We start from the raw sequence: 60948 nt of genomic DNA, 5'->3' as shown, positions 1-60948 counted from the left end.
ACATGTGTATGGAAATACAAAAGTCACATAAAATATCTATGTTATATATCAAAATTAAAAAATAAGAAACAGAATTTCATAAAAACTTACCCATGAATAAGTGGTAGGAGGTGGCAAACTCTGTCTTCCTTCATTAACTTGTCTTGTATGTAATTTCTAACCTTTGTTGCAGAACCCGGGACATCATCATAATGTATACACATAGCAGGGTCCATAAATCCATACACTTCTGATGATGAATTATCAATACATAAACGAAGAATATACCTAAATAATTTTAAAACAAACATTAGATTCGAAGTGATGATATATATATATATATATATATATATATATATATATATATATATATATATATATATATATATATATATATATATATATATATATATATATCCTATTAATAGATATTGAAAGTAATAAAAAAAGAAAATGTACTTACGTGCACCAAACTTGGAGAATAGACACGTCAAGCCAATGAAAACCCACCAAAAGCTCTCTGATACACTTAGCTGATATATAAAAATTAATGGCAGATTTACAATGACTTAATTCGATTTCCAAGTGTCTGTCAGCCATTTTCACAACCATGAGTAGCAATCTCTGAACATCGTCAACTTCCACACCTTTTGTGTTTCCTTTTGCAGCTGAACAACTTCCTTTTCCGCTTCCTTCGACAACTTCCATTTTTTCAATGCATTTATTACCAGTTGTGCTTTGCGATAAACCCATAGACTTAAGTGTCTCCATAAAATATTGTTGCATTGCCTTACGCTCTTCAGCCAACTTTTGATCAAAATCAGCTCTAAGTTATTCAAGTTGTTGAGTTACATCTATATGTTGTCCTTGACGTGAAGACGACCTTCCAAAGTAAGTGCTTTGTTTATGGTGCTTTCCAACACCACGAACACGACCGCCTTTCTCAGATGTTCCAATGGCCACTGTTAAGATATCGTTACGTCCATGTGGAACAAAGACACCTTTTTCAGCTTCTTCAACTAGAGAGTCCTACAAAATTCCAAAACCACAACTAATTTCAATATTTTTTATCAATAACAAATATAATGATACTTGAAATAATTTCCAAAATTTACTGACAATTTTCTCTACAACAGTTTGTGTAGACTTTGATGTGTATTCTCCCCCTTTCTTTTGTCGTGCTCTCTTCCATAACTCATGGCGTGACGGTGGAGATGGACTACCATTATCATCTAATGTAGAATCATCTCTCGATGATTTCTTTTCATTTTTAATTGTCTCCTCAAGCATGCGATACCCTCCTCGAGATAATACATGAGGGTATACATTCTTAGCCACATTTTCCCTACCCTTTCGAATTTTTTCCTATTAATTATAAAATCATAAAGTTATTACTAAACATAATAAAAAAAATTTAAAAAATCAAATATAACTCCTACTAACCTTAAATTCGGGGGTATCTCGAGACTTCAGAAACTCTTCCCATACTTCTTTTTTAATATATGGATACCTAACATGTGCAGGAGCGAGATCGTTTTTGGGATTATTAACATATTCGTCAGTGAGTTGTGTCTTAAAACCTCTCCATCTCTCTCCCGCATATTTAATCCATTCCTTCTTCAACGGATCCTTGATTTTACCATCCTTGTCTTTAACACACCAATCTAGAATAGTGAAATGAGCCTACACATGCAATATATGGCATATGTTGTTAGTATATACGTGGTTATAAAATATAATAAAGTGTTGAATTTAAAATACCTAAACATCAAACCATATAGCGTCTTTTATCCCATTATCTATGTCTTTCCACTCATCTTTCAAAATACAATATCTCTGTCGAGCAAGAGATGCTATATAACTCTTAAAAGTTGCATCATTTTTACCAACACCAGTACATTCATAGGTTCTTTGATCAAACTCGACCTGCAGCTTTTCACCCGATTGATGAACTTTGTCAATTTTTTTCATCAAAGTTGGACCTCTAACTCCTTTTTTATTAGGATTACCAGTTGAAGAGGACTTGTCGGTTGAATCAGCCATGTATCTGTTTAAACAAAATAAAAATAATTAGAAATCAAATTAAACACAAGATAAAAACAATTAGACATAAAATTAAGCACAAGATAAAAATGATGACACATAAAATTAGGCACAAAATAACTTATAAAACACCTTACTAGTTCTCCCATATCCCTTCATGATCTATGCGAATAGCATGCACATCATCCTCTACATCTTCTTCAATGAAGGTAGGCACATTTGTTGAGAGAGGAGGAGTTTCTGAAATATCAAGATTCGCATCTTGATTTTCATCACTATCATGCACCTTTCCTTGTAGAACAACTGACCACCTTTTATTAGAAGGACCCGTGACATAAAAAACTTGTTTTGCTTGAGATGCCATGATGAAAGGTCGTCCGCATAAGCTAAATTGCTAAGATCAACCAGTGTAACTCCAAATTCATCAATTCTTACACCACTATTAATATCAACCCATTTGCATTTAAATACAGGAACTTTAAACACAACATAATCAACTTCCCAAATATCTTCAATCACCCCAAAGTAGGGCGTAGATGCCATAACCGAGTTTTTATCTTTAGCACTAGAGAAGTGCATGGACTCGGCCACAATCATAACCCCACTATTTTGCGTGGTACTACGGTCATCCTTTGCCTTTGTATAAAAGGAAGTTTTATTAATATTGTATCCACTCCAAGTTAATATGTTACATTTAGGCTCATAGGACAACCACTTAATTGTTTTTGAAGCACTATCATCACCAGCAATTTTTTCTTTAAACCACTCAGAGAAACTCTTATTATGCTATTTTAACAACCCTCTTTCACTCATCTTGGGGTACTTTTTCTTTATGATGCTTTTGTGAGCAGATAAGTAAGGTTGAACTTCATCCGTGTTATTCAATATATACAGATGCGCTTGAACAACCACATCAATACTTAAGCTCTTGATCTTTAAACCTTGTGTACCCACACCCTCACATCTTCCATCATGACGAGACTTGGGAACCCCTACAGCATTCACTTCCGACAAATAATTAGAACAAAACTCAATTGCTTCTTCTGCAATGTACCTCTCAATAATCGATGCTTCCGGACGGCGTGGTTTCTTGGTATACCCTTTTAGGATCTTCATGTATCGCTCTATTGGATACATCCACCGTAAAAAAATTGGACCATATAATCTAATCTCCCTTACTAGATGAACAATCAAGTGAACCATAATGTCAAAAAATGAAGGAGGAAAAAACATCTCTAATTGGCACAAGGTAACTGCAGCCTCATTTTCCAAATCTTCTAACTTTAATGGATCAATAGATTTGAAACAAATTGCATTGAAAAACAGGCACAACCTAGTTATAGTCTTCCTAACATTTTTAGGCAATATCCCACGAATAGCCACTGGTAGTAGTTGTTGCATTAAGACATGACAGTCATGAGATTTTAAGCCAACTAATTTGAGATCTTTAACCGATACAAGCCTCTTGACATTTGATGAGTAACCATGCGACACTTTGATACTTTCTAAACACTCACAAAAACTTATTTTCTCTTTTTTCGATAAAGTGTAGCAGGCAGGAGGCAGATACGTCTTGTTACCTACATAATGTTATCATCAAGAATTTCAACAAGTAAAGTTATGAACATGCTATTTTAATATCAAAAGGTAAGGATAGCTTAATTTGAAAAAAATAGTTGGTACCTATATATTGTGGAGTTAGCTCTTCTCGTATACCCATCACGCCTAAATCTAGACGAGTATTAATACCATCCTTTGTCTTGCCTTGAATGTTGAGAAGTGTTCCGATTACACTATCACATACATTTTTCTCCACGTGCATCACATCAATACAATGTCTTACCTCAAGACTAGACCAATATGGAAGATCGAAGAAAACCGACCTCTTTGCCATATATTTTTCACAATGGGCCGCTTTTGGTACTTTCCAAAGACAGCAGTAATGTCCTGTTGTCGTTGATAAACTTCCTCTCCAGTTAAGGGCTTTGGAGCAACACCATGCTCTTGTTCCCCATTGAAAGTGGTCCGCAATCTACGATATGGATGATAACGATTTAGAAATTTTCGATGCCCGAGATAAACAGTCTTCTTTCCTTTTTCAAGCTGATGGTAACATGTGTCTTTTTCACATATAGGACACGCTTTATGCCCTTTAACTTTATACCCAGACAAATTGCCATATGCTGGAAAATCGTTGATGGTGCAAAACAACATGGCACACATATTGAACTGTTCACCAGAATGCGCATCGAAAACATCCACCCCTTCCTCCCACAACACTTTTAAATCATCGATCAGTGGACTTAGATAAACATCTATGTCATTTTCTGGTTGTTTTGGGCCCGAAATCATCATGGATAACATAATATATTTACGCTTCATGGACAACCTAGGAGATAGGTTGTAAATCATTAGAAGAACAGGCCAAGAAGAATGGTTAGTATTTAGATTACCAAACGGATTCATTCCATCAGTAGCAAGTCCAAGTCTAAGGTTTCTCGACTGTTTGCCAAAATTTGGAAACAAATAATCAATTTTCTTCCATTGCAAAGAATCAGCTGCATGGCGGATTTGTCCATCACATTTTCTTTCTTCTGCATGCCATCTAAGATTCTTTGCATCGTTTGCATTAGCGAATAATCTCTTAAACCTTGAAATTATTGGTAGGTACCATACCACTTTCGCAGGAGGACCCTTTTTGACCTCCTAATCATCACTAGATTCACCATGTCTCTTTTTGTAGCGTGACGCCTTGCACTTTGGACAATGGTTATAGTTTACATACTCTTTTCTGTATAATATGCAATCATTAGGACATGCATGTATCTTTTCATACTCCAAACCCATCGGACACAATATTTTCTTAGCCTCGTAATAACGACTTGGCAGTATGTTACCTTCTGGAAGCATTTGTGTCAACAGTTGAAGTAATTCGGCAAAACTTTTGTCAGTCCACCCGTTAATTGCCTTCCGATTAAATAATTTTAACACGGCTGACAAACGTGTAAAATTTGTGCATCCCGGGTACAAAGGTGTATCCTTGTCATTGCATAAGCTATCATACGCACGTGCCCTCTTAAATGAATCTTGTTCAATCTCACACATCATGTCTTTCAGACGATCATCCATTTCTACACTAACATTATCTTTTTGGGACACATTTGAATTTGCTACCACTTCACCGTGCTATATCCATTGTGTATAACTTTGACAAATCTCTTGACAAATTAGATGATCCATGATTTCTTTCTTACTAAGCTTTGATTCTCTATTTGCACAACGAACACATGGACAGAGAAAAAGCGTAGGGTGGCTATCTTCAGCATTACTTTTAGGAGGATGGAGATCTTTTTTAGCATTACTTTCAGCAAACTCTAGAAATTCCATCACTCCGTGTTCGTACTCATCACTTAATCGATTAGCTCTCATCCAACTACGATCCATATCTATGTTCCGAAATTAATGCATAAATAATTAAATCATTAAATCATTATGACGCCTACAACTGACATTAAATATTTGTCCAAAATGCGGGGGTGTAGACATTATTTCTAATAAAATTATTTCATGAATGAGATGGTGTATTGAAAGATTTGATGACTTGAAGAAATTTATTAGAATTGAGAGACTTTTAAACATGAATGAGATGGTGTATTGTTGTAATTATTTTTGAAAATTTATAACTAATTTAGTGTTGGATAATAACTTTGATTGGGAAGTTTATAACTAACTGTGTTGAGTTGTAATTTTGCTCTCAAAATTTATGTGTGTTAATTTAAAATTTAAAAAGGAAAACACCGTGTAATACGGTGAACTGACTTTATGAAATGTTGCGGATAGCATGAGTCGCCACCGACTTTTATTTTATCCAATTGGAAAGGCAAAAAGAACAGGAAAGACCTTTGAAAGATTTTGAGTTCGGGGGGTAGGTTATACAAAGGGGAGGTGTAATGCACCCTTTGCATCCATGGTTATCCATGGGCTCTTAATTGCTTAGCTCACTTGTTTGTTTGAATTTGAAAGAGTGTCGTGTGTGAATAGTAAAAAGATTTCATTAAGGACTTTAGCTTGTAAATAAGCGTAGCCTTGTTTTGAAATTGTTTTGAAAGGAGGTGTGAAAAGTATTTTGAATTTGTTTGAAGTGAGCAAGCAATTAATAGCTACCTACCCTAAATTTGTCTTTCGTGTTCTTTAAGTCTTTCGTTTGAAAGGGTCTATCCATACCATAAGAAGGGTAGGTAGTTCTTTCATTGGAAGTATCGGGTCATCGAGAATAATCTTTTTCCATAAAACTGTCCTCACCATGAAGAGGTAAGTAGTCTTTCGGGAAAGACAAAATAGTCATTAAGGCAACAGTAAGGATACCTTAGCATTCGAAGGGACTATCATCATTTATCGAGGCAACATCGAGGGACGAGATCACTTTATTCGTATGCAACTCGAAGGGACTATGATCTTTTATTCCGAGGGACTATGATCTTTTATTCCGAGGGACTATGATGATTTGAATTTGTAGGCAGCATGTGCTAAGGTATCCCTACATCCGAGGGACTTGACTACTTGATCGAAATTGAAGGAAACAGGCAACAAGAGAGGTACCCTAAAGGTGAGTGTGTGCACCAATCACGTGAGTTCAGTTCGAATATTTATCTTTGCAGTTTGTGAGTTACGTTCAATTATTAGTTGCCACTCCCTAATTTACTAACCACGCAGTTATATATCATTTAGAAGAATAAAATGCGGAAAGTAAATATTCTACGCTATTACAAAGCTTCGGGAAGGGGGAGTACATGATAAAAACCGGGGGAGATGGAAAGTAAAAGTGCGAAAAATAAAGGCCCTAATTACTATTACATGAAAAATTTACTTGCAACCTATACATATTCTAGGATGTAAATGACGGAAAATAAATAAATGACATAGTTTAAATAATAGAGAGAAATTAAATAAAGATAGAAATTAAATAGCAGAATTTAAATAATTAAATCAATAGCAAAATTAAATAAACAACCATGCGCCAATCATAGAATATGGGATAAGGAAGAAGATCGCGAGGATTGGGAACAAATTGATGTTCAAAAATAAGTGAGATAAAAATCTAAGTTTAAAAGTTACTACAAAAATAAAACCTAATTATTAAGTTAATTGAAATTATTAAATTAAATTGAAATTATTGTAAAAATACCCTAAATTAGATATTAATCCTAAAAGCTAAATTAATTCATTTTATTAAAAAAAAGTTTGATTTAAAAAGGATTTGTAAACATAATAAAAAGGAAAAGAGTAAAAAAAAAATCATATAGATAAATATAAAAATAATCTAAAAACCTGGAATTTGGATCTGGTGCTACTAGTCCTTGAGAGTCTACGGTGGGGCATCACGTTTGGGACGTTGGATCGGTGCCACTAGAGATCTACTGGCGGCAATTTGGAGGTCTACCATGGGTCCTTATATCACGCAAGCACCTAATCTGCTGGCAAGTAAATTCAGAAAAAATATTGAACGTCCCTAGGATCGAACCCAGGTTCTATAGGACACATGCACGCACTGAGATCCAATTAAGCTACGCAAGATTAGTTGTTAATCTTATCCATCAAACAAAATAAATAAAAGAAAAAAAGTTAGTGGGGAATTAAAAGAAAAGTCAGAACGGGCCCACTGCCTTGCGTTTCCACCAATGGGACGGAGAGAGATTTGTTAAAAGGGTTTGACTGACCAATGGCAAGCATCCTGCATTGGAAAGAGAAACCTGGCGGTTTGACCGGCCAATAGCGCCGTGTAGATTGTCCATGCATACAGTTAGTGGTCCCAGGAACTATTCATCATCTTCCTCGGATTGCCTGCGGATTTACCCGCGATAGTAGCTACGACTTTACCTGCGGATTTATCCGCAGGTTCTTCTCCTTCCATGGACACAACTGGAAACTTGTGAAATCATGACAAAAAACAAACCAAATCCGCCCATATTACCTAAATAAGGTTCCACAAACTCAATGGAATGGTTAGTTTCATCAAATAACGCTCATAACTATGAGAACGAAGGTGCAAGTTCTAAAATCCCTAACAATGGTAAGTGGTTAGTTTTGCATTCACCTTCACGAACGATGGTCTTAACTGATTCATAACATGATTATGAACCTATAGATACTCATAGAAGTCATTTAAACAACCTGTATTAAACGTGTTAATTTTAAGAAGATGAGCAAACCGGTACTGTTCATGGGAGACATTCAAGGACACTTCACACTTCCAAGAGGATTGGCACGGGTTCCTGGGAGCTTTTTGAAGGCATTGGGACGATTGGGAACGCCTAAATCTGGCCGAGAATGATTTTTGTGCATGCCCTAGTTTCTTGGATTTCTTTAGAAACTTTTTAACCCTATTCTCTTGCTCTTTTTTTCTCCAAATTTCGTCCCCTAGTAGTAGCTGAGTTCATGCATATATATATATAGATATTATCATGGCAAACTATATTGGAAAGAAATCCTTTGATTGATGATTGAAAAATATTAGAAAATTTGACTTTATTTTGTATGAAAATTTTCTATATTCAATCAATCTCTTCCCAATCAAATATTTAATTGAATCCTAAGAATAATATTTGAATGAAAAGATTGGATCACATACCAATTTGATTTTTATTTTATTTTTCTTGATTTAAATTGAGTAAAAATAAAAAATAAATAAAATAAAAATTCAAAACCATGCTTGAACGAAATTCCCTGGCCCTCAAGGTATTTCTTGGGCCCTTATGTGATCCAAAACAATGCCCTATAATTTAATTTGCTATTTTTGATATTTTACCCAATTTATTTTGCATTTAAATGAATAAAATTCAAATAAATATAAGTAAAAATGCCAAAAATATGGGAATTGTTTTATAGGTCCTTATTTGGGTCATATATGTGTTTGAAGTCCAAAACCTGAGCCCATTAGTTCAAAACACAAAATTATTCAATTATGGTTTCATACACTTCTTGAAATTTGACCAACTTCTGAGCCTCATATCTCCTTCAATTTTTGTGGCATGAACATGTTATAGGACTTCTTAGAAAGCTTAAGTAGTCCTCTAAAATCTCCTTTTTGTTTCATCTTAATTGAGTCTACCATGTTCAAGTTATGAGCATTGAGAAAAAATGCCTTTTGGCGATCTTTTAGAAGGAACTATAATGTATTAGCTCATATCTCTCAAATGAAGCATCTTTGGACTTGGCTTGTGAGAGACAAAGTTGTAGAGAATGCAATTTCCTTCAAATTGAGCTTTGGATGGAAATTTTTTGATGTTCCATGTGGAAGTTATGGCCGGTCAAAGTTCAGTTGACTTTCTCCTATGAAACCCTAATTTAGAAACTTGGGTTTTTGACGATTTCTGAGCTTTCCTTGATGAATCATGATCAAACATTGATCAAATGATGAATCTAATATTATAATGTTGATGTTGACCAAAAATCAGGAATTTTGACTGTGATTTGACCATAGTTTGACTTTTAGGTCAACTAGTCGATTATTGACTATCTGAGCTTCTATCCGGGCAATCTTTTGAATCAGAACTTGAAGCTTTACATGAGGATTCTTTGAAGCATATGAGAGGTTACGCGGTCCACTTTAATTTTCAGAATTTGATTTTACTTTGAAAAGATCAAAACCCTAATTTGAGGGTTGTTATTTAGGAGAGTGTACACTCAGTCAAATTTTGAGCTCCTGTTATTCAAATGAGCTTGAGTGTAAAGTGTGATGGGAAAATTTTGGGGTATGACACACCACATTCAGAAAACCCAGAAATACATATGTCTGAAAGCTTAAACATATCAATATCCAACTCAAGTTAGGCCACAACAAGAAACTAACCTTATTATAAATCATATGAACTCCAATCAGCTGTGTATCTTCAAGTACCTAAAATATACATAAACATATAATTTAAGCTTGTTTTGCTATATATAATTTATTTTTTATTGGTGAACAATCACATTCATAAGAAAAGGTCATATAGTTGAAAAACTTAAACAAATATAATAAAGTGTCGACACTGGAGACCGTTCCTTTGGGAGTTCAAGGTACTATTATACTTTTAGAATAAATTGGGCAGGATATAATCATATCCCCCATTTGAAATCTAATTTAAAATTAGAAATATATGTGCATGTTGTGTTACTAAATGGTGGATATACTACACTAGTATATATTTTTTTAGTCATGTAAAAACCAAGAAATTTTACTAAATGTACTTCTCATATTTCATGTTTTGACTTTCACCCCAACTAATTAACATAAGAGAATATAGATTCAATACTGTTCTTTTATAATTTTTGAAAATAGATCTAGCAATTACAGAAATGTTGAAAATGGTAAAACACGGTTTTCATTATTTCAAAAAATGCATTCTTCCTAGCTCTCTTCCATCTTCTCTCTCTATCACAATTATTCACTATGTGAATCTTCAATATTCTTCTTAATAATTTAAAATGAACATATATTTTAAAAAATGAATCAACTAATATTCACTCTCACTTTCTACCATGTTTCACACACATGATTACTAGGTTCTGTATCAACTAATATTCACTCTCACTTTTGCAGGATGAGGATGTAATTAAGATCTCTTTCTGGATTCTGGAGTTTTTTAATTAGGGAAGTGACTAAGTGTTGTGATCATGTTAAATTTGCATGCTTAATGCAAAAATGTAAAAATTATATATATTTGAAAGATAAATTTTATAAAATTGTGTGTTTGTATTATGATTGATGTAATGTTTCAAATATGAGTTGAGTCATGATTTGGAGAAAGACTAAAAAGTGACCCAACTGTAATTTTATGCCTCCACGGGTTTTCTATGATTTCAGTTGATTTTGTTTTCCCTAAAATTTCTTAACTTTCCAATGAGGAATAGTTGAAATTTGAAACAAGCCACAGGTTTGGTTCATATTTGTTAACTATGAGGTATAACCATACACTTAAATTAGTCCAGGGTATAATGTAAGAAGCTTCATCCCAGGCTTCAGTAATCACGCGTGTGAAACATGTGAGTAATAAAGAAGAGAAAAATGAATCAACTATGAATAGAAATTGTTTTCAGAATGTATCAAGAAACAAGTAGATGAATCATGAAACAAGTTTCAGAAAAGCGAACTTACCGAAGAGGGGAATCGGGTTGTCGGACTCGAAGACGGGTTGTCGGCGAGGGGGCCGCGTGGAGGCGGAGGACGCACGAGTTTCGCGTGGAGGCGGAGGTCGACGGTGAGGGGGTCGCGTGGAGGCGAAGGTTTCACGGTGAGAGGAGTCGTGTGGAGGCGGAGGTCGCACGGTGAGGCGGAGTTTTGTCACAGTCGCGTGGAGGCGCAGGAAGGGAAGAAAAAAAGAAATATGTTTTGTGAGTGAGTGAGGCTAGGGTTTAGTTGGAAATAGTGGGAGACTTTTCCCATCGGGTATTATATGGACCGATGTAACAGCCCTTTCTGATAGACTTTTCCCATCGGGTATTATACTGGGCGATGGGAAATCTCTTTCTGGTAGACTTTTCCCATCGGGTATTATATGGCCCGATGTAACAGCCTTTATAAAAAATTTAGTTTTATTTACAGTAATGCCACCGTGTATTATACTTTTTCCATCGGGTATTAAATGGGGCGATGGCAAATCCATTTTGGTAGACTTTTTCCATCGGGTATTATATGGCCCCGATGTAAAAGCCTTTTTAAAAAATTTGGTTTTATTTACATTAATGCCACCGTGTAATAGATTTTTAATTTTTGGGTTATATTTCCCATCAGCTCCATTAAATGTCTGATATAAAATTCTTTGACATATATTTTTCACATCATTTATATTTATACCTGATGTAAAATCTTGTAACCAAATGTAATATTTTTAGTAGTGTTTACAAAGCTTTTCAAAAATTCTACTCCCATGTAATTTTTAAGATTTCTCAAATTAAAAGTATTTTGTATTATTGATAAAGAAGGTACTAAAGATCAATTTATTCATGAGAAAGTACATGTCGTGGAAGATGAAAAATTTAACAAATCCAATTATATAGACATAGATAATGAAAAGGTTCATGAAAACAATGGAAATGGATAAAGAAAAAGAAAAAGAGAAAGTTGCTTCCATTGTGACAAACTAAGACATTTTAAAAGTGAATATAAGTTCTTGAGAAGGATGAATAAAGAAAAGAACTCAAGTGCACAAAAGAATTATCTTGTTGCATATAAGAGCATCTTTAGTGAAAATAAATTAAGTGGGTAATTTAAGATATTTTTTGTGGGTTCAAAGTGATTTCTAGGATTTAAAAAACTTATAGTTGATATGAGTAGTTCTTACTTTAATGATGATTGTTTATAAAGAATTAGAACTTGATCTCACATTTTATATTTTTAATTTTTAATTAGCTTTTATTCAAGTTAATAGTAATTAAATTATTTTAATTAAAAAGCATAAAAATATTAATTATTTTTTGACAAAAAATATATTAATATTTAAAACTGAAAAAAAGTATTTTAATAAATTTTACCTAAACAAGTTGTAAATAATAGTAAATATATATTATTTTAAAATTAAAAATGATACAAAATGCACAACAATAATACATAAAAATAATTACATTTTGGTTAAATTACAATTTTGGTTCCCCTATTTTCGTGTTTTCACGATTTTAGTCCCCCTATTTTGTTTTTAAATACTTTTGGTCCCCCATCTCCACTTTCGCTACAAAAAACGCTTTCGCTTATGTGTCACTTTTAAAATAGGTTTTTTGGTTCTCCATCCTCACTTTTGGTCCTCATCCCCACTTGAGGATGAGTTATGTATTTTAAAAAGTGATACATAAATATTTTTTGTAGCCAAAATGAAGAGGAGAGACCAAAAATGTTTAAAAATATAATAGGGGGACTAAAATCGTGAAAGCATCAAAGTAGGGAGACCAAAATTGTAATTTAGTCTTACATTTTTATAGGAATATAAAATAATACATAACAGTGAGCAAGAAATTACATTTTAATCGAAATACAAAATAAGAGAAAAACTAACTTTCATTCTTCTCATGTCAAATATCTCCCAAATATGCTCGACCAAGTCTGTTTGATGAACATATGTTATCCTTCCAAACGATGCGATGATTTTGCCTTTGATGAACATATGTTATCCTTCCAAACGATGTCATTAAATTGGGATCAGGATCATGTTGTTGTAACTTTTGAATAAATGTTTGTTTTACTATCAGGGAATAAAACTTAAATTCAAAATGATACAACACTAAGGTTTAAACACAGAACCTTTCAATCATGGATCAACTCCTTCACCAACCGAAAAAATGCATCCCTTGTGTTTAGATTTGAGTGTTAAAACATTATAATCATTCGCTTTGCAAATGCAAAATTTAATTCAAAAGTTGTTTCTCTTCATCAAGTGTGCAAACTTCTCTATAAATAGAGACACTTGGAAATCAGAAAACATACACGAAATACAACTTGTTCTAATCCATTTTTCTTACATTGCAATTGTTCTAAATCATCCTTCATTTTATTAATAGATGAGTGAAGTGTAGGAAACATTTTTTTAACCTATTATCAAAAGATAAGCTTAGCGTGTTTGTGCAATTCATATTAAGATATTCAAAGTAGGGCGAATTGCATATGATATATAATAATAAGTAGGTAAAATTGAACCTATAAGTTAGTGTGCATTCACACACTTTAAATTTTGAAGTGCGATCTTCATCAACACCTTTTTTATTTTAGTGCTGCTACATATTCCCAACAACCACAATATCCAACAATCTTTAGGTTCAAGTATTACTTAATATATGGTTGCGTCACTCAAATAAATAACATTTAATTTTGTGATATTGGATAAATTTGATGGAGACAACTTTATCCGTTGGCAAAAAAAGATGAAATTCTTGCTTACAACTTTGAAAGTGGTATATCTTCTGAATACAACAAGACCAATAGAAAGAGAAGGAGAAACAACCGGTGAAACAAGGGAGAGTAAAAAATGGGACAAAAATGATTACGTTTTCATGAGCCATATTCTCAACGGTATGTCAGACTCCTTGTTCGATATCTATCAAAGCAATCAATATGTAAAAGATCTATAGAATAAACTAGAGTCAAGGAACATGCAAGAAGATGCTATAAGTAAGAAATTTGTTGTTTTCCATTTCAATAATTATAAAATGGTAGATAATAGACATATTATGGAACAATTAAATGAAATTGAACATATTATTAATAATTACAAACAACATAATATGCACATGGACAAAACCATCATTGTGTTTTTGAAAATAGACAAACTCCCACCTTCATGGAAGGATATAAAAAGGACCCTGAAAGATAAAAAGGATGATATGTCTATTGAGCAATTGGGTAATTATCTTCGATTAGAAAAAGATAAGATACTAAAGATCAATTTACTCATGAGATAATACATGTCGTGGAAGTTGGAAAATCTAACAAGTCCACCGATAATATGGACATAGATGATGAGAAAGTTTATGACAACAATGAAAATGTACAAAGAAAAAGAGGAAGTTGCTTCCTCTATGGCAAAGTGGAACATTTTAAAAGTGAATTTAGGTTCTTAAAAAATATGAACAAAGAGAAGGACTCGAGTGCACAAAAGAATTATCTTGTTGCATAGAAGTAACTTCTAGAAATTACTCACTTTTAAGAATGTGTATTCGATGTCAGAAAATGTTATAATTAAGTTTGTGTTGTCTGTAATAAAGTGTGAATTTATTTGGTTTGTATAATCTATTGTGTGGTATATTTATGTAAGAATGAGTTTTGTATTTATTTATAAAAAATTGAATATGAAATTTGGTTGTTAATATTTTTATAAATATTTATCATAAAATATTGAATTTGCCTTTGATAAAAGTTGTGACATAAATAAATATAGTTATAATGAGTTAATTATGTTTGGGACTAATATCATTTGATTTATCTTTAAAACAAAACATGTTTTCTTCTTTAATAAATCCATTTAAGTGTTATGACTTAAAATGCAAATTTATTTAAAGTATAATGATTGATAATTGTATAATAAATTTCAATTGTGTGCATGTATGTTTTGTATCTCATGTAAATGATAAGAGTCTATTTAACATAATTAAAGTAATCTACACTTACATCATTCGAAGTGATAAGAGCTTTAACTTCTCCTACTTTGAATACTCTAGAGATGGAGGTCGCTAATTTAAATAGAAAAGAAGCCTGAAATTTCATCAAGACTTATCGTGCTACTTACGCCTGGGATACGAGTTATGCCGAGGTTAAGGATCATCTGTCGTGTGGAGTCCATTCGGAGGGTGTCAGCTAACTCAAACCCTTCAAGATCTTTCTGGCTGATGAGATACATTTAATAGGAGTTACATTAGTGGAGTCGGACGATGCGAGCAAATATAGTTGGGAGGATTCCAAGATATTGGGAACTCCTTCATTTTTAAATGATCCAGTGGCTCTGAATGCGACTATATAGTAGCTGACCACCCCTCTAACTAGTCAGTTCTCCCTATAGAATCACACAAAAGGATATGTAGCAGCTTCGAAGAGTGCTATATTTCTTTTCTTGAATGTTTGTTCACCCGTGTAAATCTGTGGTTGCCTTTATCCAAGTTTGAATTGCAATTGTTAAAGTATTTGAAGGATGTTCCCTTGCAGCTTTATCATAGTGCTCAGACTTTTATAAAGGCATTCTAATTATAAGTCGAGTATCAATCTTGAAAATCCTACTCTCGGCTGTTCTTCCATATTTTCGCTGTAATACACACCTCTAGGTATAATATCTAAGATCAATGGGTTATCGTGTTATGCCAAAAGTTCCCCATATTTTGTCCTTTTTTTTTTAAAGTTGGAGCAATTTTTGAGGGGAGCTTCATGATGGCGAAGCCCTATACTCTAGAAGCCCATTCCACATTCTGTCGTGTTTCTGCTGAGTCTTCTCGTTCTTGCTCAGACGAGTTTCAAATACTTTGAGCTTGAGACCATTTCCACCGTGAACCTCATTCATATGTTGTTCATCTGGACTCTCTCACTCCTAACGAGGTTGTGTTGAAGAAAGATTTGAAGACTTTTTACTAGAGTCTTGGCAATGAGGAGGGGCGTGGCCATACGAAGGTGAAGTCTTCTCTGTAGAGGAAATGGTTCACTGATACCCGCCCTATCGCGATCACGACCAGTAGTTTGAAGAGGAATTATATTTTTGTTGAGGGTAACAACACCATCCCCTTATAATTTTTTAAACATGGATAATTGATATTTGTAGATAAAATTAGGAGTGTTCATGGGTACAGGTAGGGGTGGAAAAACGGGTCGTGGTCCACCGGGCCGGCCCGCGCACCCGCCAAAAAATGGCTGGTTGGGTTGGAATTTTACGCCCGCCGCTCGCCAAAGCCCGCCCTGCCAAAATCCGCCGCCCGCCATAGCCCGCCCCTCCTTCAAAATTCACTTTTTTTTAGTTAATTCTAGTAATTCCAATTCTTGATGGTTTATTTTATACATTTATCTATAAATATATGTAATATTTTTTTAAGTAAATTTGTTAAAATGTTGCTTTTATAAAAAATTGTTTTAAAAAATAAGTGAAAAGTTTAATTAAAAAGTAAAAAAAGCCTATTAATCTATTAAAAAAATATAAATAAAAATAGGCGGGTAAGCCCGCCGCCCGCCAACCCGCCATCTTGGCGGGGCGGACATGACTTTTATGCCCATTTTACTTGACAGGCATGCCCGCCACGCTCGTTTTTTTACGGACATAAGGCGGGGCGGACGGCGGGCGGGGCGGGCGGCCCGTTTTGTCATCCCTAGGTACAGGCCAACCCACAAACCTACTAACCCAACCTTCATTTTTATCCAACCTAATCATGTACGAGTCCAACCTAATCATGTACGGGTCAAACCCAAACCAATCCATATAAATCTATTGCTATTTGGTCCAGGTAGCAGGTTTAATATTTTAAATCCACAAATTTGCAAACCTAACTCATTGAGATGTCATACTATTTTTATTCTATTTTTTATTATATGAGAATGTCATATTTATATGAGAATGTGAGAATGAATCTGAACCATTTGATTTTAAAATAAATGATGGAGATCAGGTGTGAATCTCTTTTTTCTCTCTCCTACATCATTTATTTTAATAATGGAGGAGAGAGAAATAAAGATTCACACATAATCTCCACCATTTATTTTAATGTAGTTTTAATTAATTCTAATTTTATTATCATATCAATAATATAGCATATGCATCACAATCAAACTAATTATTAATTATACTTTCATCACAATGATTAACATTCAATAACTAAAAAAAATCTATAAAAAAACTAATAAAAACATTTAATAAATAAATCTATATATAATTTTTCAATTTCCAATTCATATGATAAAAAAAATCTAAAATTATGAGATGGAAAGAGCAATATAATAGCATTATTACGAAACGTGGGATAGGCAGTGTTTGTGTGGCAATACCGGAGTATATCGTTTGTACTTTAGCGTTATTCCGATTTAACAACTTAATTTAATAATTTACTTGCTTTTTCATTTTCGTTTTCAATTTCTCTCTCTGAATCGATCTTCACGGCCTCGCTTCTTTTCGATCTCTCCCTCCACGAAATTAGGGTTTACAGCAGCACCTCCTTCAGCTTGACCTAGATTTCCCAGATCCACCAACCTTCGTCTTCTTCTACCTCCCACATGTTTTGGAAACTCGCATCTCTTTCTGCTTCCTCTCCCGTGGGTTTTTCCTTCCTCTTTGCGCTTTTTTCACTTTAATTCCGCTACTTCAGTTACTTTCCCGTTTTGAATCTATCTCATTTATTTTTCCATTGCTTTCTATGTTTTGTTCCTAATTACCAATTTATGCGTTGTGTTTTTGGATAATTATGCTAATTTTGCTTATTGCGTTATGTGATTATCTGATTATCGCAATTTCTGTTGTTTGGATCGATTTTACGTGTTTTAGGTTTTTTAAACTGTGTTATACAACTGATAGGCGAAAATGGCCTTAGAGCTAAAGAAATGGTGCTTATCAGAAGGATTGAAGTCCTTAAAGCATGTAAAACTCGCTCACTGCCGCCTCCTCCGCCTCAACCTCCACCACGACAACTACCTCCTCAACACCATCCTCCGCTCTTCCTTAAACTTCTCCAACACCCACTACCCAATCTTAGTTTTCCATAAAACAACCTTAAACCCAAACACCTTCCTTTACAACACCATGATTCGCGGCATGGTTTCAAACGACCGTTTCCTTGATGCTGTTCAGTTGTATTCCTCAATGCATAAAGCTTCCCTCGTCCCTGATAACTTTACTTTCCCTTTTGTCCTCAAAGCTTGTGCAAGACTCAACCTTTTTCAATTGGGTCTGAGTGTTCATTCTCTTGTGATTAAAACTGGTTTTGATTATGATGTTTTTGTGAAAACAAATGTTGTTTGTTTTTACTCTAAATGTGGATTTTTAAGTGATGCACGGAAGGTGTTTGATGATATTGCTGATAAAAATGTTGTGTCTTGGACTGCTATTATTTGTGGGTGTATTGAGTTTGGTCAGTTTAGGGAGGCTGTTGATTTGTTTAGAGGGTTGTTGGAGACGGGGTTGAGACCGGATGGTTTTGTTATTGTTCGGGTTTTGCGGGCTTGTGCGCGGTTAGGGGATTTGGAGAGTGGGAGGTGGATAGATAGGTGTATGAGTGAGTGTGGTTTGTGTAAGAATGTTTTTGTGGCTACCTCTTTGGTGGATATGTATGCTAAGTGTGGGAGTATGGAGGAAGCGCGTTTTGTGTTTGATGGAATGGTTGAGAAGGATGTTGTTTGTTGGAGTGCTATGATTCAGGGTTATGCATACAATGGGATGCCAAGAGAGGCACTTGAGTTGTTCTTTGAAATGAGGAAGGTTAATGTGAGACCTGATTGTTATGCCATGGTGGGAGTTCTCTCTGCATGTGCGAGGTTGGGAGCGTTGGAGTTAGGAAATTGGGCTAAGTGTTTGATGGATGAGGAGGAGTTTTTGTCTAACCCTGTGTTAGGTACTTCCTTGATTGACTTGTATGCAAAATGTGGAAGTGTGGAGGAGGCATTGAGGGTTTACAAAATGATGAAAGAGAAAGACCGTGTTGTCTTCAATGCTGTTATTTCTGGACTGTCTATGTATGGACATTTTGGGGCTGCATTTGGAGTTTTTGGGCAAATGGGAAAGTATGGAATTCGACCGGACGAGAATACTTTTGTTGGTTTGCTCTGTGCGTGTACCCATGCTGGTCTGGTTGATGATGGTCGTCGTTATTTTAACAGCATGAGTCGTGTATTTAATGTGACTTCTACCATTGAGCACTATGGATGCATGGTGGATCTCCTAGCCCGTGCTGGTTTGATGGTTGAAGCACATAATTTGATCAAGGGTATGCCAATGAAGCCTAATGCTATTGTTTGGGGGGCATTGTTGGGTGGATGTAGGTTACATCGGGAAACCGAATTGGCTGAACATGTGCTGAAACAGCTCATTGAGTTAGAACCATGGAATTCAGGACATTATGTTCTGTTGTCAAATATATATTCAGCAAGTCATAGATGGGACGAGGCAGAAAAAATTAGGTCAACATTGAATGATAAAGGGATGCAAAAGTTACCAGGGTATAGTTGGGTTGAAGTTGACGGGGCTGTTCATGAATTCCTTGTTGGAGACACTTCCCATCCATTATCACAAAAGATATATGAAAAGCTTGAAAGCTTATTGAAGGACTTAAAAGAAGCTGGTTATAATCCAACCACCGAGTTTGTACTCTTCGATGTAGAGGAAGAGGAGAAAGAGTACTTCCTTGGCTGTCATAGTGAAAAATTAGCTGTTGCATTTGCACTGATCAGTACCGGTGCCAAAGATGTGATTCGTGTTGTTAAAAATCTTCGTGTTTGTGGCGATTGTCACGAGGCAATAAAACTCATTTCAAAGGTTACAGGGAGAGAGATAGTCATTAGGGATAATAATAGATTCCATTGTTTCAGTAACGGTGCATGTTCTTGTCGGGATTATTGGTAAAACTTTGGTGTATTTTGTATTCTAAAGTTAAAATTCATAGTTCGCTTCACTTCAAAAGTTGTCAACCTTTATGTATAATCGGGAGGGGATGAATTAAATCTGTGACATCTTGCACCTGCCTTGAATATAGTGGAGATTGAAAATAGTTTTGCTGCATTTGGATGGAGAAATGGCCACTTATTTAATGCATCTGCATACCTAACTTCATAATTCATCCCATCCCTCAATTTGAAGCATCAGAATGTGCCTAAAATTGAACTGGGAGAGGTTTTGTTGTCTTTCAGAATGCAAATTTTCTCCAGGTCTGTAATTGTAAGTGAGCACGTGAATTACATATTTGCTCACTATTTTTTCATTCAGTATGAACCTAATTAGTTTGATGATGTGGAAAAACTTTGCAATTGCATGACAGACATATTAATCGGGTGGAGAATATAAGCATAGTTTTTGAGATCCACTGTATATGCAACTTAGATCAGTCAGCTATTGGAGTTCTAGCAAGAACGGCACACATTTTGTAGCAAGGTGTGTTTGTTATCAAAACAACAATGTTATCATCGGCGACAAGTAGTATAACCAGGTATCTTTCTTTCTACAACAAACACCTTTACATTCAACTTTGAAAACCGACATGGACAGCAGATAAGTAACGGAGGAGTATTCGTTAGTAGTAATTACTCTTCTCATTGTATATTTAGATATACAATGGAGAATGAAATAAAATTGAATAAAGGAAATAGTTGAATAAAACCTATTACTGAATTGGCTGGGAAAAGAAAGTGGAGTATTATATGTAATTTTCCATCTTATACATTCTACGCTGTTTTAAACATTTTGATTAATAGAAACGGTTGACATTCTATTTATACATTCTGCCAAGTATCTCCTAATCAAAGGATAGGATTTGGCGCCTCAGACGAGTGCAACGGTTGTGGTTATGTTGTTTCTGAGCAAGATAAGTCAGATTTGACGAAGAAGATGAAGATAGCAATTAAAATCATAAAATATTTTTAGTGACCGATTCTTTAAAAGTTTTAGGATGTCTCTCATTCTTTAAAAGTTTACTCTCTTTTTTTCAGGATTTTAATGTACAAAACATAACTTTGTGTCTAGTGGGGTTTAAAACCACACTCTCAAGGCTAAATAGTGGTCATTTTACCAACTGAGATGCACTTAGTCTTGGTTATTTTTCCCAGAATGTTTATTTACCAACATTGTATCTTATTTGTCTTGATGTTGCAAGAGATGAAAAAGATACAATTTTTCCATCTTTCAGTTCTCCAGAGAACATTACCATGACTAAATTTTTTCCAAGGTGCACCCTCTAATTTTTTGGTTAAATTTGTTCTTATGCTATCTTCACACCCTTGTATTCTATGGCTAAAACTTCTTGTAGGAGGATGTTATCATCTCTAAAACTTCACTTTAGAAGTAAAAAAAAAAAAGACCAAAAATGGAGATGCAGGGGATCGAACCCTGTACCTCCCGCATGCAAAGCGGGCGCTCTACCATTTGAGCTACATCCCCATTTTGATTTTTTGAATAAAAATGGTACATTAATCGATTAGTTGGAGCATGGTGCATGTGCTTATGGTAATACTATATTTGAATTAGGATGCTGATGTTGGTTATAAAATTGTATTAAGCTGCACAATTTTGTAGCCAGCAATTTGATTGATTTTTTCCTTGCATAATTTACAGCTCCTCGTCTTTACTGATTAATAGTAACCATAAGGAACAATATCATATCATTATTTACTTTATTGTGTGAAATTTAGGGAAGTTAGAATTGAAAGAAGAAACAACTATAAGAATGGCAAAGACAGATCGAACAAGGATCGAAGAATCAATAAAGTGGTTGTTCACGGTGTGCACAAAGAGGTATATGGAATTTGGAGAATCTTTTGCGAGCAAAAGGTATATGGAATTTGGTGGCTGATGGCTATACAGAGAAAGCAGAAGGAGCTGTTGCATCTGACGCCCAACGCAAAATCCTTGAGAATCTCAAGATGAAGCATCATCGGGTGAAACATTGCCTATTCTAGGCGATTGATGGAACTGTGTTGGAACGGATCTTGGATAGTCGAACATTACCTAATACAGGAGTTTCCGTTCACCTCTTGTATTGTCTCTGATGCACAGCCAGTACTTCTAGCAGTAAGCTGCTCAGAAGTTCTTAATGGATAATTCCTGAGCTGGGTATATTTTTGAATAAATCATTTCCCAAGTTTTTTGTATAGCTTTTTTAATACTATAGTTGCATTAAACTACTAGACAGACTGTATTTCTTGATCATCTTTGATTGCTTTTTTGTTCCTGTTATGTTTAGATTTATTAAATTAAAAAAGTCACAGCTTGTCTGGGTTGTTCTGCAATTTAGAGCCATTTATAAATTTCATGTCATGCATTATTGACATAGGATCAAAATTGTTTTTTTTTACTTAGATAAAAAAATGTTAAAATCATGGCTCTTTGTGTTTATATTTTTTGTATTTCTCCATGTAAAGCCACCACTCACTGGATTTATTTGGAAAGGTTGAGTTTATCTTTAACATATGCTGGCAAAGGTTGAGTTTATTCACTGCATGCTACAGCAGGACGTGAAATGCGACATCATACCCTTATAATATATAAATATATGTGATGCCATTGCCATATATCATCATACAACATTGCAACTGCTTTCTTACACTATGATACCAAACTATTTACATTTACAAACCAAAACAGAATCCTGAAAATGCCATTGAAACCATGAAAAACTCTCTCGAAAATTGTGTTTCACTAAAACCGTCATACATTCCAGCTTTTCGCTCTTGAGGAGTCTCACCATTATCTCTGTTTCTTCCATTTCTGAAAAGTATAAGATCTGTACTGATTTAAACAAAATTGAAAAATGAAGTAAAGCGAAATGTCAACTCCGCAAAGCTTTTGGTTGTTGTGGTGCAGCACTGAGGAAAACAAAGATATTACTATTTTGGTTGTTGTGGTGCAGCACTGAGGAAAACAAAGATATTACTATTTTGGTTGTTGTGGTGCAGCACTGAGGAAAACAAAGATATTACTATGTAGTCACTTCGCTTTATCGATTTGGATTTTATCATTGTTGTTTAGGTACTTAGAAGGTATTTTATCATTGTTGTTTTCTAAATCACTACTGCATGGATTTGTGATGTATGCATGTTAATATAACTATTTTTCTAGAAGGGATACATGCATGTTAATATCCGACCATTTTGGTAGCAGTGGGTCTTCCATCTGCTTCCTTTTTCACATTCAAATACCATGCATTGTGGCTTATAAAGTTCCACATTAAAATTGCATAAACAAATTAAAGGGTTTATAACCATTTCTTTACACAACTGTTTGTAAAGCATCAAGTATTGGACTGCTCTTGATTAATTTATAAATAAATTTACATAATAGATTAAATATAATTATTAAAAACATTTATTTATTAAAAAAATTTAAACAAATTATTAAATAAAAATAAACAAATAAAATTTAACAAATTCATATAGATTAAAAAGATTTTTAAAATAAAATAAATATTACGTGGACTGTCACGTCTAAAAAATGAGAGAATCTTTGAAAACATGTGGCATTTGAGGGGTTTATTAACGAAAAAAACTTTATCAAAGAAGTGCACTATATTTTATTGCTCATTATCTCGACCGACACCTTAATGAATAATTTTACTTTTTCTAAGTTCCCACTTGACACGCTTTATGAATTATTGCAATGTGATAATTGTTTTTATGCTATAGATGTGTTGAAGTATACGGTCTTAAACCCATTTTAGAATAATCCTACGAACATCTCTTTGTTCTAGTCGTTAACTACTCGTATAGTGACTTTGTTGAAGCAGGCAAAATAGTCTTTAAGTGTGTTTGAATTGTGGTGGAAAGAATTGATTCTAACATAATCGAGTTTGGTAGAATTGATTTATGTTTTGATACATTTATGTAAAGATGAGTTGAACAATAAATTACACTATAAAAATCATCCATAATCTATTCTGGATGCATAAGCTACAAATTCTAGATTCAAATAAAATAAATTTTGGAAAGAAAATCAATTCTACTTTTGCCTAACCAAACATCTTAAAATTATCCAGAATCAATTATACACCTTTAAAATTGCTTTTGGCCTTTAAAAAAAGCCTAACCAAACATGCATTTTGAACATTTTAAAGTGACCTTTACGGATGGTCAACAAATTCGACACTTAAAGAGTTTTTTTGAGAAGGGTCATTGTATTTGTATCTCACAATAAAACATCGGGGCAAATGCATATATTACTTAAGAATGAAAATAACTCGAGCTAAGTTGAACTTGATACAACGCGAATCAATAAGAATTGATTCAACTCAAAATATGTCTTGAGTTTTTTATTAAAAAAGAAAAATTTCCAACTTAAAAAAAAAATTAGTTGTTTCGGACAAATCTTCTTACAGTACTTCTCTCACTTAATAATTGTCGTATACAAACAAACAAAAAAAAATTGTCTAAAAGAATATCAATTATAATTTCCAATACATCACTAATTTAATTTTTAATTGTATTTTTTAATTAAAACTACGAACATTCTTATTCTCCACTATGTATTTTTGACGATAAGATATATTAATAGCTAATATAAATAATTAGATAAATATATAATTCTATTTTATTCATTGTTTGGTTAGTAGGAAAAAAATAAGTTTCAAGTAATGGCCATATAATTTACTCTAGGCACGAAGATGAATTTTCTTAGAAAACATCGTGGAAGCAAAGCATCTCAACAACACACACAACGACCCAACTCTCTCTATCCCTCATAGTTGAATTGCACCACCAATGAACCGCTCTATCTCTCCCCCCTCCGATCCTCCTCCCATTCAATTCAACTTACCACCGCTCTCTCTAAGCCTCTTCGACGCCGAACCATCCACACTCCAACAACCAAACGGCGTCGTTCATGGATCCGCTCCTCCACGCCACTCCGAACCCTCAACTCCTACCAGCAGCCATTTCGCTGCCGAAAGAGGTAGCAGCAGCAGCACCGCCACAAGCGTCTCTCATGAAATTGAGGAATTGAATATTCACGATCCTCCACCCGCTCCTAACAATTCCAATGCTGCTTCGTTTCCTGGTAAACGACATCTTGATGAGGTACTATATGTGTTAATTATTCGTAAAATCGCTTTTGAAAATTGTGCCCTAGGACTATGATGCATTGCGCTGAATTTACCTGTAATAAAGTGCAGGATGATGGTTCTACTTCATGGAGGAAAAGGAAGAAGCATTTTTTTGTTCTGAGTCATTCTGGCAAACCAATATACTCTAGGTTAGTGTGTACCAACTCCTCATGTGAGCTCCCCTCAGTTTCTGTTCTTGTATATCTATGATTTCTGCCTTAAACTTGTGTATGGTTTCTCTATTTCTTGTTTCACACTTTTGTTTGTACCAGGTATGGAGATGAGCACAGGCTTGCTGGTTTCTCAGCAACTTTGCAAGCAATCATTTCCTTCGTTGAGAATGGGTATTGTAGCTTGCTTTGTTCTGGTTATAATTATAGCCTGATAGATTTTAATCACAAAAATATTCTTCAATAAACTTTATTACATATTTGAATGTAATTTGAGAAGGATTGTTCAAATATTTATTTCTATGTTTTCAGGGATGACCGTGTCAAATTGGTGAGGGCTGGAAAACATCAGGTCTGATCACACATTTTTCTCTTGTAAAAGTTTTTGCTCATAGATATATAGTTTTATTTGCGTATTAATTCCTAATAAGCAGCACTTCAAGCCCACAAAACTAGTATCGTGTTATATGTAGCACCGACACCTATGAAAAAAAGTGTCTGTGTACTTGTCAGTATCAGACAGTTGCACCGGCACTTGTGATAATATTTAATTTATTAGTTTTTTCAAATTATTACTGGTTTCGCCGTGTCAGTGTCGGGGTCAAATTCGGGGTGTCCGTGCTTTATATTGCACAAAGATATTCTGATCCTTGCTCTACTTTTAAGTATAAAGTAGAAATACTGGATGTATATTTTGCTTTTGGTCGCTGAATTTCTCATACTATGTTCATTAGTGATTTTACAGAAAGAGGATTTTATTTATTAGGCACTTCTGAGCAACAATAGAATGATTTGGTATTGTGAAATCTTAATTAGTTTAAGTTATGGCACAGGTGGTTTTTCTCGTGAAAGGACCAATCTACTTAGTATGTATCAGCTGCACAGAAGAGCCTTATGAGTCCTTAAGAGCGCAATTGGATCTCATTTACGGCCAGGTATAATTAAGCTGGATGGTTGAGTACACAAAAAATTATGGGTTCATTTACTTTCTCATGATTCCTTCATCTTCATCTTCTGTGTTTCTCGATTAACTATTATATCTCTTTGTTAATCATTCAAATAGACTAGTAATGGTGTGACAGTTTTATGATACATCCATAGTTTTTATACATATGCAGATGATTGTTATATTGACAAAGTCAGTAAACAGATATTTTGAGAAGAATCCAAAGTTTGATATGACGCCCTTGCTTGGTGGAACAGACACTGTCTTCTCTTCACTAATCCACTCTTTTAATTGGTTTGTTTCTTTAATCTGGGAAGTGTGTATTAGATGCTTTTTTGGTTGTTTGTATGTTTTTCCTTGGTCATGTGAGTTGCAGAGGTTGTTCATTTGTTTAATGTTTCTGGTTTCCTATAACCCTATGCTATACCTCAGGAGTTAACATTGTTATTTGTTTGATCATATCAGGAATCCAGCTACATTTCTTCATGCCTATACATGTCTACCTCTTGCATATGCAACAAGACAAGCTGCTGGTGCCATTTTGCAAGATGTCGCTGATTACAGTGTTTTGTTTGCAATACTGATGTGCAGACACAAGGTTTAACACTATACTTAATTTGTTAAATCATATGCAGACATAAAATGATAAAATAACTCGTTAAAGGTTGAAGGCAGGTGATCAGTCTATTTGGTGCTCAGAAAGCCTCTCTCCATCCAGATGATATGCTGCTACTGACCAACTTTGTTATGTCAACAGAGTCCTTTAGGCAAGTAGGACTGGCATTATTTTATCTTTCTGATTAGCATCTCAGAGATGGTTTGATGGCATAGTTTTCTGTTAGTACAATCTATAAGACTCTATGACTTGTTTTGTTGATCCTATGAGCAGCAAAACTACTTTTTTTTTGCTCCGTTGCAAGTAGACTTACTGGCTTTCTCATACCATTTTACACTTTCTCATTCTCTTCTTGAACTATAATCATGCAGGACCTCGGAGGCATTTTCCCCTGTTTGCTTGCCAAGATACAATCCTTTGGCATTTTTGTATGCTTATATCCATTATTTCGATGTGAGTGACAAGTGCATAAACAATTTGTATATGCTATAACATTAAGTTCCTAAATGACAGTCTTTTGTATAACTGGCAGGATGACACATACTTGATGTTGCTGACAAATAATTCTGATGCATTTTACCATCTTAAGGACTGCAGGTAAAGGATAGTTTGATAGTATGACCACTGCTGTTGTTCTGTTCATTATTTCTCATTAAAAAAAATAGAAGAGGAAAAGCATAATGGTTCGCTAAGATTTGGGTCTCTTATGTACCATATTTTTCATGCATGGTTCAAAAATTTGCCCGGCAATTCATAGGATTCGTATTGAATCGGTCCTTTTGAAGTCAAATGTCCTTGGTGAAGTTCAGAGATCCTTGCTTGATGGTGGAATGCATGTTGATGATCTGCCACCCTTATTCCATTCTGGATCATCTCCTCATTTGGGTCAGCATAAGCCTCAACCAGATTCTCCTGAAAGATTGAGAGAATCGAATTCTGGTGTTGGTGGTGCTGCTGGTTTGTGGCATTTCATATATCGCAGTATATATCTGGATCAATATGTATCTTCCGAGTTCTCAGCACCTATTAACACTCCTCGGCAGCAGAAAAGGTAGTAATTTTATAGAAACTTGTTTTTTATGCTGGTATGGTACTTTTCTTTTCTTTTTCGTGCATTTTTGTTCTTTGTCTAAGTATATAACTTGCTTTAATTTTTTCAGATTGCTTAGAGCTTACCAGAAACTTTTTGCATCCATGCATGATAAAGGAATTGGGCCACACAGAACTCAGTTCAGAAGGGATGAAAACTATGGTAATTCTTATTTTAATTCATAGTTTGCAGTATTATATAAATGGATGTATGATATTAGGAGTGTATTTTTACGAGTTGACGCAATTCTTTCTGTTCTTTTTGTTCTTATGAGGAATGAGTGTGGATCAAATGTTTCTCTTGGTATTTGTTCTCTACTTTAATTCTTGATGTTTCATAATGAGTGATTCCTTTGAAAAGTTGGCCCCTTGTTTTTCACAAGGTGCATGCAATAAAAGACAGGGAAATGTGTATTTTTTTGTGATGTAAAAAATCAACTCAGATCCTGAAAACTAAACTCTTGGATGATCTACATCTTACCCCTCAACATAATTTACCTTCTTTTGACTTAGAGCATCTTTATTGTAAGATTGTAAAAATTTATACAAACAAAAAATAGCCATTCTTAATATTACTGTTGAATTCTTTCATATATTAATTATTCTGTCATTACATTTCATTGATTAAAATATAACTTTTAATGCTGTGAAATAATTAGTTGCCTTTGTTTATATAGTGAACAGTGAACTATAGTTACAGCCATGTAAGCTTTGTACAAAGCTGGTGAACTATATAAAGAATCTCTTTCTTAGATCACTTGTGCTAAAGTTGCTCTTAGTTTCTTTGAGATATAAAGTGTCATTGCATTTGCATGCTTCATTGAACAGTGATCAGACTAGTAATATCATTTTCAATTGCAGTTCTGCTCTGTTGGGTAACACAGGACTTTGAACTTTATGCTGCATTTGATCCCCTTGCAGACAAGGTATCTTTTTAATTGCCTACAAGATTTCTCAGTAATTATATTTCTGTACTAAATTGTAAATTTTATACTATCAGTTAATATCCAATAAGTAGCACATTTACTGCTTGGATTTGTTTTTACTTTTTCTGCACAATGATCTTATGCAGGCCATGGCAATAAAGACATGCAACAGGGTATGTCAATGGGTAAAAGATGTTGAAAATGAAATATTTTTGCTAGGAGGTAACCCCTTTTCATGGTGATTTGATTTCCTATCACATACTGTAAAACATGTAAGAGAAAGTTTATTTAATGATTTTTTTAGAGTTTACTCTTTCTTTATCATTTTCATGAATTTTCTATGAAAATAGTTTGGATGTAAAATTAAATTAGTGTATTTATGAATTTGTTAAGTGTCAATGTTATAATGGCATAATCAGGTGTGAGAATAGAGGAATTAAAGATGATAACATGATTTCTGCAGCTACATTAATATGATGACTTTTATTTGAAGGAGCCCATTGGAAATGGAATAGATGGTTATTTATAACATGTTTGAAAAAGTAGTTGTTTTGGACAAATCTTCTTATAGTACTTCTCTCACTTAATAATTGTCGTATACCAACAAAAAAAAATGTCAAAAAAATACACTTTTAATTTCCAATACATCTTTAATTTAATTTTTTTTAATTGTATATTCTAATTAAAACTATAAACATTGTTATTCTTCACTTTGTATTTTTGACAATAAAATATATTTATAGTTAATATGAATAACTAGGTAGATTTATGACCCTAAACCCATATTAATGAACTTGTAATGGCATATGATGCTCCAATCTATTTAATGTTCATAGGGATAAGGTGCGTTCAACTTTTATTTTCTTCATTCATTGATGTACACATTTAATGGATTCGGTGGTTCCAATTTGTCAAAGATGCAATTAAACTTCTTTATGGCAATCTAGCTATATTTTGGTGTCACCAATTCCGGTAATTAAAAAAGATTATGCTCACCAACTCAAATCCTCCATAAATAAATCACATAATGTGCTTTCAATTTGAGAATGAGAATGACCATAATAGCCTTCCATTACCTCGTTTCATACTTTCATAATCCATTCCATTACCAAAAAGCTACACTTACACCTTTTTTGCTCCACTAAAACGAAATGCACTTTAGAATAAACTATTTTTATATGCTTTTCTTTTTAAATTATGTTGTCATTGTTTGTGTATTTTCTTTCTATCTTTTGGTATGTCCTTTTACATTTGGCATGACATGGAGCTTGTTATTTTTGTATTCATAGAGTAAATGACAAATGAAAGACAACAAATAGCTTCATTCAACTTTTGAAAAAAAAAAGAAAAGTGATTTTACTTTTTTAAAAATGAGTTTTATTAAAACTTATTCAAAAATAGTAAAAGTTATTCTTGAATTGATTTATTAATAATTAAGAATATTTTTTGATATTTAATAACCGTACATATTCATTAGAAATTTTAAGATGATACAAATTGCATATTTTTTTCAAAAAGATACATCTTTAAAATTATTTTTATGATAAATTATGATTTTGTTTATTGCGATTTTAAAAAAGATTTTAAAGCTTTAAATATTTTTGATAACAAACTTTAAATAAGAATTATTTTTGTTAATTTGTTCACCTACTTAGGTTGTTCCTTTTTCTTCACTTGGTTAGATCAATCTTTTTATACTTTTTTTAATTTAATTTACTTAGGGTATTGCACATTCTTCTACACCCAATTTACATAAAAAATATTTTTGAATATTATCTAAGAGAAGTTTTGTATATAGATATAATATTTAATTTCTTTTTAAAAATTATTTAAACTAAAATTTTGATTTGAAGTTGTTTTTAGAAATATACCTTTTAATAAACTTTAAACAAATAAATTTACAAAAAGGTCAAACAAACCATTGCTTTACCACCAATTGATCCCAGTCACCACATCAGTGACATCACAATCCATTAACTTTGTGATCATATCAAACAAAAACTATGCTTATAAAACTATTTTCTTTGATTTGTTTACAGAGAGATCTCATATAGTTTTAGGCCTACTTTTAGAATATAGATCCATTTTATTGTTAATAAAAGACGTCTCTTTAAGGACATATGTGTGCACTCAATATAATATATAATGTTGGAAATCAGGTGTCCAAATAATACAATTTATATAAGGTGAATGGCGAGGTAGTGTTAAGGTGGACTTGAATTTTTAATATGATGGACAAGTGGCCGACCTATAAGGTTAACACTCTAAAGTCTAAGTCACTGAAAGAATTAAAGTTATATAAGAGTGAGAATAAATTTGAATAGTTCAAAAATAATGTATCTTTCCTGAAATTATGATATATCAGACTCAAAATGTCCTATGACTTGTTGGGACATATGATCTGACACAACACATATGTAAGGTATAAACATGTATCAATTATACTCAAAAATAAATAACACACATAATTGTTTACCAATTTCGGTGTACAACAACACCTACTCTGGAGGCTACTAAACCAGAGATAAAGTTCACTTTGATAGTATCAATTCGAAATACTATGCAAACAACATCCGGTTCACACATAAACAACCTCCGATTTATTGTCTTCTCACTTAATCACTACCCGAGTTAACTTTCTACCTAAGACTCACCTAGGTATGAGATCCTCCTCAACTCCCCTTCAGTCACAGACCGTGATTGGATACTTCTAATTCTAAACACTTAGAATAAAACAGGAAGACTCGCTACTATGACAATACATAACCAAGACTCTTGACTAAGAATAATACTTATAGTTGCTTAAAAGCTTCCTCCAAGAACAAGAAACATTATATGCTTAAAATCTTAAGAATGAACAATAGAGAATTACACCTCTAAACATCAGTCCTACTCTCATATCAACATGATATTCGATAGGCTCACACATACAAACTCTCCTAGAGAGTGGCTTACAGATTCAACGCTAATAATAGAAACCCTTACATCTTCGACTGATTACTTTTCTAGGTTACAATGTTTTTACTTATAACAATTTTTCCAATTGGATTTGGGCTTTAGATCACAGCGTATTAGCTGCTACAAATCAGCATAAACTTCTGCATAAAATAGGTTTTCAATCATATCCTTCCTAATTTATCTCCATAATTAGAAAGTACATATTCTTCATGATTCCGATTTGAATATTTCAGACCTTTAACATCGGTGCCGCATAGGACTGCATAATATTCGCAGAATATTCTGCACCTCTTAAATCTTGAACTGATCCAACAGCCCAGCCCAACCAGTCACGATGTTGAATGACTCTACATAGAACATCTTGTCTGACATGTTACTACAGATGATGAAACATTTCATCTCATCATGTTTATACATAAAATAGGACTTCTTGTTCAATCTATTCTTCTCAGCATGTTAACACATCCTATTTAACACGATATTTGTTTTACTGAAATTAATGTCAATCCTAAAACATAGAGAACCAACATTTTCTCTTAAATATTAAGGATAATTTTCAAAACATAAAGTGTGGAGTGAGATGTGGATCATGGTCAATCTTCTTCTTATTGATTTAGATGGTTAGCAACGCTCTTTGAGACAAAAGTATATTCTTTAGGGATAATAAATGTCTGATGAATATTCACGCATGCAACATTTGTTTTACCATTGAGCCTTTTTTCTTGGGCCTTGTGGATGACCAAAAACATGAGACAATTCCTTCCTGCAATTGAAATAACCTTAATTAACGTATGTGCCAGTTAAAGTTGAAATTTAAAATTATTTGTCGTATAATTTATGTTTTTTTCCTTGCAATTTAGAATGTTTTTTCATTTTGATCTGTATAATTATATTTAATTTTGTTTATCGTCTGCGTGGATGTCACACACTAGATGTTGATGTGACAATTTAGTGTCATATGACAATGTCCAATAAACTTAATTATGTCCATTGTCTAGTCTAACATATTTTAAATATTTAGAGATAAAAAGATACTTCCTCAAATCTTATTTGTTAGAGAGATGTCATATATTATGATAAGTTTTTCTATGAATTATCACAAATTCTATTTATTATATATTTTATTTGTTTAAAAAAACTGTAACATTTTTGGTCACTTGTCACTGTTGGGTTTGGGCTCCCTTCCTATGTGGATAAAGATTCAAATATGAATAGTTCATTTGTCTCACTTATTTAAGTGGAGGGTGTTAATTTATGGGTAATAGAGATAGAGAGAAAATAAGGTTTCCTATGAGAGAAAAGATGAGAGAAACCTATTTCTGTTTTTGTAAAACCAATTTCACTAAATCGACGATCCCAACTCGTTAACCGTTAGATCAAGCTCATATTTGGAGGGCATGTTCGCAATTCATGTATCTAACTTTTGACCGTTAAGAATTTGAAAACAAAATCTGAGCTGAGAGATATGTGATTTGCACTGAAGCTGCAGATTTGGATTATTTTTCAGCTTTTTTATGCTTATTTTATTTGTAATCTAGTTCTGCTTTGTGATTTGCGGTTGTTAGCGCTTGTTTGTGAATCACTTTAATTAATTGACTGTAGTGGATCTATTTCTTTGGTCTGAACGACTCGTGGTTTTTACTCTCATATTGAGGGGTTTTCCATGTTAAAATATCTGTGTTCTTTTGTGCCTTTATTTGTTCGATTTGTCGTCTTATATTTGTTGTTGCTCCTCAAGGTTCTTACAAGTGTGGGGAATTTTATATCTGCTGCGTATTAGTCTTTAATGGTATCTTAGTTTCCCATAAGAGTGGCATCATATCTCTTAGTTAAGGGTTGTTTTACTTGTTTGAATGACGGAGTCAAGTACAAAGATGAAGATGGTATTGTTGAATGGTTCTAATAACCATTTACGAAAGGGTAATATGAAAGACTTACTATTTGTGAAGAAATTGCATTTACCTTTTTTTAGTTCCGCAAAATCGGATTTTTTGTCTGATGAAGAATGAGAGTTTGAACATCAACACATATGTGGTTTTATTCGACAATATGTAGAAGATAATGTTTATAATCATATTGCTAATGAGACACATGCAAAAACTTTATGGGAGAATATAACGACCTTCTATGCCTCTAAATTAAGGAATAATAAGTTGTTCTTGTTGAATGGTTCATATGTTTAAAGTATAAGGAAAGGACTTTATTTCAGATCTCTTGAGTAAATTTTAAGGGCTCTTGATCATATGTCGAGAATGGATATTAAATTTGATGATCTTCTGGGGCTATTTCTATTTCTATCTTTATTAGAGTCTTGGGAGACGTTTTAGGTTCCTATCACAAACTCCGCTCCTAGAGGTGTTATTTTCTTTGGAAACGACTAAGGGGGGTATTCTTAATAAAGAGATGGGAAGGAACACATAGGGTTCTTCATCTTAATCTGAGGTACTTTTCATTTAGAATAGGGGGAGAAGTCAGAAAAAGGAACCAAAGGGTGATAGAGAGAATAACAAAAGTAAGTCCAAGCCACGATGCAAGAGTTTGGAGTGTCATTATTGTCACAAAACATGACACATACAAAGGTATTGTTATAAGTGAAAAAAGGATAACAAAGGCAAAAAAGGTAAGTCTAAACAAAGAAAGCATGAAGATCATGATGATGATCGTGTTACTACTGCTACAAGTGATGATCTTGTTATTCTCCGTGATCATAAGTTTGTTAATCTTGTATAAGATGATAGTATGTGGATAGTTGACAGTGGTGCTACATTGCATGTTACACCAAGGAAGGATTTCTTCACATCTTATACTTTTGGTGACCTTGAAGTGTTGAAGATGGGTAATGAGGATACATCTAAGATAATTGGTGTTGGTGATGTTTATTTGCAAACCAACATGAGAATGAATTTGTTGCTTAAAGGTGTCAAACATGTTCCAGATGTTCGTTTTAATTTAATCTTTATGCATATGCTTGATGATTATAATTGTGACAATCACTTTGGTTTTGGAAAGTGGAAACTCAACATAGGTAACTTGGTTGTGGCTAGAGGGAAAAAACTTTCTAAATTGTATTGGACAAAAGCTTTGGTTGCTAGGGACAGTGTGAATGCTATTGACATTAAAGCTTCTTTGTGTCGCTGAAGACTTAGTCATATTAGTGAAAAAAGGGCTGGATGTTTTGGCCAAAAAGCATGTTCTTCCAAGATTAAAGAAAGCAGATTTGGATAAGTGTTCTCATTGCATGGCTGTTAAAAAGACTATAGTATCTTTCAAGAAACATCTTCCCTCAAGGAAGTCAAATTTTCTTCAATTGGTACATTATAATGTATGTGGTCTATTAAAGGTAAAATCCCTTAGGCGTACACTTTATTTTGTTACTTTTATTGATGATTTTTCCAGGATTAAAGAAAGCAGATTTGGATAAGTGTTCTCATTGCATGGCTGTTAAAAAGACTATAGTATCTTTCAAGAAACATCTTCCCTCAAGGAAGTCAAATTTTCTTCAATTGGTACATTATGATGTCTGTGGTCTATTAAAGGTAAAATCCCTTAGGCGTATTAATTTATGCCTTGGAGACAAAAAACCAAGCGTTGTAGAAGTTCAAAGAGTTCCATGCTTTGGTAGTGAGGCAGACAGGTGAGAAGCTGAAATGTGTTCATTCTGATAATGATGGTGAGTATTATAGACCATTTGATGCCTATTGCAAACAACATGGTATCAGACTCTTCCTAAAACTCCTCAATTGAATGGTTTAGAAGAGAGGATGAATGAAACACTTATTGAGAGAGTAAGGTGTATGTTCTTTGAAACTAAGTTGCTTAATCATTATTTGGGAGAGCACTTTATACGGCGGTGCAGGTTCTTAGTCTCACTCCTACTGCTGCTTTGAATAGTGAAGTTTTAGACAAATTTTGATTTGGAAAGAATGACAAGTATGATCATGTGAGAATCTTTGGTTGTAAGGTTTCTGTGCATATTCCAAAGGATAAAAGATTTAAGTTTGATGCATAGTCAAAACAATGTATCTTTATCGGCTATGCGCAAGAAGAGTTTGGTTGTAGGTAGTATGATTTTGTAGGGAAGAAGCTTATCTGAAGCCACAATGTAGTATTCGTAAAAGACTAAACTATTAAAGACATTAATAAGGTAGAGAAGACCTCGCCCAAGAAAGATATCAATTTGTCTCATATTGATCCAATATGTTTACCTAGTCATAATTTAGATGTTATTGGTGGTGATGATCAGAATGGCGAGCCATATGATTATGCTGATGATCAAAAACTTAGAGATGAGGTAGATATTCCAACTAATGATGATGAAGTTGAGAGCGATATGTCATCATATGAGAATCTTGGTGAAGCTCCATAATCATCTCAAGTTCTACTTAGGAGATTTAACAGGCAGAGACAACCTTCCACAAGGTATAATTTTGACGAGTATATAACCTTAACTGATGAGGGTGAACCTAAGTGTTTTCAAAAGGCCATGAAAAGTATTGAAAATCAAAAGTGGTTGGATGCAATGCATGATGAGATGAAATCATTGTAGGATAATAACACTTATTATTTAGTAAAGATGTTTAAAGGCAAAAGGGGTTTGGGAAACATATGGATTTATAGAGTTAAACATCAGAGCAACTCCAAGTCTCCAAGAAATAAAGCCAGATTATTGGTGAAAGGTTGTCATCAAAAAAGGTGTTGATTTTAATGAGTTTTTCTCACTTGTTGTAAAGATGTCATCAATTAGAACCGTGTTGAGTTTGGTTGTTACTCTTGATTTATAGGTTGAACAAATGGATGTGAAAATAAATTTCCTTTATGGTGATTTAGAGAAAGAGATCTATATGAAATAACCTGATGGTTTTCAAGTTAAAGGCAAAGAAGATCATACATGTAGATTGAGAAATACTTTATATGGATTGAAGCAAGCTCCAAGCAAATGGTATAATAAGTTTGAGTCTGTTATGTATGATCAAGGATATCTTAAGACTACTTCAGATCATTGTGTCTTTGGTAAAAAAAATTCTAATGATGAATTTATTATCCTGTTGTTATATAATGATGATATGCTTATTGTAGGGAAGAATATTTCTAACATTGACATGTTAAAGAAGCACTAGGGCGAGTCATTTGCCATGAAAGACATGGAAACAGCTAAACAGATTTTCGACATTAGAATAATGCGTGACAGAAAAGGAGAAGAAACTTTGAATGTCATAAGAATATTATATTGAAAGAGTTCTCCAACGATTCCAAATGGAAAGTTCTAAGGCGGTAAGCACTCCTCTTGCTACTCATTTCAAGTTGAGTTCTAATAAAACTCCTTTAAGTGAAGATGAAGTGTTTGATATGAAACATGTTCTTTATGTGTATGTTGTGGGAGTTTGATGTATGAAATGGTGTGTACAATATCATATATAGCACATGTTGTTGGTACAGTCAGTAGATTTTTGTCAAATCCAGATAGAGAGCATTGGAATGCTGTAAAATAGATTTTAAGGTATATTCGCGATACTAGTCTTGTGGGGTACTATGACTCTGATATGGTTGGAGACGTCGATTCCTGAAATTCCAATTTGGACTACATGAATAAATTTTAAGGGGGAGACGTAGCTTGGCAGTCCAGATTGCAAAAGTGTGTGGCATTATCTACTATAAAGGCTGAGTTCATTGCCATTACTAAAGCATGCAAAGAGTTATTATGGTTGAAGAAATTTTTGTAGGAGCTTGATTTTATTAAAGAAAAATATGTGTTATTTGTTGATAGTCAAAGCACTATTCATCCTGGTAAGAATCCGACTTTTTCACAATAGGTCCAAACACATTTATGTGATATATCATTAGATACGTGATGCCTTGGATACTAATTTGTTGGAGTTAGGTAAAGTTTATACAAATGATAATGGTTCATATATGATGACTAAAACATTACCAAAAGGGAAATTTGAAACTTATTTTGATGTCATCAGTTTGGCAATTTTCTCCACATAGTTGTGAGGGAGAGATTTGTTGGGTTTGGGCTCCATTCCTATGTGGATAAAGACCCAAAAATGTATAGTTCATTTGTCTCACTTATTTAAGTGGATAATGTCAATTTAGGGTTACGAGATTGAAAATTAACTTTAAAGTTGTAAGAAAATGAAATCTGACCTAGTTCAATCCTTGAATAAAGGGTTTTAGAAAAATTAAGTTTTAACGTGTATATAACGCGTAGATAAAAAGGAAAACGCATTTAAATAGTTTATATGGAAAGAGAATAGGGTGATAAGAATGTGACTAACACACATAATTGGAGATACAATGTATTAGTGAACGATTTTAAATACAGAGAACAATTGACGATAGCTGACAAAACATCTGCATCAATATCACGAATTAGCTGTCATGATATAAACATATTTCTATTTATAAACAAAAAATCTTCATCATTTTCTACCTTAATAAATAAATATCATTTAATTTACGCGCATTTAACAATTTTGTTTCTAAATTATCATTACATTAATTATTTATTACATAAAGATAATAATTTAATTTGGAATAAGTTAATAACTATCTTATTCTTTCATACAAAATCAAGAAAATTAAACATATTTAAACTTTTTTTTTAGTAAATGTGAAAAATAATTCTTTTGCTTATAATGTTAAAATGTATGAAAATAATTTAAAGATATCACTTTCAAAATAATAGTAAAACTTAAAATCACTCAAATAGTTAAAAGCATAAGTACCCATTAATTTATAAATGAAAAATAAAAAAAGGGTAAGAATCTTTGAGATCCATGCAGTGCTACACCTGCAGCCTAACGTTAAGTTGACTCCCAACAACAACGCAATAAATAAATAATCTTATAATAGTAATATTTTTTTTTTATATTATTAATTACTCTTCTTCTCTACTTCTTCTCCTTCTTCTTTCTCGCTCCTCCACTTTCTCTCTCTAACTCCCTCTCATTCAACCCTAAAACCAAACCTTATCGCCGGTAACCGTTTCCGGCACCACTCGCCGGAGATTCTCCCAACCCGATCTATTTCACAGCATTCATTTGTTTATCTACTACTTCACCGAACTGAGAGAGAGATCGGAAAATGTACAAGAACCAGCTTCAAGAGCTGGCGCAGAGGAGCTGCTTCAATCTTCCTTCGTACACTTGTATCCGAGAAGGTCCCGATCACGCGCCGAGGTTTAAAGCTACCGTTAACTTTAACGGCGAGATCTTCGAGAGTCCTCAGTACTGTTCGACTCTCCGTCAAGCTGAACATTCCGCTGCCGAAGTAGCGCTCAATTCGCTCTCGCACCGTGGTCCTTCGCACTCACTCGCCGCTAAGATCCTCGTGAGTTTGATTTCTATCGTTTTCAATGTCGCTTTTTGTTTTAGGGTTTTTGCTTTTTTCGTTCTTTGTTATAACGGTGGAAATTTTGTGTATGAAACTAAAAATAGGAACGAAAACAAAATAGCTAAAGTATGAGATGTTTGCTAACGTGCGCGACTGCGCGTTCTGATGAAACTGGACTCTTTTGTGAGTCGTAGCGCATGGTTACTGTGAGAGGAAGCGCGTGTTTTCCTGAGTTGGTCGTGGAATGACCAAAGTGTCCCTGTATTTGTATGATTCAAGGTGGGATTAGGTAGGAACTGTGTCAATTAGAAAAGAATCATGGCGCCGAATCTATGTGCACCTGTAACAGTTTTGTTTAGCTTTGTTTTGGAGATTAGGTTTTTAATTTCATTGTTATTGATTTTGATTTATGGTTGTTACTGTGAATGAAATTAAGAAAAGCAGGAATTAAAAATTGAGAAGACATCCGAGGTTTTAAATAACGGGCGGTCGCGTAAAGGCTTTTGTGATTTAGGTTGGTATGGGTGCTGCGTTATTGATTGTGGTTGTCGCGGTGTGAATTAATCACAACGTTTATAAATATTATTTTCTGAAAAATTCCTTGTCTGGAAAGGTGTCGTAATGGTGTTTCGTGATTTCATATGTTGTTTTTTTCTCAGCATAAAAACGGGGAATAATGGTATGGGCTCCTTCAAATACCATTTTGTCACAATAACAGACTTTTTTTTAAGCCTTGAATAAAATTAAAAAATGCTGGAATTAAAAATTGAGAATACACTCAAGGTTTTAAACAACGGCCGCGGTCGCATAAAGACTTTTGTGATTTTGGTCGGTACATGTGCTGCTTTATTGATTGTGGTCGTCGCGGTGTGAATTAACCACAACATTTATAAATATTATTTTCTGAAAAATTCTCAAGCTGGAAAGGTGTCGTAACGGCATTTCACGCATTCCATCTGTGGCTTTTTTCTCAGCATAAAAATGGTAAATATTGGTATGGGCTCTTTCCAATACCGTTTTGTCACAATAAAAGACCGTTTTTTAAACCTTGAATACACACATGTGCCGTGCCTGTTCTGTTCGCTTAGTGACTAGTCATTGGTAGTATGATACAGGGAAGGAATGTCGTGTATTCGCTGTTTTTATATTGCTTCTAGTGCTTCTTGAATATCTGAATTTTATGTTACCAAAGAAATGCCATAAAATTAGAGTAGTATTAGGAAAGTTTCCCTGATTCTCAATCTGGTATTTGAGTAAATGAACAGTGCTGTAAGTTACACTTGAATTCTTATTTCGATTGGTTTTACATCTTGTATAAAACCAACTGTTGTATTGGTTCAACAAGAAGCAAAGAAAAACCTAGAGTTTGGACTTTGGATGATAAATGTTGACTTTTAACTGGGGGTTTGCGTTGGGTATGGTGTTTACTGTTTGTATAGCACAATTGTCAACAGTAGTATCTAAAGTATACGAATTTTTTTTTTTTTTAAGAGCCCCATTACATTAATCGTCTTATCCAATCTGTTAATCTCTTTTGCTTGTCGACTGACACATATGCTGTCCTTTTTATTTTATTTTCTAAAACACAATTTTGGCGATAGTCACACTAGACATGAGTGAACGGTATTTACACAAACAATGTCTAGAATATGTGACATTGGGGTAAGGCATACATAGACACATATATATTGAGCTGTTAGTTAAGAGTGTGAATGGATGGTGTCAATTTCAAACATTCATATGTAGTTGTTGGCTTGAATGTGTATAGTTGACATTTCCAAAAGTTATTTAATAAGCAAAGTGAAAGTTCTTTTATAAGAGTTGTGTGCTAGATTTGTCAACCCATAGTTGAGTGTTGGCGAAGTGTCCAAAAGGTATCTCCATGTCAATTAAAAAATATTTTTAATCAGTCACCTGGTGAGGAGTGTTATGCATTTGTTGTACAGTTGTTATTGTCAGCTGGAAGTTTGTTTGACTCCCAACAATCAAAGATGGGGAAATGTTTGTACTTCATAGATTGTAGATAGGTATAGAACCAATAATCTTACCAATAGTTGTTGTTTCTGAAGAAAAGTTGTATTATTAGTGAAACTTCGGAGATAGTTTATGTAACCATTCATAAAACACATGATAAAGCAAAGGTTACCTGCTATAAATTTTATACCACGATGGGGGATACAGGGAAGGGTTAGTTAGAGACTCATTACAGATAGTCTTTATTATAATCCTACTCGAAAGAGAACTTAAATCTGGGTCTAAAATGTGTTGTATAATTTGCATAAAATGCTTGTTGTGTTGTAGATATGTTTTTTTTTTCCTTCTTTCTTTTTGATGTCAATTCTACCAGGGTGTAGGAAAAAAAAATTGTAAACATAGTGTATTTGGTTCACCATGTACTCATGAATACAATCTCTACAATTTATTCCCCTCTTTTTTTTTTTTTTGTTGGGAGAGGGCGTACTTAGCCTTTTATCTTTTCCCCTTACCATGTTGGAATCCCGCACTTGGTACATGGCATTATTTTTTCCTATATGTATTATATTCCTGCAATCTTCAATATGTATTATATCCAAATCAAAAAAGAAATTCTTAGAAAAGGATAATTGGTCCACCGATGGTAGTGGGTCTTCTGACCCATCAGAGTCTCCTGACCCACTTTTGGAATTATTTTAGGCAGCCTTATTCTTAATATGTTTTTATATTAGCCTGATATTATTGCCAATATGATTATTTATCCATACAGCAGCCTTTCCATGTCATCTTCGCACCCGTGGTAGCTTTTTGTTCATATGCTCATCATGTTCATCTTTTTTTTAGGATGAGACTGGAGTCTACAAGAATCTCTTACAGGAAATTGCACAGCGAGTAGGGGCTCCATTGCCTCAGTACACAACATTCAGATCAGGCCTAGGACATTTACCTGTTTTTACTGGGATAGTAGAATTAGCTGGAATCACATTTACCGGTGAACCTGCCAAGAATAAGAAACAAGCCGAGAAAAATGCAGCTATGGCAGCTTGGTCCTCTTTAAAGCAATGTAAGCGGGTGGCTAACCTTTTGTTTTGAAAAATTGATTGCTTTCTTGTTTTTTATATTTTGTTTAAAACACGTGGACATGTGGCCAATGATTTAGGCGGAAAATTCTATCTAATGGTATCGTGGCGGGCGATGCACGGATAATCTATTTGAAAAATTATTGTGCTTCCATAATTTATTTGTATCAAGGGCAATATGATCTTCAACACAGGAATAACAAGCCTTCTTAGACGCCTATGTTTTTTTATTATAAGTTAAATTCCTTTAAAGACATGATATGTGCCTTAAAGTTTGTTACTTTTGTGTTATTCTAAACCACTTTATCATTTTCTGTGTATTTGAGTCAGATTTTTTATTTTCCTTGTAAAGGATTGAAATATGAATTAACAATAATTTCCTTTCTCATCAGTGGCAAAAGAGAGTGCTAGCTCTTCAACTGAACCTGAAAACAATGACGAATTGGAACAGATCACTATAGCTCGGGCTTTGCTGAACTACCGTCTGAAGGAAAAGATGTCAATGTCTAACCGAAATGCGCCAATTCCATTTCAGAAGAAGTTTCAGATGCAAAATCTCAGGCCAACTAGTTCTCAACCTCCTGCCACCACATCAAAGATCCTTCCCCTAATTTGCCCAAAGACAGGACCTCGAAACAAACCTTCATCGGCAACATCAAATGAAAATCCTCGAAGCAGGCATCCGCTAACAACAGCAACCAGTGACAAGTCGATTGTGCAGCCGCCACAATCTTATGCACAAGAAAACTGGATGACCCGTCCTCTGAGGTTCCCTGCAGCAGGGGCAGCACCTTATGTTCCCATCCGACAAATGAGATCACCTTGCCATGGGATTGCACCTCCAGTGGCTATGAGGACGGTAGTACCCGTATTCTCTGCACCACCTCTTCCACCACCTGCCTCAGTTCATCAGGTTATACGGGCTCCCCCTGTACGAGTTGCTCCTCCGGTAAGTATTCGGCAAGCTATTCCTGTATTTGCTGCCCCTCCACCAAGAAAAGATGAATCTCCCCCCATCCAAAATAATCTACCTGCTCCTGCCGAACAAGATAAGCTTCCAGCTAAAATTCTAGAGACGGAGAAGACTGAGAAGTGCCCACCACAACCAGAGACTTTGCAGAGTTTGGAGCAGCTAAAAATTTGAAATTGATTTGAGCAGGTCTGAATTCATTGGAACACCATCATGTTTTTGTTGTGATAGCTTGGTTCGCATCCTATAATGAGTGATGTCAAATATCTCTCCCTATTTCCTTCCTTTGCCCCCATTTTGTCCTGTTAAATTCGAGGGTTGGCACAGGTTAATTAGCATCCGTAGCTCAATTTCTGTAAAATTCAGAGTAGTTTGGCATAAAATTTACTAGTTTTTACTATATGCAATGTATGTATGTCCTATTTTATTATACCTTTTCAGCAAGTATGCGAGTTTGATTAATGATTATTACTTGCTTTGTCCTGTGATCAGTAATGCTCCACATTTATATTCCTCACATCAATGTGAATTCAGTCTGAGTTCTCTTAGAAGCCTTGGTCATGAAACGTACAAGACAGCTTATATATCAAGTTCCTAGGTTTAGTCGTTGGTCTTTTACTAGCTTTATCTGTTATTGATTGATGTGATGCTTGAGCAGATGAGATATATTTGTATTTTATTTATTATGTGTCCACTATATACTTGTAATTAGTTTAATAAATGATGCAATAGTATTATAGAAAACATAATTTGAGAGAAACTATTTCAAATAAAACACTCGGGAGTAATTTATACTTTTAAATCAATACTAGAACACTTATCAAATGTTAGCATTTGTCTATTCCAACTTGAAATTGGATTCTTTTGAATTATGTTATTATTTAGAGACACTTGTTACCAATATGTCTTATGATATCATGCTGATATTGATAAATTAATTTATTGTGAAGAGGGTTACCGACAAACAATAGTTCGATAATGAAATAGACCTTTATCTTTGTATGTAACCACTTAGTTTGTTGATGAACTTGCATTGTCATTCTTTTCTCAATCATCAATGTCATGTTCCATTCAACGAATTGAAGCAGGCACTCAAGTTGTTCGAATGTGAAGTCACATTAAATCAGAAAAAGAAAAAACCTCGTCTACATGTAAAGTCATTTTCATCCTATAGTATTGTATTACAACCTCCTCCCTGTATGAAAACACTATTCAAAGATAAAGACATTTTTACTATATATAAATGACTCAAGACACAATCTTGACATTCTCAACAGTGCGGGATACTTAAATGGAAGTTCAGAATGAGTTATGGAGGGGTGGTTGGTGTTTGTTTAATGCTTGTTTGAATTTGGCAGAATTGAAGGTTCAGCACGTTTCATCTGGAGTCAATAATTACTATGAAGTTAGAAGGTCCTCTTTTCCATAAACATAGCCATCACAAAGTGGAAGTAATTGTCATAATTGAGGGCAGAGGACCCAGAAACATACAATTGGTTATTCTTATTCATTTATTGCAATTCAACCTTGTTTTGTCCGGCTCTTTTTGTATTATTCAACAATACCTCCAATTACACATCAAGATATATCCTCTAAGCTGGTTTTATATTGCAGTTCACCGTAGATTATTAGATTAAGAGGGGGAAAATCATCTCTTATAATTTAATGTTTACAAGTTGGTTGTATTATGAAAAAATGGTAATTCAAATTGGTGTAATAGATTACACTCAGGGTGACTGACTTAGCATTGAAAAACATGTAAGAAGTCCAAACAGTATTTGAAGTTGTTATTGGTGACTGGCTTGGTCAACATATCAGTTGTATTCTCTAAATTGTGAACCTTCTGAAGTAATATTTGTGTGGATGCCAACAACTCTCTGATATTGTGGAACCTCGCATCGATATGCTTCGTCCTAGAACTATACACCTGATTGTTCGCCAAATAGATAGCATTATGACTATCAAAATGCAATTGAACTCCACCTTGCTTAACACCCAACTCTTTCACTAACCCTATAAGCCACAATGCTTCCTTGCCATGTTTTCTGCTTCAGTTGTAGACATAGCTACTGTGGATTGAATTGATGATTTCTAACATATTGGTCCCTCCGCAAGAGTAAAGACATACTATATTTAAGACCTCATATAATCCAGATCACATGCATATTCAGAATTTACATATCCCACAACCGACGGAACACCCTGTTCCATGCTAAACATGATACCACGACCCGTTGTACCATTCAAGTACCTTAGGATTCACTTAAATGCTTTCTAATGTTGCTTCCCTGACTTGGACAAGAACTTGGACACTTGACTAATTGCTTGTGCCAAATTCGGTATAGTGTAAACCATAACATACATCAAACAACCAACTACACTGGCATAAGCAGTGGCGGATAGGATCAAATGACACCAGGGTGTCAAAGTTTAATTTGACACCAAAATTTCAACCGTTAAAAGAATTGATCTAACGGTGATACTAAATGAAATAAAATAATAATAAAAAAAATACATAGCATATTTTTCTCCTAAAAAATAAGTTATTTAGTATTACCGTTTGATCAATTCTTTTAACGGTTGAGATTTGGTGTCATTTGATCCTATCCCTATATATATATATATATATATATATATATATATATATATATATATATATATATATATATATATATATATATATATATATATATATATATATATATATATATATATATATATATATATATATATATATATATATATATATGGGATAGGATCAAATGACACCAGGGTGTCAAAGTTTAATTTGACACCAAAATTTCAACCGTTAAAAGAATTGATCTAACGGTGATACTAAATGAAATAAAATAATAATAAAAAAAAATACATAGCATATTTTTCTCCTAAAAAATAAGTTATTTAGTATTACCGTTTGATCAATTCTTTTAACGGTTGAGATTTGGTGTCATTTGATCCTATCGCTATATATATATATATATATATATATATATATATATATATATATATATATATATATATATATATATATATACTCCAATATCAATTTTTTTGTCTATTATAATAAAATTAATCAAAATAGTTTTTTTTAAATAGAAGATGTACAATTTCATTATTAAAATAAAATTTTAAAGTTAAAAATTTACATTGTCACCAAAATAAAGTCTTGAAATTAAAAAATTAGAATCAAATTTGGCTAAGGCCGTTTGCCTTGAACCAAATTAACTATTTGTAATTTTTATTATTATTATTTTGAAATACTCAAATATATCTTTTGTAAAAAAAAATTGATACAATTAATAAATTTGTAGAATTTACTAATGAAATCCACTAATTAAAATAGATTTTATTAATTTTTTATTTTTATCAATTTTTCTATATATTATAAATTTTGAGAAATGCTAACCAGTGCCCTCAGGGCAATAGTTAAGACTTTAAATATAGTAAATTTATCTCAGTAATATACGTATTTAATGTCTCGAAAATTAAAATATTAAATTTTCTATAAAATATTTTCTTTTTTTAGAATGCTTAACTATTGCCCTAAGGGCACTAGTTAGCAAGATCCTAAATTTTTCACTAAACATAATATTATTTGAATATATTACAAAAATTTAAAATATTGTATATAATATTAAATTTGTTGACAATTAAAATAATTTTATAAATTTATTTTTAAAAAAGAAAAATAATAATGTTTAACTTATTTTTTATAAATTATAAAAAACATAATTAAAAATATTAGTTATAAAATAATATTTAATCTAGTTGAATAATTGAAGAGATAGATACTAATAATTCTGTTTTTTTATGCAGAGAGGTTTTTCTAGGTTGTAGACTGAATAGCTTGTAGACTAAATGAATGAACTAGAAAGCATGCATGATATGTGGGACCACGACATTAGACTTCAATGTTATTACTACATAAAACTAGTGTTTCTTACATTCATTTCTTCACTTAGTGTTTCTTAAATCATTCATAATAGTACATAATAAATACTAGTAGTTTTTTTTTTTTCAAGTGACCTCTGTCTATAAATTGTTTTGTAAAAAGTAATGGGGTGGCCATGGCCTTCCCCTGCCACCCCCTAGTTCCGCCACTGGGCATAAGGAATCTTAGACATACCTTCAATCTCTGAGTCTGTCTTCGAACGGTGTTCCAAAGAGAGCTTAAGAATGTTGTTGAAAGCGTTGACATGATCCTGTAAATTTCCTCCTTCCTACATCTTTAGGCTATAGAGACGCTGCTTCACGAACAATTTGTTTATGAGCATCATGAACATCTGCTGATTTTCCAATTTCACAAAGTCGTATCAAACCCGCAGCTTTCTCCTTCATCTCGTTCTAATTAATGGTTGTGATGTATGTCGGTTTCTCATCACGAAGCGCCTTTCGTAAATCTTATTGAGCCAACTGATCTTTAACCCTATTTTGCCATAAGTCAAAATTGTCTCTTTCGTCAAACCAAATCACTTCGAATTTTGCACGTTCTGGATTAATCATCATCATACCAATTGTTGGACCTGGAACGCGGATACAAATCAAAGTAGAGAAATACACAAAAGCTTTGTGCATGCCGTTCGGCCAAATTACCAATGTCTGCGACTATAGAGCAACTATAGTTCAGGTTTATTTATTTATTGTGAATTGTATATAGATTACAACGTTACAAGCTACATAATACCATATTTTAGTTTATCTTAAATAAATCCGTAGTTTTCCTCGACAAATAATTATATCTATCCATAATTATCTCAATAATATAAACAATAATAGCTTATTTCAATAATCTATAAGTATCTAAATAATTCATAATTATCTCAACAATATGAGTTATACTCTCAAAAATTCATAATTATCTCAAAATCTAAATAATATTCAAAACGTAAATAATTCAAAAACAACCTATACACATTGTACAATATGAAAGTAACTCATAACAAAAGTATTTTTTTTTTTTTTGGTGTTTTTCAAAATACTTGACAAATATAAAATAAGTGTAACTTAAATTAATTGACTTGCTGAAATTAATTAAGACAACGACACTAAAAACTTTGAATCCGTACTAATAACCATACGCAAATGAACACAAATGAATATGCAATGTTAGTCTTCAACGATGATATATGTAATATGACAAAATCATATGTGATAGACAACATATAATTGTAAATCTAGATTGTCTCATTTAAAATGCTCCCCCCACATATTTATTGGCATAGTCTTATTATTGGGCAATTAGTTTTATATTCTCTCTTGTGACCTTGAAATGACGCTTAACACCCTTTTGAAATTAGTGTGCAATGGGTGGTTCAAAATCCGATTGATAGATTTTGATATTAGAATTCGATTTAATTAAATTTTATAAATTGATTTATAAAATAAGGGATATTTATCTATATAAATTATTTTAAAACAATATCTCCAACTAATATATGACTTGCGATCTTCCAATCATTTTCATGCAACCAATCAATTCTTATATTTTCAGTATAAATAAAATACTTTGTGAAATCTAACACATTTAGATAGTCACGTGTCTCTTTCATTTGTAAATATAGGCAATCAATATCATTGTTATGGAAAATTCTTAAGTAGATACAACTATAAGAAATTCTTTTACACACAATCAATCATAAAATTTTAATTTTTAAGAAACAAAATTTTCTCTCTCCTTCATAATCACAACCACAAAAATTTAAATAAATAATAAATTTAAGTTTAAATAAATTAAAATTTTTCTCACTTCTTATAAATTTATGGTCGTTTTCATACAAAAATTTCTGCATTCAAGTATTATGCTCTAAATATATTGTTGATAAACTTTACAAATTTCTCTAAGCATAATTGGCACGTTTTTGGCCAACTCGAACAAATTTTGTAAATCTTGTTACCAATGATATCTATATGCCCATACACGAATAGCAACCGTGCATTTTAGCAAGTGAAAAATCCATTTTACATCTTACATCAATTTTCATTTGCAAATACTCTTTGCAATTTTTAAAGATTATTACATTTAAAATAAACACACGTCTATGCATTAAGAACCTTCATTATAATTAAAAGATATGTCTATACTAATTTTTTTTTATAAAAAAAGTAGTCATTGAACATCTTTGATCTATCATTTGTCTCATTCATATATGAGTAGTAGAATTATTTCTAGCATGTTTAGATTGACTTTTGAAAGATTCAGAATCAATTCTAAAGGTGTAGAATTGATTCTGGGTGATTTTGATATGTTTATTTTTATTAAAAGTAGAATTGATTATACTTTTAAAATTGATTCTACTAGAAGCTAGAATTTGTAGTTTCTGCCTTCAGAATTGATTCCGAGTGATTTTAACACTGAAATTTATTGTTCAATTCACTTTTACATAAATGTATCCAAACATAAATCAATTTTACCAAACTCAATTCTATTAAAATCAATTCTACTAAACTCAATTTTGCTAGAATCAATTCTGTTCACACCAATCCAAATAAATCATTCGTTGTTGTTGTCTCTCATGCCTTGTCAAAATTATTACAAATAGTTTTTTTTTTTGATAAGCAATATTGATATATTAATTAAGGAAGATGTGAGTACTAGGGGTACACACAACCCATTACAAAGACAATTATAACCCAACATAATTATAACAACTTAAGGACTTCGATAGGTGCTTGAAACCAATGGAACAAAGGAATGGTACTTCTTGCTTTAGCCCCAATTGCCAGCCACAACCAAGAAACAACTTTGATACTTGAAATAACTTCATCTAAAACAATGTTAGTATTATTGAAGATGAAGTTGTTTCTTGAGTTCCAAATCGACCATAACGTAGTTAGCCAAACTAAACCCCTCATCTTCTTTTTCATTCTTCCTTTCAAGCCGGTCACAAAATGTTCCAAATGTCCAGCTGCTCCAACCACATTGTCCTCCATTTGCACCTCCATCCACAAACCTATCTTTTCCCAAATAATCTTAGACAGATGACAATTAAAGAATAAGTGATCCAAATTTTCCACATGTTCTGAACATAATATGCAAACTTTATCCTCTTCCCTGTGAATGATGTTCCTCTTGGCAAGTTGTTCTTTTACCGGCAACCTATTTAACAAAAGCCTCCATCCAAAAATTTTGACTTTCGAGGGCACATCCGTTAACCATACTGTGTTGATTGCTGCCAAAACCGCAGGTTCTTCTATCCTCTCCTTCTCTTTCTCCCGCATGAATGATGTGCAGCTTTTGACCGAAAACACCCCTTCACCATCCGGCCACCATTTAATTCCATCCTTAACCCCTTGTGCCGGCGAAATTCCACCCAGAACCTCCATTAATTCCAGAGCTTCCTGTACAGCCATCGGGTTTTCCATTATGGTAAATGTATCCACCTAAAAGTCCCAGCACCACCGAAGACCCTGTCGACAGCCCATCTCGCTAACCATACCCAATGGCTTGTTTGACATACTGAACAGGTTCGAAAACATAAGATTGAGGGGTGTGCCACCAATCCACCTCCCATACCAGAACAATATGTGCTCCCCCGAGCCTAAACCAAAAGAAATATTTCCTGCAAAACAGTCAAAATTGTTAGTTTTAAGAATACTTGCCAACATCATGTCTTTCCACCACACCGAGAATTTCTTATTCGACTTGAAATCTTTTCCCATGATAACAGCTTTGCTAACATCTCCATATCTTGCTCCCAGAATGTCCCTCCACACCGATGCATCTTCCTTCAAAACGCGCCATTTCCATTTTGTCAGTAATGAATTATTGAATTGGCCAATGTGTTTTATGCCTAATCCACCCTCCGCTTTCGGTTTACAAATATTATGCCAGCTGACCCAATTAATGCATCTTTTATCTTCATTACCACACCAAAGAAATCTACATTGAATACTAATCAATTCTCTTATAACTTTCACCGGAGCTCGATAGAACGATATTATGTAGATTGGTGATAAGTGCCAAAATGTACTTATTTTGTGTATGTAAATAGTGGCACTTATCGATACTTTTGTTAATACCATTTGAATAATTCCCCGTTTTGTGTATAAATACGTATATTTTGTGAATAGTTATATTTTCATATACTTTTATACCATTTGATAGTTTTTCCTTTATTTTTATAGGTATTCATGCTTATTGGAGCCTTGAGGAATAAAGTGTCAAAGGCACGGCTTCGATTTCGCAGTTTTGGTGCAAGCCCGCTTAGCCACCATCAAGCGGACTTCCAAAGACTCAAAATGAGGATGATAAAAATCATCAATTTGGTTTCCATTCATCCATTATTAGATAGAGCATTGAATAAGCTTTCCAACGCTTCGAACCGGGCGCAATTCGGAGTTACGGTTCTCAAGTTACGGCGAAAACAAGATTTCATTTTTGCTGTCAGCCGCTAAGCGGGAGTACCTCCGCTGAGCGACCATGACAGATATCAGCTCGTTAAATAGGGGTAAAAATCACATTTTTAGGTTATGGGTTGGGGTATTTGTTCCCAACTCCATCAACCTTCATTTCTAGGTTAGATTAGGTTAGAAAACAACTTCGGAGGCTGCATTTGGATGATCGGGGGTGGATTGAGCGTCGAGCGGAGCTGACAAACCGGGAGATTTTCGGTTCATTTCTCTTCTTCTTTGTGTATTTCTCTTTGGTTGGGTTTTGTGTATGTATTTACTTTGAACTCATGTATATTTGTTGATCATGACGTTATATAAAACTTGCTTTACAAATATATGTTGATTGTTGTCTTAGATTTTTGCTCTGTGCTCGGGATTTGGGTTGCTTTAGAGATAAAATTCTTGAATCCTTATCTAGGATGATAATCTGTTGGTTCTGAACTCTAGAGATAGATTTAGAGCTAGCATTCACCGTTTGTATCTGTTCTTAATGCTTTCGTGTTTGAGCGGCGCGCGAGAGATCGCCGACGCGAGAATACGGATGTTCTCGTGACTTTGCGTTAGAGATAACCTTAGTTGTGAGATGATCTCGTTTGTGCTCCAGATATGGACGCTTATGTGAGAGATACGTGATAACATAGATGAGTATCGTAGGTTGAGTATAACGGGTTGGTAAGTGTATGTTTGTGAAGAGTGAATATATTTACATTCCTGATAAGTTATTTCTCTTCTAAGAATGTGTTTATTCTTTTAATGTCTATATCTTTGTTTACTTTTTGCTCATTCAATCCCGAGCTCGAAACCATAGAAACTATTGAATGGCATCTCTCCATCTCTGCGGACGATAATTCCTGGATCAATATTTCCAAATCTTTTTTGTTGCTTGCCCTATACTGCATTCAACAAAATGGCGCCGTTGCCGGGGATGGTTTTGATTGCATCGCAATAGTTTTTGTGGTTTTTAGCTTTGTATATAACGTATATATTGTATAGTTTCACGTGTATATATTTACTTGTACATGTTTACTTGTTTATGTTCACCATATAAGTTTATTTGTATATGTTACATATAAGTATACTTTTATTGGTGAATGTTGGTGAAGCATGTTGATCTCGGATTAGCTCTTTAATTACAAATCTTCACTTTTCAACTTGTGAATCCAACATTCACCAACTTTATCTTTTTGTATGATAATAGTTTTTTGTGTTCCATACTTGTGCATATGTGTTTGTTTGTGTATATAGTTGTATACTTTCGTTTTTATGTTTGTGAAGTTTTTGTATATATTTGTACCTATAACGTTTGTTGAGTGCTTTGGTTAGGACACTTTCTTTAGGCTTGTGCGGTGAGACGTCATCATGGCATGACGGAAGGAAGCTACTTTCCAAACACCGAAACCATAAAGGCGTCGAGCTAACGACGTAAAACAAGCGCTTGTTGGGAGGCACCCCAACGGTTGTAAATGTTGTTTATAATTAGGATTAAGAAGTATTTAGGTGAAGTGGAGGAAAATTGGAACAGCTGTTTCTGTTCTGATTTTTCTGGTTTTTCTGTCATCCGCTAAGCGAGCCTAGCTCCGCTAAGCGATGACAGTAAAATTTTGTTTTCTTGCTTTGTACCAGTGGGGTTCCTATTCCACTTGATTCACTCCTTTTTCCCACTTTCACCAAGGCTACTTATTAGTAGATACTACTTTTATTTTTCTAATTCTTTTGTTGGTTGTTTGTACTCAAATTTTGTTCGGTGATTCGAAGATTTTTGAGGTGATTTTCCGAAGCTTGAGTGTTTCAATTTGCGGATGTATGGTATGATATTGTTTTTGAAGTTGTATCATTCAAGGTACTCATTTATCGCTTTCTATAGCATAACATGTTTAGGAAACTTTTCATTTGTACAATTACCATACCATTCATTCTTTTCCATTACTTGTTTATTGATTGAATCACTTTAGTTCCCAAACCATAAATGTGAGGAAGCTTTCCATTGTTTACATATGCTGGAGGCCACAATCTTTGTTTTAACTGGATTTTATTATGCTTAATCTTTTGTTTATGTTGATTTTATGAAAGCATGAAAAGGATCAAGGCATTTTGTTTCATTTTGAGCACAACCACCATAACCAAATAGTCAATTCACCTTGTGAGTGTGTGATCATTTGTTAACCCTTTTGAGCCTTTTTGTCAATGTCCATGTTGTTTTTGCTAAATGCTTATCTTTGAGTGTTTAGTTCTCATTTTTGCATGGATGATTGATTCTTTGTTTTCTTGAACCCTCAACCATGATTTTTGGTATGAATTTTTACCTTACCTTAGAAGTAGGGAGTATTCATATGATGGTGTGGTTGAATTCAAGTTGGGGAGAAAAATGATTGTGCACTTATTTGGTTATTGCTATGAGGTTGAAAAGAAAAGAAAAAAATGTGAAAAGAAAGAAAAGAAAAAGAAAGAAAAAAAATGTGAAAAAGTTTTGAAAAACAAAAAGAAAAGAGAAGCGAATAATTGTGCTAATAAGTATGGTGATTGGCTTGAGAAACTTGTGGTTAAGGAAGAAGTTTAATCGAGATTTTGTTGCTTAGGACTTTGGTGGATTGATCACTCCCTTAGGTTTAGGCAAGTTTTTGTTTCGATTAGCCTTAGGACTTATCCCTTGTTTGTTAACCAAGCCACATTACAACCTTAAAAAGTCCTTGTGATTCTTGCTTTTGTATCTTCAATGTGATTTTTGGATGAATGCATAATTTAATATTTTGTTTGCAAGATTGTTGGATGAGTGTTAAAAGTCCTTCACCTTTGTGTGTTCTTCATCCATTGATGGATTTTTGCTAGGTGTGATTCATGATGTGAGCATGTATTGTGTTAGAATGTTTTGTATGCTTTTTGTGCTTAGGATTCGTTTCGTTTACATGTTGTTGTTGTAGGATAGTGGTAAGTATTTACTTTGTTTATACGTTTTTGTATTGAGCCATACATTTGTTTTTGGTTTTTCAAAACTTGTTGATTCACAATTCTTTGGTTTATTACTTTCAATTCTTTGATTTATTTGACATTGTTTGAGGACAAACAAAGTTTCAAGTTGGGGAGAGTTTGATAAGTGCCAAAATGTACTTATTTTGTGTATGTAAATAGTGGCACTTATCGATACTTTTGTTAATACCATTTGAATAATTCCCTGTTTTGTGTATAAATACGTATATTTTGTGAATAGTTATATTTTCATATACTTTTATACCATTTGATAGTTTTTCATTTATTTTTATAGGTATTCATGCTTATTGGAGCCTTGAGGAATAAAGTGTCAAAGGCACGGCTTCGATTTCGCAGTTTTGGTGCAAGCCCGCTTAGCCACCATCAAGCGGACTTCCAAAGACTCAAAATGAGGATGATAAAAATCATCAATTTGGTTTCCATTCATCCATTATTAGATAGAGCATTGAATAAGCTTTCCAACGCTTCGAACCGGGCGCAATTCGGAGTTACGGTTCTCAAGTTACGGCGAAAACAAGATTTCATTTTTGCTGCCAGCCGCTAAGCGGGAGTACCTCCGCTGAGCGACCATGACAGATATCAGCTCGTTAAATAGGGGTAAAAATCACATTTTTAGGTTATGGGTTGGGGTATTTGTTCCCAACTCCATCAACCTTCATTTCTAGGTTAGATTAGGTTAGAAAACAACTTCGGAGGCTGCATTTGGATGATCGGGGGTGGATTGAGCGTCGAACGGAGCTGACAAACCGGGAGATTTTCGGTTCATTTCTCTTCTTCTTTGTGTATTTCTCTTTGTTTGGGTTTTGTGTATGTATTTACTTTGAACTCATGTATATTTGTTGATCATGACGTTATATAAAACTTGCTTTACAAATATATGTTGATTGTTGTCTTAGATTTTTGCTCTGTGCTCGGGATTTGGGTTGCTTTAGAGATAAACTTCTTGAATCCTTATCTAGGATGATAATCTGTTGGTTCTGAACTCTAGAGATAGATTTAGAGCTAGCATTCACTGTTTGTATCTGTTCTTAATGCTTTCGTGTTTGAGCGGCGCGCGAGAGATCGCCGACGCGAGAATACGGATGTTCTCGTGACTTCGCGTTAGAGATAACCTTAGTTGTGAGATGATCTCGTTTGTGCTCCAGAGATGGACGCTTATGTGAGAGATACGTGATAACATAGATGAGTATCGTAGGTTGAGTATAACGGGTTGGTAAGTGTATGTTTGTAAAGAGTGAATATATTTACATTCCTGATAAGTTATTTCTCTTCTAAGAATGTGTTTATTCTTTTAATGTCTATATCTTTGTTTACTTTTTGCTCATTCAATCCCGAGCTCGAAACCATAGAAACTATTGAATGGCATCTCTCCATCTCTGTGGACGATAATTCCTGGATCAATATTTCCAAATCTTTTTTGTTGCTTGCCCTATACTGCATTCAACAATTGGTAAACTGGATAAAACTGAGTTAAGAAGCGTGATTCTTCCTCCAATTGATAACAGTCTTGATTTCCACACTGATAACTTATTCTTGAAACCACTGATCACTCCTTTCCAAGCCTCCGTTCTCCTCGGATTAATACCAACCATAATGCCCAGAAATTTGAATGGGAGATTCTCTCTACTGCAACTCAGAAATTGGGAGGCAGATTCCATAAAATTTTCCTCCAGGTTCACCCCCACCACTTTTCTCTTGTGAAAATTAACCTTTAGACCAAAAATCAATTCGAAGCCTCTGAATATCGGTTTGATGCTGCGAATGTTGTTCCAATTACCTTTACCAACAATTACCGTATCGTCCGCGAACTGTAGAATCCTAACAACCCCACTATTACCCACACAGTAACCTTCAAATGACCCTGAATCTGCAGCCTTATTTACTAGCACATTCAAGCCTTCTGCCACCAATGTGAAAAGGAAGGGAGATAAGGGGTCTCCTTGTCTAAGACCCCTTTCCACCGCAAAATCCACCGTGGGACACCCGTTTACCAGAATTGACAGGGAGCTGTTAAAAATACAAGCATCCATCCACTTGCACCAATTAGTTCCGAACCCAAATTTCTTGAACAACTCTCTCAAGAATTGCCAACTCACACAATCATATGCCTGTTGAAAATCTACTTTAAAAATAAAGCACTCCTTCCTTTCCTTCTTGGCATGATCTATTATCTCATTAAGAGCTAATACCCCGTCCAAGATCTGTCTACCCAGAACAAATGCTGATTGAACTGGAGAAATTATTTTGTGCAGAACCTTCTTAATTCTGTTGGCCAAAATCTTGGATATAATCTTGTATAAGCTTCCTATAAGACAAATTGGACGATATTCCTTCAGCCCCTGTGGATTGATATTTTTTGGGATCAAGGCAATAAACGCAGCCGTTATTGCCTTAGGCAGGGCGGCGTATCTGTGGAATTCCTGCGTGAACTTATATATGTCTTCTTCTAGAAAGCCCCAGCATTCTTGTATGAATTTGAGGTTAAACCCGTCTGGGCCAGGACATTTATTACCATCAGAATCCCACACAGCTTTACGAACTTCTTCTCTTGAGAACTCTGCTTCCAGTGAATCTCTATCCTCAACAGATAAACTTTGGAACCCTGCATTCTCCAAGATAGGTCTGACCATCATCGGCTCCTTAAATCTCTCCATGAACACCTTTACCACCTCATTCCTAATACCCTCCACATCCTCGATTATTTCGCCTTCCTCTGATTGAATAGCCACAAGATTGTTTCTCCTTCTTCTTTCTTTTATAACATGGTGAAAATATCTAGTATTACGATCACCCTCCTTTAACCAATTTTGCCTTGATTTCTGACGTAATAAGCTTTCCTTGTGATGAAGATGTTTCCATTAATTCTCTTTCGCTTCTGCACAAGCTGAGCCCGTGATATCATTGTCATTTATCAGCATTGTGGCCTTTTCAATATTCAAATCGATCAGACCGAATTTTTCCTTGTTCCATACTTTCAGCACAGTTTTGAGTCTTCTGAACTTTTCTTTCATAATAAATGCTTGACTACCCCTGACCTGAATATTCTGCCATGACGACGCCACAAAATCTTTGAAATCTTTCACATCGAACCAGCAGTTGTTTACTCTGAATGGCTTGGGACCCCAATTCACGTCCCTTGCTTTAAACCATATTGGCGTGTGATCCGAGATATCCCAAGCCCCTGAACTCTGCCCCACGATCCTTCACTCATCAATTAGATCCGATGATAGCAAAAATCTGTCTAATCTACTCTTTGAACTCCCATCCTTGTTAGACCATGTGAATCTTTTCCCAATGACCGGAACATCGACCAGATCCATCAAATCTATGAAATCATTAAACTCCTGCATCTCATTACTCCTATTCCCCAATATACTCCCCTGTCTTTCATTACTCATTCTAATGGAGTTAAAGTCTCCCCCTACACACCACCATCCCGGCCCAGCTCTATTTTTCCACTCCACCAATTCCAACCATAACAATCTTTTCCCAGGTAATTGACACGAGGAATATACGTTAACAAAAAACATACTTGATTGTTGAAGACGGCGCTTATACCCAGGGATCCTACAGTTTTGAAGCTGAAGATAGGAGAAATAATGCCTTTTTTCCACATAATAATTAGACCACCTGATGCCCCGATGGAATCCTTTGCTGACCACTCAACGTCATCTGCACCCCACATACTTCTGATAAAACCATCGCTAACCGCTTGAGATTTCGTCTCCTGTAAGAACACCATATCCGGCTGGTCCACCTCAATCATCTTCCTCAATTTCCTCCTTTTGATACTGCTGCCACACCCTATGATATTAAAAGACAATATATTCATGGCAAACCTATTTTTTTCTCCCTCCTACTAACTATTTCTTCTTCGTCCCTCCTTTCCAAGCCCCTAATCGCCTCTACATACATATCCTTTCTCTCCCCACCTGAAATACCCAAAGCCGCCACCTCCTGCCAAATTCTATCCGCCAGATCCTGAGAAACTCGCTCTCTGCTACCTCCATACTCCGGAGATCTTCCCGGATTAACAATAGAATTGTTGCATAAAGTCGTTCCTGCAGAAGATTGGGGTGAATCTATATGAACGGATGGCTTTATTGAGGATTCCCCAATTCTTAGGGTTCTGGGACGCGCCAAGATTGAGAAGAAGGATTTTGAGATTTCAAAATTAGAGTTGTGAGCTGGTGGTTGCCACGTTTCTTTGCCTTTACCCCTCTCTAATTCCCTCACTAAACTCTGTGCCTTTTCCAACCGAAAGTTACCATCCATACTTTGGGCCTTTTTTGCCCCCACAAATTGGGCTTTAGCGCTGGGCCTCGTTTCTTTATATGTTTCCCTAATATCACCCACTGAATTTGCCTTCTGTCCCCACTTGCTTAACTTTACACAATCTCCATCATCCCACTCACCAATTCTCACCCCACCCTTCTCCTTTGACTTTTTGGCCATGAAATTATCGTACACCTCATCCAGCCTCCTCTTTTCTGCCAAAAATTTTTCATTTTCCAATGCCTTTTGAAACATCCCATCTACACACTGTTCCTCCATCCCTTTTGTACTAGCATTTAATGTTGTTTCTCTCAATACACGCCTCCTTGCCGCCAATCCAATGGAATCTGCCAAGGACTCTTGGACAAAAGACAGTAGCCCTTCATCTGATGATTTGCTATTCCACTCTCCCGACTCCTCACCGGAGCTCTCGCCTGAAGCTTCCTCAGACACCCTATTTTCCTCACCTTCACTCGTGGCAATCCTCATAGGGCCGTGACCATCTTCAACAATCTTGATCCGGAACACGTGATCATTAATGGATATGTTAATAGCTTCATTCAGAACCAAGCAGTATTTGGTTCTGATCAAAATCCTAGCGACATCTAGGTTCTTGTGATTATTTGTATCTTCATCTGCACGAATAAAGGAACTAACCGTTTTTGCCAGAAAATCAAACACTTTGTCTCTCCAAGCATGACATGGCAACCCATACACTCTTAACCATGTGACCCTTTCATTGTCTACATCACTCTCCTTCCATGGTCTAATTTCCTCAAACCATTCTTGTATCCAGTCTTGTGCCTCAGCAACAATATTCTTTATCAACCCTTCCTCACATTCTTCCAATAAGCATAAATTAGCACCCATTGGAGTCACTTTAACCCCAAAGTAACCCTGTTTGGTGAATCTTTCCTGTATATTATAAGTATCTCCCGGACGTTCAACCACCCCCACGAAAGCCTTATGAAATCTGCTTAGATCTTCTTCCTCCATATTGAATTCTCGGTGTACAAACGGTATCTTTTTCGCCTGAACTTGTCTATCCACCAATGTTTTATTGGACTGTATTCCACCAACCATCTGTGCATATGTTCTTCTTTGACCATCCTTCTGCATCGCATTGGTATACTGCCCTCCAATAGGCCCCCGTTGAGGTTGTTGATGTGCTCCCATAAGATTTGCTTTATTGATCTCCTCACGACGTTGCACCTAACAAGCACCTCTAAAGCTTCGGGGTTCCCTATTAAACTTCGGAATGTTGGCATGTATTTTTTTGGAATCTATAATGATGTTGTCCAGTTTTATTTCTAACATTCTCGAATCTTGAACGTTAAAGAAACGCACAAAACCGTAGCGTTTTCCTTTCTTGTCTCTCCTGGGTGGGAAAATAACCTCATCTATGTCCCCAAACACCTTGAAAACGTTGTACTTCTCCTTTGCCCCATACTGATCAGGTATTTCAGTAAAGAAATAGGATGTTGTTGTCGTTTTCTCCCCACTGCCTCCGCCCTTTTTCATATCCCAACGCTTTCCGCTGTTACCTTCGTTATTCTTCTTCCTCGAGACCAATCTCCATTCCATTTCACTGTTTTTCTCCATTGATGTTAACTAACCAATCACAAAGTGTTACTAGGAAAATTTTTAAGTCGAATAATATTTTAGAAGTGTGTTTTTTAGAGAGAAGTCGGACCTTCTCTCACAACAAACATAAGATACATTGACATGAAGCCAAATTATTACAAATAGTATTATAATTGTTTACTTATATTCTCACATACAATAAAAGAAAGAGTACTATACACTTTTATAAACAGATAAAATAGTAAATAAAAAAGATCTCACTATAGTAAAACATTTCATATCCATCATGGTAGTGAGGACAAAAACAGCTGAAAAATAGTCATGAAACAACTCAAGATGTCCTTTGGCATATCAATCGCAGGTAGTATTATTCTTCAAATATAATCAATGGCTGTTTTTTTATAATGG

General features: G+C 34.3%; 5 protein-coding genes and 1 non-coding gene across 9 annotated transcripts; 3 read left to right on the top strand and 3 right to left on the bottom strand.

Annotated features, from left to right (window-relative positions):
* Nucleotides 1-2808: 2808 nt before the first annotated feature.
* LOC131626522 (uncharacterized) lies at nt 2809-5466 on the bottom strand. The gene is made up of 4 exons (XM_058897349.1): nt 5308-5466; nt 4808-5208; nt 3906-4672; nt 2809-3602 (listed from the first exon to the last, which is right to left on the bottom strand). Exons 1-4 carry the CDS (start codon nt 5464-5466, stop codon nt 2809-2811), a joined length of 2121 nt encoding a protein of 706 aa, XP_058753332.1.
* A 12007-nt stretch (nt 5467-17473) lies between these two features.
* On the top strand, nt 17474-22438 carry LOC131626516 (putative pentatricopeptide repeat-containing protein At3g08820). 4 transcript variants are annotated; one of them, XM_058897344.1, is made up of 3 exons: nt 17474-17764; nt 17994-20643; nt 21842-22438. In XM_058897344.1, exon 2 carries the CDS (start codon nt 18030-18032, stop codon nt 20061-20063), a length of 2034 nt encoding a protein of 677 aa, XP_058753327.1. In that variant the 5' UTR covers nt 17474-17764; nt 17994-18029; the 3' UTR covers nt 20064-20643; nt 21842-22438. The 4 variants fall into 4 exon arrangements, with proteins under 4 accessions (XP_058753327.1, XP_058753326.1, XP_058753325.1 ...); XM_058897343.1 differs by having other exon boundaries at nt 17474-20365; nt 20476-20643; XM_058897342.1 differs by having other exon boundaries at nt 17474-20375; nt 20476-20643.
* On the bottom strand, nt 21518-21590 carry TRNAA-UGC (transfer RNA alanine (anticodon UGC)). Its single transcript has one exon. It is a non-coding gene; the product is annotated as a tRNA-Ala (tRNA).
* Nucleotides 22439-24768: 2330 nt separating the features above from the next.
* LOC131626500 (vacuolar fusion protein MON1 homolog) lies at nt 24769-29438 on the top strand. The gene is made up of 14 exons (XM_058897320.1): nt 24769-25216; nt 25312-25391; nt 25515-25586; nt 25725-25764; nt 26246-26347; nt 26531-26652; nt 26824-26956; nt 27034-27125; nt 27346-27427; nt 27507-27571; nt 27732-28025; nt 28135-28226; nt 28925-28989; nt 29136-29438. The coding sequence occupies exons 1-14, from the start codon at nt 24902-24904 to the stop codon at nt 29229-29231; spliced, it is 1650 nt and encodes a 549-aa protein (XP_058753303.1). The 5' UTR covers nt 24769-24901; the 3' UTR covers nt 29232-29438.
* A 9382-nt stretch (nt 29439-38820) lies between these two features.
* LOC131626515 (double-stranded RNA-binding protein 2-like) lies at nt 38821-43796 on the top strand. The gene is made up of 3 exons (XM_058897340.1): nt 38821-39279; nt 42100-42319; nt 42728-43796. Exons 1-3 carry the CDS (start codon nt 39034-39036, stop codon nt 43477-43479), a joined length of 1218 nt encoding a protein of 405 aa, XP_058753323.1. The 5' UTR covers nt 38821-39033; the 3' UTR covers nt 43480-43796.
* A 6148-nt stretch (nt 43797-49944) lies between these two features.
* On the bottom strand, nt 49945-50667 carry LOC131626521 (uncharacterized). The gene has a single exon (XM_058897348.1). It carries the CDS (start codon nt 50665-50667, stop codon nt 49945-49947), a length of 723 nt encoding a protein of 240 aa, XP_058753331.1.
* Nucleotides 50668-60948: the final 10281 nt, after the last annotated feature.

This window comes from Vicia villosa, unplaced genomic scaffold, assembly GCF_029867415.1.
Source record: "Vicia villosa cultivar HV-30 ecotype Madison, WI unplaced genomic scaffold, Vvil1.0 ctg.000301F_1_1_1, whole genome shotgun sequence".
Taxonomy (NCBI): Eukaryota; Viridiplantae; Streptophyta; class Magnoliopsida; order Fabales; family Fabaceae; genus Vicia; species Vicia villosa.
Note: the sequence above shows the minus strand (reverse complement) of the source record. Positions and strands in the feature narration are given on the sequence as shown.

Excerpts from the sequence above, each read along its gene's own strand:
- LOC131626522 (XM_058897349.1), bottom strand. The coding sequence starts at position 5,466 with ATGGATCGTAGTTGGATGAGAGCTAATCGATTAAGTGATGAGTACGAA. Across the intron at positions 5,209-5,307 it reads CGCTTTTTCTCTGTCCATGT|CACGGTGAAGTGGTAGCAAA; the intron begins GTTCGTTGTGCA and ends CAATGGATATAG. Across the intron at positions 3,603-3,905 it reads GAAAAATATATGGCAAAGAG|GTAACAAGACGTATCTGCCT; the intron begins GTCGGTTTTCTT and ends AACATTATGTAG.
- LOC131626516 (XM_058897344.1), top strand. The coding sequence starts at position 18,030 with ATGGCCTTAGAGCTAAAGAAATGGTGCTTATCAGAAGGATTGAAGTCC.
- LOC131626500 (XM_058897320.1), top strand. The coding sequence starts at position 24,902 with ATGAACCGCTCTATCTCTCCCCCCTCCGATCCTCCTCCCATTCAATTC. Across the intron at positions 26,957-27,033 it reads TACTGATGTGCAGACACAAG|GTGATCAGTCTATTTGGTGC; the intron begins GTTTAACACTAT and ends GGTTGAAGGCAG. Across the intron at positions 27,428-27,506 it reads CTTATATCCATTATTTCGAT|GATGACACATACTTGATGTT; the intron begins GTGAGTGACAAG and ends TATAACTGGCAG.
- LOC131626515 (XM_058897340.1), top strand. The coding sequence starts at position 39,034 with ATGTACAAGAACCAGCTTCAAGAGCTGGCGCAGAGGAGCTGCTTCAAT. Across the intron at positions 39,280-42,099 it reads CACTCGCCGCTAAGATCCTC|GATGAGACTGGAGTCTACAA; the intron begins GTGAGTTTGATT and ends TCTTTTTTTTAG. Across the intron at positions 42,320-42,727 it reads TTGGTCCTCTTTAAAGCAAT|TGGCAAAAGAGAGTGCTAGC; the intron begins GTAAGCGGGTGG and ends CTTTCTCATCAG.
- LOC131626521 (XM_058897348.1), bottom strand. The coding sequence starts at position 50,667 with ATGGAAAACCCGATGGCTGTACAGGAAGCTCTGGAATTAATGGAGGTT.